At 45.4% G+C, this 71594-nt stretch overlaps 1 protein-coding gene and 1 pseudogene across 1 annotated transcript; both read left to right on the plus strand.

The window, feature by feature from the left end:
* The first annotated feature begins 8985 nt into the window (after nt 1–8985).
* On the plus strand, nt 8986–59677 carry LOC137146399 (myeloperoxidase-like). The gene is made up of 14 exons (XM_067537656.1): nt 8986–9051; nt 11678–11755; nt 14650–14743; nt 18446–18621; nt 19705–19828; nt 22083–22212; nt 25148–25351; nt 26629–26944; nt 35471–35631; nt 41799–42051; nt 49766–49936; nt 51679–51916; nt 56053–56270; nt 59285–59677. The coding sequence occupies exons 2-14, from the start codon at nt 11680–11682 to the stop codon at nt 59308–59310; spliced, it is 2187 nt and encodes a 728-aa protein (XP_067393757.1). The 5' UTR covers nt 8986–9051; nt 11678–11679; the 3' UTR covers nt 59311–59677.
* Nucleotides 43565–46085, plus strand: LOC137146400 (E3 SUMO-protein ligase ZBED1-like; annotated as a pseudogene).
* Nucleotides 59678–71594: the final 11917 nt, after the last annotated feature.

A 71594-nucleotide genomic window follows, 5' to 3' on the forward strand; every position in this document is an offset into this window, starting at 1 on the left:
AGTTTCTGTAGTAAGAAGTGAAAGCTTAAGGCCTGTTAAACAGGCTAAGGCCTAAATGGAAAAAGCCGAGTGAACAGAAGTATAAGGGGGTCACTCAAGTTAACTGAAACTGGTACAGGAAAGTGCTGATACTGCAAGATTGTAAGACTGCCAAAATATTACTAAAATATGTAGTGGGTATAAGAGGTACCAAGATACTAACTCTCTGAAATGACACTTTGATGGGTAGAAATGATACATGGAGTGGCGGTGCCCAAATCAGCCAATCAACGGAAAAGGTGGTATTAGACTTCGTCAGGAGGGTGGCAACTACCTACGTCAAAGGGGGCAGAATGAAAGTGTATGTAACAGTGTATAAAAGAGGGTGTCAGAGGGAATACCGGCGCCCGGTCTAGGGGATAACGGAAAGTCCCGCCATTGGGCTGAGACCATTGTAACGCCGCCTATGCGAAACTGACCCAGAGATACTCTGTAAGTCATTTCTCATTGTGCCGCATGCAATAAACCTGGCCTAGGCACCTTCGTTGCTCAGCTAATCTGTGGTCGTGTCGACTCATTCGATCGTGAGAGCCGTCTCAGTTTCCTGATCAGAGCTGGGACAGCATCTACACAGGGACACATGCACGCAGCCTACACTGATAAACATCGGTGACCAACACACCGACTACCACAGTTTCTACTTAGGCAACTATCTTAGTTGCAACACAGACCTTATCACCACATGCTCCAGCAGATTACTGACCAAACTCTTCAGGTCAGGACCCCTCACTCAGAGTCCAAAAGGTGTTTCCTTTTGTATTCTCAGCTGTAGATAATGAGGAAGCCAAAGAGTGGGAGGAGGTGCCTTGGGGTGTTTGTCCTCCCTTTTTATAATTTCAGTTGCCCTCTCAAAAAACATTTCCAGCTGAGACACAGGTATTAAAGAGTCTATGTGGAAGGATGTTCCCTGCTGGGTTTTTTCACCTGGATGAACTTCCTTTGTTTTACCTCCCTGCTTGATGACTCTTTACTGATTAAATGCAAATTAAGGCAAGCACACATTCCTTTGTTTAGGACAGACCTGTTTGCCGAATTCTGCTTGGGCAGGGCCGTGGGGTTTGGAACATATGTTAATAATATCCTACAGGGGAATCTTATAATTTCATATACAATGTTGCCACACATTTTATCACGACAATACTTACCAGCAAATTGTGTCTTCACTGCCAAAGAATAGCCACTTAACCAGTGATTGCCGGGGACCTTTGATGATTCCTGCCTAGAGGCATCAATTTGTCTTTTATCTTTGAGAAACAGGTTTACCCTTCCCCAGATTTGTCCGATAAACACATTTCAGTCATAATTTCAGCTTATGTTCATAACTTTGCACATAACTTTGCTAAACACATTTCACCATGATATTATTGACCAATAAGTTATTAGTTTTCAAATGATACCTCACAAGGTATATTTTGTACAAAGATTATTACCGTGGTATGTAGGAATGAGGTTCAACAAGGACAAGTGCAGAGTCTTGCACTTAGGAAGGAAGAATCGCATGCACAGCTACAGACTGGGGACCGATGAGCTAGGCAGCAGTTCTGCAGAAAAGGACCTGGGGGTAACAGTGGATAAAAAGCTGGATATGAGTCAGCAGTGTACCCTGGTTGTCAAGAAGGCTCATAGCATATTGGGCTGCATTAGTAGGAGCATTGCCAGCCGGTTGCGGGAAGTGATTATTCCCCTCTATTCAGCATTGGTAAGGCCACATTTAGAGTATTGTGTCCAGTTTTGGGCCCCCCACTACAAAAAGGATGTACACAAGTTGGAGAGCAAAAAAAATGATTAGGGGGCTGGAGCACAGGACTTATGAGGACAGGCTAAGGAAACTGGGCTTGTTTAGTCTGCAAAAGAGAAGAATGAGGGGGGATTTGATAGCAGCCTTTAACTACCTGAAAGGCAGTTCCAGGGAGGATAGAGCTAGGCTGTTCTTGGTGGTGGCAGATGACAGAACGAGGAGCAATGGTCTCAAGTTGCGTTGGGGGAGGTCTAGGTTGGACATTAGGAAAAAGTTTTTCACTAGGAGGGTGGTAAAGCACTGGAATGGGTTACCTAGGGAGGTGGTGGAATCTCCATCTTTAGAGGTTTTTATGCTGAGGCTTGACAAAGCCCTGGCTGGGATGATATAGCTGAGGTTAGTCCTGCTTTGAGCAGGGGGTTGGACTAGATACCTCCTGTGGTCCCTTCCAACTCTAATATTCTATGATTCTATGATCCTAAGAATCCAGCTTACACCTCCCAAGTTCCCCCTTACACGTTAACTGCTGTTTATTGGTTTCACTGAGGTTAGATTTCCTAATTCCAAAGAATTTCAGTTTGGCTCAGATAACCTGTTGAACCAAGTTTGCTTTTACTGGTTATCTTTTGCCTTCCTTTTTGTTTGCATGAGACTGTTTTATTATTTCTTTAAAATACAAGGCTCTTTTTTCCTTTATTTTCTGACCTTACACCTTTTCTGAGTAGCTTCTTTGTTTTATTCAAATATCCCTTTGTAAACCTTAGTGAAACTGACAATTTTTGGATGTTGAACCTATTTGTTGGACTGATATTGATACGGTAATTATTACTGAATGGCTCCCCTACTGTTAATTGTTTAATTCTTGAATTGTCTCTATGAGTCTGCAGTAGGGATTCCAGGATAAACTTGATAAACCTTTAAAATCCACAAAGGAAACATTGGTTTCAGGTTAAAGCTGGAGCTGTTCAATCTGGTGTGTTAAATCTGGAGCTGAGAGTGTTAAATTTGGAGCTGAGTGTGGCCCCAAAGGGGGCAGATCCCCATAATGTGACATATATGGTGGCAGCATGCATGGGATGTAATGGCAGTAGTGAGTTTCCAGTAAGTGTCAAGAGCAGTGAAAGCAAGTATTGTAGAAATAAAAAACAAAGAGAAACTGTCTCAATCTCTTTTGGGAAAAAGAAAAGTGAAGAGAGACAGACAGGAAAGATAAGATATAAGCAGCTGAAGATAAGTCAGCTGCTTGGGCTATAGAAAGAGACAATGTTGGTGTGGCCATATTAGTCCTGGGACAATCAAAGGTACCTACCTTGTCTCTCATATATGGTGAGCTATGCCTTTGTCAGAAGTTGACCAAGGCAAAGCTAGAGTAGGGATTGACAGATATAGCTGCTTTACTCTAAGGACCAGAAAAGAAATCATTATCTAGAACTGTGAGGGATACCCAGGTCACTGACATAGAACCCAGAGTGTGGGGGGAACCTTAGAGATGTCTCCTTAGATGGTAGCAGGGACGAGGTTGACAGAGGTAGCAACCAACCTTCACCCAAACAGAATTTACTCCATTATGATGAGCCAACAGGGAGAGGAGGAGAAGCTGCAGCTAGAGAAAGTCAAACTGTGTTTGGAAGCCCAGCAACTTGTAGATCGGGAGAAGCAACATTGTAGAGAAAGGGATCAATATTATACCCCAATACAATATTATATATTATCTGTCAATATTATATCCCAACAGCATCATTCTACTTACAGCAAGGTAGAGAATACATGAAACTGGTCAACAATTTGTATTAAAGATGCCAATGTTTATGTACTATTGAGGAGTTGTATGTATTTCCATGGTGGAGGGGGACCACAGTCTTCCAGGAACTACTCCCTAGTTCCTAGGAACCTACCTAGTGGGGGGTTGTTAGGCAAATTCACTCAGGTTGTAACAACTCCCAGGAGAGGCTCACATATACTGGTTCAGAATGGATTCTCCAGGGACGAACAGACAAAGCTAGGATGTTTGGTTCAACACCCAGAGTTAAAACCTTCCTTCCTTAGGCCTCCTTCCTAATCCAGCAAACAGACAGGCCCTCTGGTCCAAGGGGGGCCCCAATCCTAATGGAAGGGTCAGAAGCTCTTTGGCCCACTGAGGTCCCGTAAGACTTGGGGGCTAGTTCTGAGCAGAAGCTGTTATGAACCGGTGACGACAGGAAAAACTCTTGTGTGGGATTTGAAGGACTGATCTTCAACCGGGACACTTGCTGGAGTTAGAGGGTGATCGCTGGTAAGCTTACTAGCATGCGCCGAGGTTCTTCTATTGTTTTTAATTAGTTTTCTCTGTTACGCTTTTACCTTAATAATAAAAGTGATTGGTGAGAAAGATCTCTGTGGTAATTTATAACTGCTAGCAATTACGCTGTCTCCTGTCTCTGAGGAGAGAGGTGAAGCAGGCCTGCTTAGCTGTCTGTCTTTGGGGAGTAACACAGCTGTTGCAGGGCTGTTCATCCTGGAAATACCCAGTCAGAAGGGAGAAAGAGGCAGGTGTCCATCCAAGAGAGGAGACGCTTGAGGAGCCTGGAGCCTAGCGTGGGTGCTCTTATTGGAGCAGAGAAGGGGAAATGCAGGTGCAGTCGCCCTGACCTGTAACACTCAGCACAACTAGTGAGATGAAGAGTCCTGTCATAGGGTGCAGTGGCATCAAAGAGGTTGTAACCAGCAATGGCCAGATGGCACAGAGCCTTCCACCCCTCCCCTCCCTCCCCCCCCCCCCCCCCCGCATACCATCCTTTGTCAATGGCTTTTCATCAGAAAATAAGAAGAATGTGTTGGCACGCCAGCTCACGGCCACAAAGTCTGGGGTCCTTGGCATGGTACAAGCAGGGAAATATGAGGTCACAATTAAAAATGGGCACACAATATCCTTTCAGTGTGGGACTCTCATACATTGCCCTTCTGCTGGCATGCCAGCCATTCTTTAACCAGGCTTGGCTATATGACTCCTGGGGGACATACAGACTCTGCATACAGCTTTGATTCAAACCACTTCAGCACATAACATTACGACTCAAAGGGCCCCAGCTCACTTCTTGTTCCTATAAGTAACAGTAGCTGAGCCAGCAAATAATAACAATCGCAACCTAACTGGCTTTAATAGCCAAAGGGAAATAAGGTACAAAAAACTATCACAGTGATCGCAGATACAGGGAAGGCAATTTCAGTACAATGAGGAAGCTCTCCAGAAAATCCCTGATGCCAAAAGTAAAAAAAGCAACACCCTTAAATTGCCTATGTAAGAAGACAGTAGTAGGTCATCTCATGCAAACTGCTGAGTAACAAGGGAACCACCCAGGGAAAAATAAATGGCCAGGTTCAAGAGATTTTCTGAGCCAGATAGAAATTCTTTGGAATTTGGAAAAGCAGCCCTAGCCAAGCCAATTAACAAGAACACACACCAGGGCAGGCATTACATAAGGGGGAAAGGAGGAGGGTTAACATGGATTTTGTAGAGTAAATAATTGAAGGTATAAACACAACAAGACATTCTGTATCAGAAGCAGGAAGCCCTCTAGAGTATCATAGGCTCCACCGACTCACCAGGGTTTAAATAGAGCAGTTAAGATTTAAGTTAAGGCAGATTTTCTCATCCTTTTCTCATCCTCACAGCTGTAAGGGCAGGTGGAGGATTTGAGGATCTACATTTTGGATTAGATGCCTAAAATGGCAGTTAGTTGCCTAAGTCCCTTTGGGGATCTCATCTTTGGTGTTTTTAAAAATGTGGCTCCTCCCTGGTCCATGGGTTCAGCTGCAGGCACAGAAATCAGGCTGGGATATGCACTACCATGCAGGCATCTGACAGATCTCAGCTGGCACCCTGGTCCCACTCTGCCTGCCAGAGCCACAGCAGGCAGGGAGAGCTCCTGCTGGAAGGGAGCACAGCCAGCACCTGAGTCTGGCTCTGCCAGCTGGGCCCTCCTAGTGGAACCCATCAGCAGCTCCATGTGGTGCCAGGGACCTGCAGGAAGGGGCAAGGCTTTAGTAGTGCAGCCAGAGGGAGAAAGCGGGGGCAAGATGGGCTGTTCTCTTTGTCCGGCCTGGCAGGGAGCTGCGGCACAGGGGGAGGGCTGAGGTCTTAACCACTGGTGCAGGGGTGTCCAGTCCATGTTCTCCTGCCAGTTCTGGGCTGTGATGGCAACTCCCTCTTGTCCAAGGGATCCCGGGGGAAGCAGGGCTGGACTTGGGGCAGGGAGGGAGGGAGCGGAGCAGGGTTGGAAACGTTCTAATTCGCCCATTGAACTGGGAGGCTCAGGCTACGTCTGTCCCAGGGTTCAAAGGATCTCTTTATTTCTAGCTTCAAACTTGCAAATTGTCCTTTATTCAAAATGGCCACAACCTCCTGTTACTGTAATGGGACTAAAGCCAAACAGCCCTCAGACAATGTGGCAGCCAGACATGCTGGGCCTGTGGAAGCAGGACTGACCCTAGTGAAGCCGCCCATCGATTGCCAGTCTTCAGTGTGATTGCCGCCAGGCTGTCCACAGGGAAGGTCGCTCCCATTCTACAGCAGAGGGCTGGACAGGAAGCTAGGAAGAGAGGCGAACATGGCACACAGGAGGGAGGCTTCAACAACAGACTGACAGGGAGCAGGGGAAGATGGGGAGAAAGGGATATGAAGAGGTAAGAAAATACAGGAGCAGGTGGATTTAGGGAAGTGCTTGGGGAAAAGAGACTGGGGGGGCATGAAAGGAGACAAAATCTTTAAACCGTGATCTGAGGAGTTTAATATCGCAGTCAGAGGTCAGGGGTCTCTGACAGGAGTGGGTGGGTGAGGCTCTGTGGCCTGCGTTGTGCAGGAGGTCAGACTAGATGGTCATATTGGTTCTTTCTGACCTCAGAGTCTGTGAGACTGTAAGTGGGGAGGGAGCAGACTAGATGGTGACTGGAGAGGGACTGGCTAATGCTCAGTGCAGGCAGCACCTCACCTGTGAGCAATGCTGTGTCTCTCTCAGTGCTGAGGTGTCTGTTTGCTGTTATGCTGTTTGCTGTTATGCTGCTGTCTCTGCTAGTAGGAAGTGAAGTCCCTGCCTGTGTGTGCCCGAATGGGTATTTGCAGTGTCCGAATAAACCCTCTGAGTCAGATAACAGAGTATAACCACTGGTGACAGCAGCTTTAAGGTGGCAAAATCACTTTTGCGTCAGATGAAATGTACTGGACACTAAGATGAGACTGGAAGCTGTGAGCATTTGACAAGCTTTGGGCTCTTGCCCTGTGTGAATGAGTGGTCTGCTGAGCAAGCAGCATAGACCTGGCAGCGTTTCTGGATGGCGACACCAAAGCATTTTACCAGCAGCTTCTCAGTGTGAGTCCTGGATCTTACAGACTGTTACACAAACACTGAAATAGCAGAAGGCCAAATCAAAAGCTGGGAATCCACACCCTTGTAATGCATTAGGCTGGATGCCATCAATTAACTCTGATCACCTTAGCAAGGGGCTGCAGGAAGGCATCTAATCCATGCTCTGAGAGCAGTAGGGGTTTTGCAAAGGATGTCAGGATATAGGCCAGTTTGAGAGTTTAAAAATGCACATAAAGCTCCATGATTCCCAACCAGTACAGAAGGGCTATCTAGCAGTCCATCATCCCCTCTTCCAGAAAGTAAAAAACTTTTTGCAGGACCTATTAACTGTGGATGGGTCATTAAGTCCAGATCTCAATATTCTTCACTCATTTTCTGTGTGTGGAAGAAGGATGGCAGTTTACGACTCTGTATTGACTGAATCAAGAGATAGTGCCAGACTGTCAGCCCCCTCTCATACATACATAGGAACATAAGAATGGTCATACTGGGTCAGACCAATGGTCCATCTAGCCCAGTATCCTGTCTTCTGCCAGTGGCCAATGCCAGGTGCTTCAGAGAGAATGAATAGAACAAGTGATCATCAAGCGACTCATCCCATCAGCAATTCCCAGCCTCTGGCAAACAGCAATCCCTGCCTATCCTGGGTAATAGCCATTGATGGACCTATCCTCCGTGAACTTATGTACTTCTTTTTTGAACTCCATTATAGTCTTGGCCTTCACAACATCCTCTGGCAAGGAGTTCCACAGGTTGACCGTGTGTTGTGTAAAGAAATGCTTCCTCTTGTTCATTTTAAACCTGCTGCCTAATTTCATTTGGTGACTCCTGTTCTTGTGTAATGAGAAGGAGTAAATAACACTTCCTTATTTATTTTCTCCACACCCATCATGATTTTATAGATCTCTGTCATATCCCTCTTTAGTCATCTCTTTTCCTAGCTAAAAAGTCCCAGTCTTATTATTCTCTCCTTACATGGAAGCTTTTTCATACCCCTAATCATTTTAGTTCCTTTTTCTGTACCTTTTCCAATTCCAATATATCTCTTTTGAGACGGGGCGACCAGATCTGCACACAGTATTCACGATGTGGGCGTACCACGGATATATAAACAGGCAATGTGATATTTTCTGTCTTATTATCTAGCCCTTTCCTAATGATTCCCAACATTCTCTTAGCTTTTTTGACTGCCGCTGCACAGTGAGTGGATGTTTTCAGAGAAGTTGAACTATCCACAATGATTCCAAGATCTCTTTCTTGAGTGGTAACATCTAATTTAGGTACAGAAAACAGGGGACCCCAGTTATTAGGAAGAGATAGGTAGTCGTAATGGTGGATTTAGTTATCAGAAGTATAGATAGTTGTGTTTGTTATGACTAGGAGAATCACATAGTGAATTGTCAACCAGGTGCAAAGGTTGTCGACCTTTTCAGAAATCTCGACCGACTTATGAGCACTGCTAGGAAGGAGCCAGTGGTAGTGATACACATAGGTACCAGTGACATAGAGAATATTTATATTCTGTATATGAGCTGGAAGAAAACATAAAATCATCACTGATAAAGTTTGCAAATGACACAAAACTTGGGGGAATGGCAAATAATGAAGAGGACAGGTCATGGATACAGTGATCGGGATCGCTTGGTAACTGACGATTAGACTTTTTCACCAATCAGTCCCTAGAAGTTAAGGAACTGTTCCTCTTCCCTGTTCTATTGACACATGTTGCCTGTGAAGAAGGAAGTGTGCATTTCTCAACTTAATCTAGAAAAGAAGCGGTAAATATTTCCTCTTAGCCCAACCTATCGTCAGAGGTGTTTCTTCTTGACAAAGCCCAGATCAAACTCTGTCAGTGCCCGCCCTGAGATCAGTGCGGCTGCTATAAAAGACCAGATCACGGAGCTACCTTTATCAGCTGAGCGGAGATAGCAGGTGAGTTGCTGTGACATTTTACTGTCTTTTTTATGGCTTTGATATTGCTACTAAAATAAGCAAACTGTTTCTGAGGGAGGACATGAAAAGCTGGGTGTGTGGTAAGGAGGAGTGGGCTATAGGAGTCCTTGCCCTCCTTTCTTTCTTTTGGGTGAGGGAAACTGATTAAAAGAAGGAGTCCCCTCTCCCACCCTTTCCCATGTTCCAACCCCATCCCTTTCAGGAGGAAACACTGGGATATGTTATAGTAAAGGGCTGTGAGGAATAGAAAACACTAGTTGCTTTAGAGGAAAGTGCAAGAATCTTTCCATTATACAAATGGGGGCTAACCTCCCACCTCGCTGTGTTAGGACCCTTCATAATTTCTTTTACTTAGAGATTGATTTAAACCTTGAAACAGGACGTTCAATGGGTCTTCTAAAATGTATTGTAGCACTGACTATTCTAACTGTGGATGTTCTTTTATCCATACAACTCTCCAGTCCCTTTTTGAATCTCACTAAATTATTGCCCTCTGTGACATCCTGCAGCAGTGAGTTCCACAGTCTAATTACACACTGTGCAAAAAAGCATTTCTTTTTACGCCAGTCTGGAATTTTCCCCCTTTTAATTTCCTTGTATTTCTTGTGTTGTGACAGGCAGAATAGAAGCCCCTGATTTCCCTTCTCTAGGCAGCTCGTTATTACAGATGGAACTAGTGGTGCCACCTGTATTTAAGTTTGCCCAACACGTCCCATTATAAGACCCAGTTTTAGCTGCTTACTACCTCGCCACACTTTAACTTTTTGGCTGAAATTTTCCTTGCTGGGTGTCCGTCAGTTTCAGAAAAAAATGGTTCATCCATTCCTCAGAATGAGATTAGGGAAAAATCAATTTTGCCCTGTTAAAAATAGTCGTACAGTTATTTAATTGAGAAGATCTAGCACTTCCATGCTTTGGATGCTATGTTCTCTGAGAAACCAGATCCTACATATCACAAAATTGGACACCAAAAATTAGTGGATTCTTTTGATTTAAATTCTCTGTGCTTCAGTTCACCCTCTGTAAAATGGGGATAATACCCCCTCAGATCACAGGGTGTTGTGAAACTAAATCAGTTAATTGTGAAGTTCTCAGAAACTATAGTGATAAGCAGCATGCAAAATCTCAGAAGGAAATTAATATTAGTGTTTTCTGAGCAGGGTTTGAACAGTGTGCAGTACATAAGGTCTGGGGCCACACCCTGGACAGTGAGAGTAAGGCAAAAGACAAAATGTTGAATAACTGTTTTTTTCACTAAACATTGTCTGTCCTGTGCCAGGAATAAGGCAGAGGCCCTGTAGACAAAAGTAGAAGGTATCACAATGCATAAGCAAAAGAGGGTCCAAGGTTGTCTGGGCAACCTTAATTCTGGCATTTCCTAACTTTTGAAGGGTTGATTTTGCTACCTGAACACTGCTCTTTTAATGTAGATTGTGTACGGAATTGTGTCTTTTTTATCATGTCCCCTATTATTCATTTTCTCCTTCTCTTCGCCCCCTTCCAGTCAGGCTTGTCCCTTCCTATATTCCTTTACTGTCTCTTAAAGAGCTGCATTTATGCCCACCCCTAATTTACCCCAACTCATCCCAACCTTCCTCCACCCAGCTCAGCATCCTTTGATCCTTTCCAACCCAATGCCTTCCACTGAAAATCCACTCCAGGCTCAAGCCCTAGATTGAGAACTTCTCCTGCCTGGCTTCCCCCAACCTCAGAACCCTCCCTCCTGTCCTGCCCCGCTCCAGTTTGACAAGCCTTTCAGATGCAGGCTCCCCAAACAGCCTCAGGCACAGACCCCTCCTCTGCTCAGAACTCCACCCACCTGAACCCCCAGCACTAGAAAACCCCTTCCTGCCAAATTTCCCAGTCTCCAGAGCACTGAACTCTTGCCTCTCCATCTGACCCCCAATCTCCCAAGTCAGACATCCCCCTCCCAGGTCAGAAACTCAGGATTGCCAACCTCAAGCATTCTAAAATCATGAGACAGGCTCAAAAATATCTCCAGATCAGGGAAAAAATCATGAGATTTTTGTATTTAAAAAAAAGGCAGTTTTAAAAATGTGTTGTCTGGTTTCTAGCCTTTAGGATGCACTCCCCATTTCAGTCTTTTCTCTGAGTCATAGAATGGACCACTGGATCACGTCTGGCCTACTGTACCTCACAGGGTAGTAATCCCCACCCAGATACCCCTGTACTGAGCCCAGAAACGGGGGATGGACTAAAGTCTCAGGAGCCATAGGCAGAGAACAGGAAAGACCAAGGTGCACCAGTGCCTGAGGTTCCTGCAATGGCAGGGAACTGATCTGGTGAAATATGCCCAGATGATCTTACCAAGCCTTCATGCTGCAGAGGAAGGGAAAAAACAAAAGCAAAATAAAAAGTTACTGACAGTCTGATCTGCGGGCAAAATCCTCCACCTCCCCAATCTTAGTCTCACCTGCAAACTTCATCAGCAGCGAGTCCATGTTTCCATCCAGAACACTGATACAAATACTCAGTAAACAGAGCTGTGGATGTTGATCTTTTTCACTGGGTGGATGAGATCTGCGACTCCTTTACCTCCGTTCATTATTGCTCCTAACCCAGGTGTGTTTGTGTTTCTCTCCAGGGATGAAGTCAGGGATCCCCCTCTTTGGATTCTTGCTGGCCCTGAGCCTGTGCCAAGCATCTGGATCTTCCTTAAATGGTACGGTCCCCTTTTTCCTGCTGCTGTTGCTCTGCTTTAGGGGTATAATGCTTTGTGGTTGGCTCCAAAGTCAAAACTCACTGTGGGCCCTCACCCAGTCTATATAAGTTTGTCGTGTCCCCTCCTGCCTCACCCACACAAAATAAAACATCTGCCTCGGAAGCTTACATTTGCTATGAATAGCCAAGGACTTCAGAGTTCCTAATCATTATCCCCGTTTTACAGATGGGAAAATTGAGGCACAGAAAGGGTAGATGCCTTGCTCCAGAACACAAAGAAAGTCACACACAATAGAGCCAAGAACAGAACCCAGGTCTCCTAATGGCCTGTCCACTAGTGTCCTAGTCACTGAGCCATGCTGACTCACCGGTGTCCTCTACAGTGAAACACAACGGATTTGCAATATAATAAAAAAAAAGGCTCCTCTTGTTAAATGGGTTGCTTTTGCAGCCATGTCATATCTCACACCCTCCTTCAGGTTTTCCTGTTGGCATTCTTTTGGGAAAGATTTGGCAAAAACAGTGCAGCTGGTTTTTTTTACAATAAATAAATTACTCATTCCAGGCTTGTTCTCTTGCAAAATTTCAGTTCTCAACCCAAGGAGGCACTAGAACTCTTCAAGGAAATGACTGGAAAAAGAGTTGGCAAAGCTACCTATTTTTCCTTTAGTCTCATTCATAAAAAAGAGCCGAACTGTTTTGCTTCAACTTGCCAGAAATACTTTGCCTGAGGCACAAAGCACTCCTGGGACGTTTCAGCCCTTGAAAGATTTAAGGTTGGCCAAGTTATAACAACGGAAAACAGGCGTTATAGTGGGAAGTGCTGGGCAACATCAATAACAAGGGTCACCACCAATGCCCCCTATAATTAGTCCTCAGCCATAAAGATTTATGTTTATAAGTGTTTACACACTGAAAATATGAATTGACTCTTGCCAGGATTAAAAACTCTAAAGCTGGCTGTGTGACTGGCTGTGAAAATTGCTCAGTAAATCCTGGGGGGACGTACAGACTCTGCATATAGCTTTGATTCAAATTATTTCAGCACATAAAATATTATGAATTAAAAAGCCTCAACTCACTTCTTCCTCAGATAAGTAAGAGTACTGAGTCAGCAAGTCATAACAACCACAACATCATCGGGTGTAATAGCCAATGGCCAAAACCATCACAGTGATGTTAAATACCAAAAGCAGGTATTCAATACAACGAGGAAGCTCTTCAAAAAATGCAACACCCTTAGGTTTGGCTACTTAAGAAAACAGTAGTACTATTATGCAAACTGCTGAGCAAAAAGGAAACCAGGAAGAGCAAAGTAAATGGCATGGTTCAAGAGGCTATCTGAAGCCAGATAAAAATTAACCAGAACATGTGCTACAGCAGTCATTACAAATGAGGGAAAGGAGGAGGGGTAAAATGAATTTTATAGATTAAAGAGTTGAAGGCATAAACACAACAAGAAATTCTCTATCAGAAGCAGCCAGTCACAAGCAGAGTGCCCCAGGGGTCAGTGCTGGGACTGGTTTTGTTCAGCATCTTCATTAATGATCTGGAGGATGGAGTGGATTGCACCCTCAGCAAGTTTGCAGATGACACTAAGCTGGGGGGAGTGGTAGATACACTGGAAGGTAAGGACAGGATACAGAGTGACCTAGATAAATTAGAGAACTGGGCCAAAAAAGTCCAGTGAGGTTCAACAAGAACAAGTGCAGAGTCCTGCACTTAGGATGGAAGAATCCCATGCACAGCTACAGACTGGGGACTGACAGGCTAGGCAGCAGTTCTGCAGAAAAGGACCTGGGGTTACAGTGGACAAGAAGCTGGATATGAGTCAGCAGTGTGTCCTTCTTGCCATGAAGGCTAATAGCATATTGGGCTGCATTAGTAGGAGCATTGCCAGCAGATCGTGGGAAGTGATTATTCCCCTCTATTCAGCACTGGTGAGGCCACATTTAGAGTATTGTGTCCAGTTTTGGGCCTCCCACTACGGGAAGGATGTGGACAAATTGGAAAGAGTCCAGCAGAGGGCAACAAAAATGATTAGGGGGCTGGAGCACAAGACTTATGAGGAGAGGCTGAGGGAACTAGGCTTGTTTATTCTGCAGAAGAGAAGAATGGGGGGGATTTGATAGCAGCCTTTAACTACCTTAAGGGTGGGGGGGCGGTTCCAGGGAGGATGGAGTTAGGCTGTTCTCAATGGTAGCAGGTGACAGAAGAAGGAGCAATGGTCTCAAGTTGCAGTGGGGGAGGTTTAGGTTGAATATTAGGAAAATATATTTTTCAGTAGGAGGGTGGTGAAGCACTGGAATGGGTTTCCATCTCCATCCTTAGAGGATTTTAAGGTGTGGTTTGACAAAGCCCTGGCTGGGATGGTTTAGTTGGGGTAGGTCCTGCTTTGAGCAAGGGGGTAGACCAGATGATCTCCTGAGGTCCCTTCCAACCCTCATATTCTATGATTCTGATAAGTTCCTACCTATTTAGGTCCTTCGTAGAACACATCCTGGTCCTCTCGAGGAACTGGAGAGACAAGAGCTCTATGATTCATAGATTATAAAGCCAGATTATTTAGATAATTTATTCTGGCTTCCTCTCTATGAACAGGCCATTCAATTTCACTTAGTTACCCTCGAGTTTAACTTCATTTCATGTCTCCCTTTCTTTAGAGCTTTGAACCTTTCTTGTGCTATGGATCTATTATATATACCCGGCAGCCATTCAAAATAAACATTCAGATTCTCAATCAAAACTCAGGCTTGGCTTTAAGTGTCTAAAGGTTAATCCAGCAAATTCAATGCCGGATGGAGAAGAAATGTGCTCCTTTCACTTTGGGGCGGTGCTGTGAGCTGGTGGGAAAGAGTTATCTTCATCTCCTGCTCTTTACTCTCTTTGGACTAGATATCTTGGAGATGCTGCCAGACCGATTCTTTCTGAGAAGCACGGATGAAGCCAAGGAGATGGTGGATGCTGCATACAAGTATGAACGTAACAGGTGAGTTCTCATTGTGTTATCCTTACTAGGGGCACAACTTTACCCAAAAAATGGGGAAAAATCATTATTTGGGGAGTTTTCCTTTTGTTCAAATATTTATTCTATATGGAGCCATCAGAGTTCCGGGCTTCAGAACCTTTTTCCTTGCATGGATTTCACTCATGCACTAATCTCTTCCCTCCACAATGGCATGGACCATCTCCTCTCCCATTTGGGATTACACAGTACTGCTATGGCAACTACAGCAATTGCTTACAATGCAAAAAGAGATTAGGAAAGTACCCATATTTTAGCTTCTTTCAATATAGATCAGCCTGTGGAAATAAGGAGATCCAGCACTACATGACCAGCCAGCTCTGTGAGGATCACCAGCAGCCAGGGACCAGGATTTGCCACTGTCACTACAGTGATTCTGTAGGGAAGAGTTTAGCTTGTTTCTAGTCTCAATATCAACTCTGTTCAACCATTCTGGAAAATAGGAAACATCTATGGGAAACATGGCACGTTTGGTCTGTAGCAGGGTAGGATTTTGGAGGGAAGCTTGAAATTATTGGACAAAGCGCTTCTCAGAGATCACATTGGACTGTCTAAAATGAGGTGTAATTCCCTTTTGGAAAGTCTACTTTTTTTGTGAAGTCCTATTTAAAAGTGATTTGGGGTTAAGACCCTCCTTATATTAAATAAACAAACAAGCAAAGACACACGTTCCTGGACTTCTTTCTGTGAAAATATTCTGACTGACTATGCATAGTCATTGGGCCAGGGAAAAAGAGTAATGACACTAAGCCTGGAGCACACTCACCTGGGAGACCCAAAGTCATGTTCAGACAAAAGGGGAATTGAACCGTGTCTCCCACAGCGTAGCTGAGAGCCCTAGCCACAGGGCTAATGGTTAAAAGGGAGGCTTCCTCCTTCTGCTCCCCCCATCCAGCCATTCTGTGAGGCTTGTCATGCTTTGCTTTTGTTAAAATGCCTAAAACTAAGATGAAAAATTTCAAGTCAGGTCAAAATAAAACATTTTGTTTCCACATTTCTGAAACATCTACATTTTTAGGTCAACATTATTTGATAAACTCGATACAAATTCACAAATTGATTTGTCGACTGAAACTGCATTTTTTTGGTGAATAAACTAGCCTTTTTTGCCCGGCTCTAGTATTGATTATGCTATTCATCCTAAAAGATGGTGTTAACTCTGGTGCCTAATTTTGACAATTTGAATATCAATCTGGTTATTCCAATATTATTAATTTTTGCAGAAATATCTAGTTGATATATTTATCTGCTCTGGCTAGACAGTCAGCTCATTTGCAAGTATGGAATAAGGTGGACAGTGCTGCACATTTAAACAGGTGTTGGTTTAGTGATGTAAGCATCATGTCCAAACAGAGAGGTAATGTCCGGAATAGAGTTCCTCCCGGATGCTTCTTTGTTCCTGGTCATGAAGATTGCATTACTTGCTACAGTTGCTTTATTCCACATGTGGCTGGCAATGAGACTCTTCATTCCTCTCCCACTATCATACATGCTACCACTATCACCAGATCAGATTACTGTAGCTTCCTGGAGCTGAAGGTGAAAGTGACATATAAACTCCAACTTCTATGACACTTCGCCACCTGCCTTTCATGCTATTTCAGGTATGTTTAGTCTAGTGAGTCTCAAACTTTTTGACTCGAGGGCCACAGATATCATTTTACAACCTTGAAGGGCCACCAGTCTTCACCAGCAGCCCCCTCACTGTAGTCAGAGGGAAGGAGTTCAGCGAGGAGGCCTCCCGTCCCCTGGCTGCAGCAGGGAAACTGTATAGGAAACTGCATGCATCCTGTAGCCCCATGTGTGCCACCCGGGTCCATAGGCAGTGGCTCACTTCTGCAGTCAGGGGGATGGAGATCAGTGCTCTCCTCCCTCTGGCTCCCGCGGGGATCCCAGCACCTATGGACCCAGGCTGAGTGTTTGCCATGTGTCCTACTATAGCCAGGAGGAGGAGAGCGCTGATCTCCCATCCCCTTGTCTTGTAGCCCCGTGGCAATGCCCTTTGGCAGCCAGCAGGAGGGGAGCAGTAGGCCACTTTGAAAGACCCCGCGGGCTACTTTTGGCCCGTGGACCATGGGATGGACACCACTGGTCTAGTCCCAGCCAGCAGCAGAATTCTAACCCAGGGCATTTTTTAAACAGAAAGTTAGATGATCTTCTCACAAGTAAGTGACACTGTTGATGAGCTCTGTGAAATGCTGCTCTTTATTTCCACCCGTTAGGCTCTGGCTTCTGGTCATGGATGTTGACAGGCTTTCCAGGCCTTTATCACCTCTGGAATGGAGCACTGAAACACACACTACAACTACGCTAACTGAATGGACTTGACTTATACCTAACTTCCCCATTGTTGTTCCTTATGCTTAGATGTATATATAGACCCCCTATCTGATTTCTGTTTCTTGCATCTGACGAAGTGGGTTACAGCCCACGAAAGCTTATGCCTTCAGAAATTAAATTTGTTAGTCTTTAAAGCGCTACAGGACTCCCGTTGTTTACACTACATACAATTACTTCAAATTTCAGCAGATACAGAATTCAGCTGCCCATTTAGACAGTGGTGCTTCCCATGGGGCACACATGACATGTCTGCTCCTGTGTCTGCACGAGCGCCACATTCATTTCAAGGAGAAATTCAAGAAGCTGCTTTGACTTGCTAAGCTCTAGGGGTATGTCTACACTGTGATCAAACACATGTGGCACTGAGTCTCAGAGTTCAGGTCAGCTGACTTGGGCTCAAGAGACTCAGGCAGTGGGGCTTAAAATAGCAGTGTAGACATTAGGGCTGACACTGGCGCACAGGATCTCAGACCTTCCCCACTAGCAGGGTCTCAGAAGAGAGGCCTGAACATCTACTCAGCTATTTTTAGCCCCGCAGCCCAAGCACCATGAATCATTGATCACAGAATCATAGAAGATGAGGGTTGGGAAGGACCTCAGGAGGTATCTAGTCCAACCCCCTGCTCAAAGCAGGACCAACCTCAGCTAAATCATCCCAGCCAGGGCTTTGCCAAGCCGGGTCTTAAAAACCCCTAAAGATGGAGATTCCACCACCTGCCTACATAACCCATTCCAGTGCTTCACCACCTTCCTAGTGAAAAAGTTTTTCCTAACATCCAACCTAGACCTTCCTCACTCAACTTGAGACCATTGCTCCTAGTTCTGTCATCTGCCACCTTTGAGAACAGCCTCTCGCCATTCTCTTTGGAACCCTCCTTGAGGTAGTTGAAGGCTGCTATCAAATCCCTCCTCACTCTTCTCTTCTGCAGACTAAATCAGCTCATTTCCCTCAGCCTCTCCTCATAAGTCATGTGCCCCAGCCCCCTAATTATTTTTGTTATCCTCCGCTGGACTCTCTCCAACTTGTCCAAATCCTTCCTGTAGTGGAGGCCCCAACACTGGACACAATTCTCCAAATGTGGCCTCACTAGTGCCAAAAAGAGGGGAATAATCACATCTCTCAATCTGCTGGCAATGCTCCTATTCATGTAGCCCAGTATGCTATTAGCCTTCATGGCAACAAGGACACACTGCTGACTGATATCCAGCTTTTTGTCCACTGGCACCCCCAGGTCCTTATCTGCAGAACTGCTGCTTAGCAAGTTGGTCCCCAGTCTCTAGCAGTGCTTGGCATTCTTCCCACTTCAGGGGTCCTTTTTTTTCCAGAGCAAAGGAGGCCTTGAAGCACAAGGACATCAGCCCCTCAGATATCCTGAAACATTTAAAGGAGCCAGTGGCAGGAACCAGGTCTGCAATCCGAGCTGCCGATTACATGGAAACCACCCTGAACCTTCTGAAGAAGAAGCTGCTTTGGATTACGAAAGGAAAGTTTAATATCACAGGTACTGTGCACATAAGCCTGTAAATAGCTGATTAGCAGCAAATCTGTCAATGGCAGGACAGTCCAGTAGTAGTTCTTCTCCAGGCCAATATTCCCAGTATCCAAACTACTGATGAGCCAGATGCAGTATGAAACACCATTATAACAAAATATGTTCAGTGCTGGCGCAATCACAAATCCTGGGAATGGAAGCCACCACTTAGCTCATCTAGTCCACCTTCCCATCAGGACTGTTCCCAGCTATGGCATATGGATATGTGCTAGTTCAATCTCCAGTCTAGGATTAAGTGTCCCAGATGTTACAGCTCCCACCATTTCCATTGTCTGCCTAGCTCCTCCTGTCAGGAAGTTAGTCCCTACTGCCCACTGGCTGGATTTGCTGCTCTTCTCTAAAGTCCCTTCTGTCTTACTCCAGTTCTGTGATAATTTGCCAGTGCAGGACAGCAAACTGAAATTTGCAGGGAGTTCTACTTAGAAACAAACAACTTGGTGGGGCCTCTTGATTCTGGACTCTCAGCGTCCCTGTTATTTCTTCTTGCCAAGTTTGCAACACCTCCCATATTAGTATTATGTTCTCTCCCAACTTCCCTACCTCCCCTCCCTTCCCCTCCTGCTCCACCCCGCTTTAAATTCTCCCATTGCTTCATCCCTACCTAGTCCCTGCAACCTAGCCTCAGACTATGTCACCATAGTCACTGAAAACACCATATATTTCAAAACCCCAAAATGAACTTCATCTCATCAGTATTTGAATCAAGCAGGTGTGCTTAACGTAGGGATTTTGCCATCAGCCTTTTTGAATCAGTCCTAGTATTCAGATGCTCCAAAACTGCTGAGAGATGAAGGTTGCAAACAAAATGATTCCTAGAACATGAAGTGCTGAGTGTGTTTCTGTCCGTGAAGCTGGCATTTATTCTGCAGGAAAGCTCATGTATTCTATTGGTATAAACTAGAAAGAGTTTTTAAATGATGTACTATTTGTCTGTAGAGCTTTCCTGCTGGGGAAGCCGTGAAATGGAAATGTTGGAGACTGCTCCAGAAATTATGACAGAAATGGCTTCACTCTGACTGGCTTCTCTTGCAGATGTACTAAGTAGGAAACAGAAGGAGATTATTTCTAAGGCAACCGGTTGCGACTATCAGATTCGTTCCATTCAGTGCCCAAAGAACAGCATTTACCGGACCATTACTGGAGAATGCAACAACAGGTAAAGGACTGATTTTTCAGGTGCAGTAGAGGGTCTCAAGCCTATATCGTGTTCAGTATAGACATCTTAAAGTTGTCGGTATAATACCATCCCACCAAGCAGAGAAAAGTGTACTATCAGTTATTTGTAATGCGATAACCTGGAGGGGCCTGTTGTGGGTCATCACTAGGTGCTGCACAGACACACAAAGAGACTCGAACCTGGAGTAGTGCAGCAGGCTTCGCTCAGGGGCCTAGTGATCAAACTGTCTCTGAACCTTGAGGCTGGCCTTCCAGGCAGTCCTGGGTCATGCCACCATTCGTCACCCCTCAGAATCCTTCAGGATCTCTCAGGAGGCCGGGGGAACAGGGAAGGATGGGGGACCCAGGCCCTCCCTCTCCACTGAATCCCAGGTCAGAACCCAAGGGCGAGGGGTGAGGGGTGGCTCAGTCCCTTCTGACTGCCATTCCAGATCAGCCTCCCTTGGGCCACTTCCTGCCTTCCTTTTTCCCTTCAGCTTGGGGCATAGCCCCAGTCTTCTGCTCACACAGTGCTGGTAATTCAGGGCTTCGGCTGGAGTGAGCAGGGATACTGCCCAGCTCACCCTTGGAATCCAGCTGTCCCCTCTTAGACAGAGGAACGGGGTTCCAGACACATCTTACTCACCGTCCCTGTCCTTCCCCTGTAGATTGCTCTGCCTCAGTGGCTGCAGCCTTTCTGCCTTCTTGTGGCCAATGTCTCCTCTACTAGCCCCTCTGCCAGACTGCCAGACCTCCCTTTTAAGCAGGTCTTCTACAGGGAGCATGGCTAGCAGCTATTGAGGAGCACGGCCTTCTGGGTCCAATACTGCTTTTACCATCGTGTGAGGTCTGTAAACCCCATCACAAGGAGTCTTGGAATTTCTTTAAGTCAAAGGTGCAAGTGATCTGGAATTTGTATTCCACGTGAAGGGGAAAACTTGTAGGGAAGAGCTCCACATTTAACGGGGTGAATAATCACCCCAAAGTGATACTAGAACTAAGATGACAGTGTACAAGGAATCATAGAAATGTAAGGCTGGAAGGGACCTTAAGAGGTCATTTAGTTCATCCCCTCTGTGCTGGAGCAGGACCAAATAAATGTGGACCGTCCTTGACAGGGGTTTGTCCAACCTGTTCTTAAAATCCTTAGAGCCAGGATCCTTAATCCTAAATCCTTAAAATTTAGGGCCAGATTTTCAAAGGTCTTTAGGCATCTAAAGATGCAGATAGGCGCCTAGCGGGACTTCCCAAAGTACCTAGGTGCCTAATGCTCATTGAGAAAATCCCACTAGGTGCCTATCTGCATCTTTAGGGATCTGGCCCCTAATGACAGATGTAGCTGTCAGGATTAGCACCCAGCTGGCACTGTGCTCTAACTACTCTATATCATGGACAAATATCTTTATCTCACACAGGAGTTTTTTCTCATGAAAATGTCCTGAGCATTCGGCAGTTTTGTATATTGTAAAAATGTACATCTCTGTGTTCAGTGGTGCCATGTTCATTTCACATACACTGCATGATGTCAGTGGGAGTTGGGGTCCAGAGTTTCAAAGGATTTAGGTGCCTGATGATGCAGATAGGTGCCCAGTGGGATTTTCAAAGGTGTCTAGGCACCTAAGTCCCCTTGGATGCTCTACATCTCTGGCTCCCGGAGCTGTGGGGTAGGTGAGGAGGAAAAGCATAGGGCCTCACCTGCAGCCAGGCTGGACAGCTCTTGTCAATTTCACAGGCTGCCAGGAATCCAAACATTCTCCTTTCAGTTCTCCCAAAAAATAATTTTTCTTTCACTCGCTTCCCATGAAAAATGTCACGTTTTTGATGTTTTGTCTTGGGTGGAAATGAAAATGTTTCTAAAAGACAATTCTTTCCCTGGGAATGGAGTCCCATTTTCCAGTCAGCTCTAATTGTGAAGTTAGGTATGTTGAAGATTGTGAGGCACTCGTTCTGCAGTGATGGAGGCCATATCAGCAGATCGGATTTAAATGCTGAATTACAAATGTGAGTGTAACAACAACATGAGGATTCATCCTTTTACCTCAGTATTAACCATAGCCTGCACTAACAGACCGTGAGTCTTTGCCTCGGAGGTTGTCTGCCCAGATTATAGCTATTGCCTCTTAATCTGAAAATGATTCCTTTGTATCGTTATAGCAATTTGACTTGATTCCAGGTTGAAAAAGAAACTCTGCTTCCCTGCAGGGTGTATAATTTCTGAAACATTTTAGTTGTTTGTTTTCTTCCCAATGTTACAGGAAGCATTCTTATTTTGGAGCTTCCAATCGTGGATATGCCCGATTGCTCCCGGCAGAGTATGAGGATGGAGTGTCTCTTCCCAAAGGATTAATTGATGGGAAACCCTACAATGGATTTCCGCTTCCACTGGTATGAGACTGTGAGGTCATTTGATTCCTTGTCTAATCAAGGACTGCCATATTTCAGACCTCTCCATTGCTGGGGGGAAGTGCTCCCTGGGCAGAGGCCAGGCCAGGCTGCTTCACCATTTAAGTCTATTTTGAGGGAACAAGTGAGGCTTAACCTATACATATCATAGAATCATAGACGATTGGGGTTGGAAGGGATTATATTATATCAGATATATTATATTATATAATGTAGTTATAATAATTATAATAATAATAACAACAATAGCCTCACTCAGCCAATCCTTTGCCTAGATTAAACTCAAAGCTGTGTATCAGGAGTGGTGGGACTAGTTACTTGAGCGTTACTACTTTGGCCTAATAATGATGTGGCCAATCAGACTTTTATCGCTTTCACTTGTCTGAGATTGTAAAGGAAAAACACCTACCACCCCTGTCTCCATGCTCATTATAAGTGGCTCAATAGCAATGCCTAGCGTTCAGATCACCTAGTCCTATCATCTATTTTCAGCTGCTTATTATTTGTAACTATCTGGTCTTATTTTGTCTGTGCTGGTCTCTGAGTCAGACTGATTTTTTTTAAGGAAAAATGTAACAAAAACAGTGCAGCCTTTTCAATGAATAATGTTTGTGGAAAATGGCTAGTTTTGGCAATATAAAACATTTTTCTTCTTGCCTATTTTTAAAAAACGTATCCAGCGCCCCATGAGACGGGAATAGATTTGGCAGAGGTTATTGCTCAGGTAGCTGACCCAGACATGACCAACTTACATGCAGCAGAAAATCACCATTTGCATCTGAAAAGAAAAATGTTTAGATCCTTGCTCATTTTCGGAACAGTCCAACTGCACTGGACAAACTAGCAAGCTGCAGCATCCCTCCTGCACCGTATCATAGTCACACAACTCACACGCAGCTGGGGCACCAGGTGAGTCACAGGCAAAACAGATCTTCTTCTGCCATTTAGCACAGGTGAGGGAGCACTGGAGTGGGATCAATGAGACCATGACTTCTAGCTTCACTTATTCCATTTAGTGGCGTTAAGAATTATGTGCACTCGCCGGTATTTGTTATTAAGCCAGGCCTACCACCGACACGTTAGAGGCAGACTAATATCATTCCCCCACCTTTTGACAGATGCAGTAGCTGAGGATCAGAAAGACTGCAAACTATCAATCCTGGCAGGGCTGGAACAGAGCCTAGTTCTCTATTACTGCACGGCCGACTCTCACCCTCTTCACCACAGTGCCTCTAAGAGGGTGAAATTCACCACTGTGCAGAGGGTCAGCCCAAGCCCTGTGCATCAAGTAAGCCCTCAATGTAAGTACTTAAGTAGTGCACAGGCCTGGGCTTGCATTCTGCATGGGGTGAATTTCACCCAGAATAGGTATGTCAAATCTGCGCATCAGACATTGATGTTTGTAAGGCAGGGTTACCGCTGCAGAGCCACCTTCACAAAGTGCTTAGAGAGCCACTGATGCCTGAGAATTGTGCCAATGCATTGCATCACTAACAAACATTCTCATTCTCTTTCAAACAGTTTAAGCTCTTGCTTTTATACTCAGAGATTCTGGGTTCAAACCCCTCAGACTTCCTGACTGGGGTGTCCTCATGCAGCATTCTACTGATGTCGAGCAAATAGTGTAACCCACTGGCAACGTGTCTGTCGTGCCAGTCCAAAAGTCAGTCCTCATAGAGGACCTAGGAAGAGCTTTCGTAGCTTGAATGCATATCTCGCTCACCAACAGAAGTTGGTCTAATGAAAGATATTACCTCACCCACCTTGTTTCTCTCATATCCTGGGACTGACACAGCTCCAACAACCCTGCATACACATAAAGGATAACAGCCTAGTTCTCCTATGAGCTACTGGAGTGACTCTTTTAGCTGAAAAGGGCTATATTCAAAGCTTGCTGGTAACCCAAGCTCCTGGGTTACTAAAGTTGCACATGATGGAATTGTATTGTTTCCTCAGGTTCTTTACATTCTAGGGAAAACTATACCAAAAAATATTGTTAAAGGAAGGTTGCAAAGTCGAGCCCTCAAAAGTGAGGGAATACCAGACTGAACCCAGCACCCCCACTCCTTCTGGGTCATCCCGGTTCCACTGCCTCCCACTGCTCTGTGGAGAAGTCAAGAGGAGAGGTTCACATTCCCACAATGGCAGAAGAGTTTCTCTTTCTCATCGAGGGGAGAGATCCATCCACAGAGGGTGTCTTTCATGTGCAGATGTGGGGTGATTTCAATCTGGTGTCTACACACATGACTGAATACACTGAGGGAGCTGATTGGTTGAGTAAAGAAGTTCCATTTTAAGAGTCACTGTACAGAGTAAAACCACACTGTAAGACCTCATCACTACTATCTTTTTATACTGTGGTTGTGCCTAGGCCCCCAGTCATCAGTCAGGACCCCATTGTGCTAGGCATTGTGCAAACACAATCAAAAGAAAGTCCCTGCCTCAGAAATCTTCCAACCTTAATAAAAGATGAGACAAGAGGTGGACAGTCAGGGAAGCACAAAGGAACACCGGGCAACGTGATAGGTGGGTCTCAGCTCACCAGCTGCCTAAATACAATCTAGTTGGTTGTAGGCCGGATGGCAAAGGAGAGTTTTAACTAGGGGTTTGAAGGAAGAAGGGGAAATGGCTTGCAAGTGTTTACAGGGAGCTCTCCCCATGGTTGAATGGCAGCATGGGAGAAAGCAAAAGCTGCTTCTTTGACGATATTCAAGTGGGTGATGAAGTCTGCATCATTCACAGTTCATAGAACTTCATCACTGAAGTTCAAAAATTGACTCAGCATAACCAAGTTTTGTGTCAGATGATTTCTCCAGGTCTGTAGCAGGCTACCCCTAAAGTTACAGCACTTTCCCTCGGAGGTTAAACATGTTTACTACGTCTCATTCATAAATGCTTTTGTCTTGATTCTGTGCAGGTTCGAAAAGTGTCAAATAAAATAGTTCACACAGCCAATGAGAATGTCACCCAAGACCAGGAGCGCTCTCACTTCTTCATGCAGTGGGGTCAATGGGTTGACCACGATTTGGACTTAGCTCCTTTCACTACTACAAAAATCACCAATAAAGAAGTTCATTGTGAGACCAGTTGCACCTTTGAGCCACCCTGCTTCCCAATTAAGGTACCAGTACAGCCTTAACCCCTTCCTCCCTTGCAGGAGCAGCCACTGGGTTGTATAGCAGATAGTGTAGAAGGTTAGACCCAGATAGACTTTATGGTGAAAAAACTGAGAGATGAAAGATGTGAATTCTTCAAAGAGCCTAAAGTACTTATCACACTGTATATATGACAGGGGAGCTATAGTTAGGATGCCTAACACATTTCTGTTAGTGGGGATTGGTGTCCGCCCCGGCTGTATTGCCTAGTGGTGCGAGTCTGCAGCCACAACAGGTGGCTGGTGAAAGTCTAGGTGGTGTGCAGAAGGGGAACCCGGGTTCTCCCTGCTCCACTGGGGTTCCAGCCCAGGGTCCTGTGACTGACACATCAAACAAACAGCCTGGAGCTGACACCCCAAGCCTGCTCCCTGGGTCACTTCCTACCGCAGCCTCTGCCCCTCCAAAGTCACAGCAGAGTCCGTGTATGAACTCACTGAGTGGGGATTTCTCCCTGGCAATGATCCAAAGGCTCTTCTCCATATGTTGCAGCCCACCATTCTCGGTCGCCCCTGGACCCTTCGGCGGCTCGGCAGCTGGTCTGGTCCAAGCGGTGTGGAGCTCCTATAGCCTCTCTGCAGGAGTCAACAGCGTAGGACTGCTCCTTTCCTTTGTCCACCCTGGCTCAACGGGGCTGCTCCCTTTTGAGCTCTGCATCCATTGGGAGCATGCCCTGCAGGTGCAGCTGGACTGGGCCTTCTGGGCCCAGAGCTACGCCTTAACTCTTGGTTCCCCCGTCTGGGGCTTGTACACCCATCACAATTCCAGCATAAAACACTCTTGCAAGCTTCTCTGAGAAGCACTGCGAGCTCCATTGTTTGCAGCTGGCTTTTGAAATCCTACTTCAGGGTTTAAACTAATCTCTAACTATTAGGGTTTAGGATAAGACCTTCATGGGGGCAGATTATCTCATGACTGCTTACTGCGGGGTTTATGGCACCTTTCTCTGAATCATCTGCCACTGGACACTGTCACAGACAAGACACTGGAAGAGATGTACTATGGATCTGATCCACAATTCCTCTGTTGCTACATTAATATATAATTAGAATAGAGAATACATTTGGAACATTCATATATTCCAAGGCCAGAAGGGGTATTGTGATCATCTCGTTTGACCTCTTGTATAACACAGGCCATAGAGCTTCCCTAAAATAATTCCTGTTGAACTAGAGCAAATCTTTTTAAAAAATCCAATCTTGATCAACACTTTAAATTGGGAGTAATTCTCTTTTGTTTTCTACAGATTCCCCCTGATGATCCACGAATTCAGAGCCCAAATACTTGTATGCCTTTTATCCGTTCAGCTCCAGTGTGCAATACCAAAACATTTATACGAGAGCAGATCAATGCGATCACCTCATTCATGGATGCCAACATGGTGTATGGCAGTGAAGATCCTTTAGCTAGGGCTCTTAGGAATCAGACAAACCAGTTGGGTTTGATGGCTCTGAACCAGAACTTTACTGATGCAGGGTTGGGATTACTGCCCTTTGAGAACAATTCCCAAAGTCCCTGTTTACTCACAAACAAGACCATGAATATCCCCTGTTTTAAAGCAGGTAAGTGATGTGTCTGGAGCATGATTAATTTTCTGATGTGAGGTGCAGAGAAACTTAGCAGTGCCTGAGAGAAATATAATGAGACATCAGAAACTATTGTGGAAAAGTAAGTATTGTGTAAAAAAGAATGGAGGGAAACAATGAAAATCACAAAACTGAAAATTGAAACTGAAATGTTTTGGTTTCCAAAATCTAAATTGTCAGTTTAAGCCAAAAACATTTTTTTCCAGTTTAAAATGTCATTACAAAACTAAAGGAAAAGTTCTAGTCAAAAGGAAAATTCCCATAGAAAACCCACCATTTTTGGTCAAAAAATGTCAAGTGACCATGTAATCCAGCATTCCACTGTCCTCTGCCAGCTCCGTGCCACAACCGCAGGGGCTGGCAGGGGAACCAGGCCGACCCTCTACTCCAGGTTCCAGCTCTGGGGCCCTTTGGTCAGCAGCTGAGGCCTGCACTGCCCTACCTTGCTGCTTTTCCCCTGATCCTTTCCTATCTTCCTGGCTCCTCCCTCTCTGGATTTGCTAGCCTCACAATGCCCTTCTTTCAGGGAGTAACTATAGCCTACCGTTCTACAGCTTTTCCCCCACAGCCCTCTCTGTTGTCAGTTCCCTGGCTTATAAATGCCCCACCAGTTCCAGTACAGGTGAGCGTCTTCTAATTAAGGCTTCTCTCTCAGTCTCAATTCCTAATAGGTTAATTGGCCCATCTGGCCTTCATTAACCCCTTCAGGGTGAGTGTGGGGTACACACCCTTTCACAGTCACCAATTGTCTGTCACCTGGAGATTCGAGGCTGCATATCTCCTTTAGAACAAGTCATTGAACAAGGTCAGAAGGGACAACTGTCATCATGTAGAGTCTGACCTCCTGCATCACCCAGAATGTGCCTGAAATAATTACATTTCAACACAGCACCTGTTGTAGAAAAACATCCCATCTCAACTGAAAAATTGCCAGTGATGGAGCATCCGCCACAACCCTTGGTACATTATTCCAATGGCTAATTACCTTCACTGTTTAAAAACTGCCTTGTGTCCCGTCTGAATTAGTTTAGCTTAAACCTCCAGCCATCAGATCTAGTCTTTGTAAAGGACTGCTCAGTGCACAAGAAACACTCTTTGCTTAGGTACTGCAGGCTGGGAATGTGCTACTTTATTCTACTACATAACAAGCAGACTCAGCAGAAAACACACACTAACTGAACAGGAAGGAAGGAGACTGGCTCTAACCCATCATTCTCTGCGTAACCCACTTAGCTCCTTGATGACCCCATTAGTAAGTACTTCCCAGACATACCGAGACCAGGTTGGTGAGGTCATATCTTTTAATGGACCAACTTCTGTTGGTGAGAGAGACAAGCTTTTGAGCCACACAGAGCTCTTCTCCAGGTCTGGGAAAGGTACGCCGAGCGTCACAGCTAAATGCAAGGTGGAACAGATTGTTTAGCAACAGTAGTTTGCCTTGAATGGTCCCTTAGAATATTTGCGAATCGACACCGATGGACCAACTACAATGCATAGCGAAGGGGGCGGGCCCACTCACCTCATGTGAGTGCCCCGATCACCCAGGTGTGTCTGTACCTGCACTCTCTCTGCCTTGCCCTGCTTGCTGTCACCCTTGTTTGGCAGTTAATCTTCTCAGGCAGGCTTCCATGACCCAGCCCTGCGTCTGAGTCACACCCAGTCTGTAGGAACATGAATAGAACAGCCCCTTTCCGGGGTACAAGTCCAACTGGGCCTATCATGGCACCATTTGTACCATCTCTGTCTGTAGCCCTGTCCCCTGGCTCAGCTCTAGTTCAGTAGGGTCTGCCACAGCACAGTCGACTGGTATCATTAGCCTGCTTCCGGCTCTCAGTCAGTCTAACAGGGCCTATCACAGTACCCTGATTATCCTCAGCCCCCTCCCGGGGTAGCTGTCGATGGTCCCTGCTCTGTTATGGAGCCCCCTGAGCTCCCTCCTTAGTGACCCTTTGCTCTGTAGCGAGCCTTCCTGACCCCAGCTCTCCAGCTGAGCCATTAGTTCAGTTTGATCTCCTTCCAGGGGAAGTAACAAAGTTCAATTAAATGCTGCCCTCTTCGGGGTCACCTGCCCCTTGTCTGGGCCTGGTTAAACTCCCTTTTTTGGCTTGGGCCACTCCACCTGTGGCCGCTGGGAGGGACCTAGGCCCACCCACTACTCCGAGTCCCAACTCAGGGATCCTATAAGTAGCAGCCACCTACTGCTGCCCTTTAACTACACATTGCTGCGTCTCCCTGGGCCACTTCCCTTCCAAGTCCCAGCACCTTCAGCTTCACCCTTACCTCGGGGCGCTACCCAGCAGCATCTTTTAAATGGGCCTCCTGGGCTCTGATTGGCTGCTCCCTGCAGCCTCTCTAGTCAACCTGGAGGAACCACCTCTACTGCTCCCTTTTATGGAATGGGGTGGGAGCAAGGGTAGGACCATGAGGCCTCCAGCAGGGGGCCTCAAAGGGCCTGGTACGTCCCATAATACCCAGACATAGTCTTTTAAATAACCAGGGGTTTTTCTCTTTGCCACCAAGCCATGCCTCTCCTCAGCAACCAGGGCTGCCTCCAGGAGCAGAGATCCAGTCCTACCGCCCCCCCCCCCCCCCAAAGAATGCAGATTGTACCTGCAGGATGGGGGACTCTATCCTGGGACTCAGTGCTCCAAAAAAATTTAGGAGTCATGTTAGATAATCAGCTGAACTTAAGCAATCAGTGTAATGCTGTGGTCAAAAGAGCCAATATAATCCTTGGATGCATAAGCAAGGACATCTTGAGTAGGGGTAGAGAAGTTATTTTCCCTCTGTAATTGTCACTGATGTGACTGCACCTGAAATCCTGTGTCCAGTTCTGGTTTATGGATGCTGATAAACTGAAGAATGATGGTTATAAATTGAAAAAGATTCAGAGAAGAGCCACAAGAATGATTAAAGATTAGAAAACCTGCATTACAGTGATAGAGTCAAGGAGCTCAATCTATTTAGCTAAAGCAAGAGACAGTTTAGGGGTGGCTCAAGCACAGATTATAAGTACCTATATAGGGAGCAAATATTTGATATGGGCTCTTCATTCTAGCAGAGAAAGGTATAGCAAGAACCAACGTCTGGAAACAAACTAGACACATTCAGACTGGAAATAAAATGTAAATTTTTAACAGTGAGGGTAACCAGCAGTGGAACACTTTTACCAAAGGTGATAGTAGATTCTCCATCACTGACAATTTTTAAATCAAGATTACATGTTTTTCTAAACGATATGCCCTAGTTTAATCAGGAATTATTTGGGGGAAATGTTATGGCCCATGTTATATAAGAGGTCCGACTAGATGATCCCATGGTCTCTTCTGGCCTATGACTCTATGAATCAGCCTTCTGGTCCAGCAAATCTATGGGTCCCCCCATTTTGGGCATTCCTGTCAACACTACATCTTGTCCTGGCCTCAGCTCCCACAAGTGTCTTCATCCAAGGTCAAAGGTTCCAGTGCTTACATGTCACTTCACAAGCAGAGATGATTCTAATATCATCTTATGACCTGACCTTTGCTTACACAAACTTAAAAGACAAAGGTCTATTTTGCTCTGAGTTAGTACCTAGAATCCATATTGTCTGGTATAGTATGGTATAGACAAGATCCTTTGGGCCCAACTCTCTCTCTGGCATGAAAGTCATGGTTTTGTTTTTGAAAGGCTTGCTTCCTTTACACTTCCCTCTCCCTGCTGGGATGCATCAAGTCCAAATGAGTTATTCTCTTTCTTCCCATCAACATCTGGGCCAGGCTTACACCTGTCATCATTTGAGAAGTGGTTCTGTTTTTTAAAAGAAATCAAGCCTGCTTTGTTTCCAAATTCCCATTAATTATCTTCTTTTTCCCCTCTTTTGAAGTGTTTAAAATCTTCTGGAAGCTCCATAGAACTAGATTGTTCTGGTAATGGCAATCGATTGAGGGCAGCTCCACTGGCAGTCTGATGCCCTGCCCTATAGACTATCCGAGTCTCATAAGCCACTGAGGTCAAGGCCCAACACTGGCCAGTTGCCATGGCTAGCAACCATAGTCAGCATGCCCTTGGTTTCTTTGAAGAGTTCCACGAGTATTTTATGATCTGTCAGAATGGGAAGAGACTTCCCATACAGGTATTGATGGACATTTTTATTCCATAAATGATAGCTAGACTTTCTTTCACTGAGAATAACCCCATTTAGCTTCAGTCAATGATCTGGAGACATTCTTCAACTTCCGTCATGTTATATGACAAAACTGCCCCAACTCCATATGACGATGCATCACATATGGGATTAATTCTTTGCCCAGATCAAAATGAACAAGGAGATCTGAGTAGATTTTTAGATGCCTGAATCGCTCTCTCTTATCTCTTTCCCTAGTACCATTGGGGGGGCTCCTTCCTCAAGAATTGATGCAAGGGCTCCAGAAGGTCTCAAAAACCTGTGACGATCATTTAACATAGCCAATGTGCCATAGCTCAGTTGTGTTCTGGGGGACTGGAGCTTGTTCAGTTTCCCTGGTCTCGTCTGCCACAGGGTGAATCCCCTTCTTGTCACCAGTTTTGTAAACAGATTAGTCAGAGCTCGAGAAACACACTTTACGCAGCATGCTGCAAGCTGGGAATGTGCTGTTTCAAACAACTACATAACGAACAAGTGGAGGAAAACATACTCTCACTAAAACAGTAAGTAAGGGTGGGATGAAGCAAGGCACCAACCCATAATACTCTGAGTAACCCAGTTAACCCACTGATGGCCACTTTAGGACACTTGTTATACCTTTGTTTGCTAGATTTTGTCCATTCTCAAATATTCATATTGCATATAAGTACTTATAGACTGTCATCAAGTCACCCCTTAACCTTCGCTTTGTTAAGCTAAATAGATTGAGTTCTTTGTGTCTGGCACTACATGACAAGTTTTCCAATCCTTAAGTCATTCTCATGGCTCTTCTCTGAACCATCCACAATTTATCAACATCCTTCTTAAACTGTGGATATCAGAACTGAACACAGTACTCCAGTAGTTGTGGCACCTGTTGCAAATACAGAGGTAACATAACCTCTCTTCTCTACTCGAGATTCCCCTGTTTATGCATCCAAGGACTGCATTAGCCCTTTCAGCCACAGTGACACACTGGGATCTCATGTTCAGTTGATTATCCACTATGATTCCCAACTCAGAGTTACTGCTTCTCAGGGTAGAGTACCACATCTGGTAAGTATGGCCTATATTCTTTGTTCTTAGATGTACACAATTCAGTTTGGCTATATTGGCTTTTTTGTCCTAATATACTTTTAAAACTGCTTTTTATTGTCCTTAACTCTGCTGGCAATAGAGGTCTTGAGACCTTTTGCTTTCTTTATCAATTTTCTTCAATTCCTAGCTTCTGGTTTTTATTCATTATTACCAACTTCCCATTTCTTCCATTTGTTAGATTTTGGGTTTGTTTGTTTGTTTGTTCAGTTTTTATAGCTGTCTTCACTTCCTTTCTAAAACAGGTTGGATTTTAATCAGTGTGACCTTTCTTCTTGATTGTGGTATTGTGGTTTTATGGTCATCTAGTAAAGTATTCTTAAACAAATATCAGTAATCATCCATATTTTTCTCTTTAAATTCTTCCTCCCAGCTGATTTCGCTCATGAATATTTTCAGCTTTGTGAAATTGGTGCTTTTAAAGCACCAAATATATATATATTACTGGTCTGGCATTTATTCTGTTTGTACATTACCAATAGGATCAACTCCTTATCATTTGTACCTAAGCTACCACTAATTTTTAGCCTGGTGATCAATTCCTTTCTATCTGTCACCTCCTCTTTGCTGCATGTCTTTATGCCTCCCTCGTTTGCCAACAATACTATACTATGGGCATGTTTATACGGATAGTTAGTGCACAGCAAGCTGGGGTGTAAATCTACACTGCCCTAGTGTGCTGTGCACTAACTCGTTGTGTGGACGCTGCATTAAAAACTATGTGGTCCACACAGCCAATTAGTATGCAGCAGACTAGAGCACTGTAGATTATATCCCCACTTGCTGCATGCTAACTCTCCATATAGACAAGCTCTATGTCTCCCTACTCAGCTCCACTCCCTTAGACTTCAAACAGTGCTGCTGACACCCACCAACAGACCTGCTCAGCTGCTTACTTAGGGGCGAATGACCCAGCCATACAACCCAGACACAGGCAACCATAAGAACCTTCAGGACTAGACTCTGTGAGGTTCTGGGTTGCTGACATTTCCACATCACCACTAGAAGTTCACACCAGATTGCTGGGGCACCCAGTGAAGCTAGCCATGGCAGGAAGCACCGCTCAGCACAGCTTAAGTGGCAGCCCACCGCAGCGCATTCATTGGCTCATGCCGATATATAAACCAGGAGGCCATCACAGGAGGCTGTCTGAGCAATGATGCAGACTGCCCATTTGCTTCTGTGCCAAACTGTGCTTTGCTATGAACCCCCGACTCTGGCTTCTGACCTTGTTTCATCTGTGATTCCACTACTTTTCTCCGGTGTGTAGCTGGTACCTCACCTGAGTACTCTAAGCCAGCTTAACTCTGTCTCTGCTACTTGTCTCCTGCCTGCAACTTGGTAACTGACTGGTGCACATAGGTCACCCACAGCACCGGTGTTACAGAGAACAACCAATCAGTTAAACAACAGATTGACCAAATGCACCTCTCTCCACGCCCACAACTTCCACTCACTGAGTCCGCAGCCATTTCCTTGGAAATTCTCTGTTTGGCTGCCTCTGAACAGTCGATCTGCAACTAATGTGATGTTGGCCTCTCAGTACTAAAACATCCCCAGAATTTCTAAATATTGTACATGACAAATTCCTAATGCAGAAAGTGTTGCACCCAGCATGGGGGGATTCTATATTAGAATTTGCCTTCAGTTAGTGATGACGTCTGGAAAACTGGGTGTAAGTGATTTGCCCAGCATCACATGGGAACTCTGTGGTAGAGGTGGGAATAAAATCCAATTCTCCAAGCTAGCATTAACCTCCCTAAAACACTCTGCCTCATTCACTACATACCTTCCAACGTCTATAACAAAGGAGGCAGGGATCCTACAGACAATAGACTTATTCTTTATGCTATTGTGACTCATTTCTTTAGCACTGTCAATCCTCTGCACTGAATGAGAAAGCAGACTGGAGGAATGATATGAGAACATGTCATTAAAGACTGTTTTATAATGTGCACGCACATGTACAGTGAGGTGAGGGGGAGGGGTTGAATGAAGGTTGCATGGTGGTTTTTGGTTTGTTTTTTAAAAAAGCAAACTGAAAAAAACCCAACCAAAGTCCAACAGGTGAAATCATATTGACCCCAATAGGGGTCATGTGCAGGATCTGAATATTTAGGTCCACAGCACAGATCTCTACCATTTGAACTAATTGAGTAACTGGTAGCACTAGTAGATTGGTATACTTTATGGGGACCAGCCATCTGGGGAGGAGCCAGATATTTTGCTAATAGAATTCATAGCTGTTTGCTGACAGCGGAGGAGCATTGAGATGCAAAAATCCTGGGTTCAATTCCAAGTTCTGGAGGGCAGTGTGTTCTAGTGGTTATAGACCTTTCTGCCCCTGCCCCCGTCTGCTCCGATTCCTCAACCTCCAGCTTCTATTCCTGTCCCCCTCAGATCCTATCACCCAGCATACCCCATCCCCCTGATCCTACCCCCTTTGCATTAGAGTCATATTGCTCCTCCCCCTCCATGCATTCTAGGTGCTAGTGGGTGGTATTGAGAGCACAAGAGAAACAATCTCTTTGCTCTCAGTTGTGGTGCACAGCACCACAGAGCCGCCTGGCAGCCAGGAGAATTAATTTCAGGAAAAATTCTGCTTGGCACCAGTTGCCCTGGGCAGAGGCATGATCAGTTGCTCTGTGGGAATCTGCATGTGCAGTTCAGTCACTATGGGAGGGGATGGACCATATTCAGTGCAGGCGTAATCTCTGAAGATTTTTTCTGCCTGCCTCTGACAAATTTCTGAGCTTGTGCAAACTAAGATTTTTCAGAGGTTCAAAAGCTTGGACAAATTTAGGTGGCTTTTATGGGGATGGCAAAACGACATCCCTTACACTAGCACCAGCCCTCTGCCAAATTTCCAGTCCCTGCTCCACAGCATGGAGGTGCTAGAGATCTTCAACAAAATAGTTGTAAGAATATTTTAAGGTAGTCAAAATAACATTCATTCCCTAGCCCCATTCTCAGAAACAGATGAACTGATTTTGCTGAAATTTTCAAGAAAACAATCAGCCTGGGGAAGACACCTGGTATGGGAAACGTCACCCGAATGATTAAAGTTGGGCAAAACTGTAAGGAAATGAAAACAGGGTCTTATCATAGAAGTGTTGGACAACCTTAACTATAGACAGCACTTCCAGGTGTGGCCACAATGAATTGTTAGCAGCCCACCTTACAATGCAAGAGTCCAATATGGCAAAGTAAAAAGAGTTCCTCAGCTGAATAAAATATAATTATACTGTATTTTTACATTTTAGGTGATGCACGAGTAACTGAAAATCTGGGACTTACAGCTTTACACACACTCTTTGTGAGGGAGCACAATCGCTTGGCTACAGCTCTGAAGAGATTAAATCCACAGTGGGATGGAGAGACGCTCTACCAGGAGGCCCGGAAAATCATAGGCGCCATGACCCAGGTACTAGCTTCAATATCTTTTTCACTGCCATTCACTAGTTGATTAATACATTTTTTGCTCAGATTTAGACATGATTTCCCCCCCCCCCCAGAATTGCCTGTACAGGTTCCTACGCACCAAACTCGCTCAATCCTGGAGCCACTGGGGCTGTGCATGCAGCAGCCTGCAGATCTAAATGTCTGTGCTGCAACTCCCCTCTGCCTTATCATTCACAGCTCCGATGCAGTGGCTTACTGTTAGGTTATGTCTACACTGCAAAGTTAAATCAAATTACAAGTTAAATTGATTTAAGTTACATCAACACACAGCCACCACTGTAATTAAATTGCTGTTGCATGTCCAAACTATGCTCCTGTTTGTGTAGCACATCCACAATAGCAGCTCTTGCACTGACACAGAGAGCAGTGCACCATGGGTAGCTATCCCACTGTGCAACTGGCTGAAGGGTGCTTTGGGAAGGGTTTGCAGTGCCTCATGGGGCCAGTTACAGCATCACATGATGAAGGTTTCTCAATCCCATTGTTTCATGGGCATCCTCCTAGATTGCCAGCCGCTTTTCAACTGCCCTCGCAAACTGCAACTGAGTCGTCTCTGTCAGAAAGCCCGGGTCCTGCACTGGTCTTCAGTATTGTGCTTGCGTTATGAACACAAGGCTATAAGAGGAGCTCAGCGGGGGGCTATTTGGCTAAGGGATGCCTTGAAGGAGCCTACTAACACAAAGCCACAGTAATGTGTGTTGCTGTAGTATGCTGAGCCTGGCATTGTTTGTTTGCACCATGCTATGAACTTTGTAATGATTGCTGTGTGTGCCTGAAAAGTAACACATTTGACATCACTTTGTAAAGTAGCACTCAGTAATATGACCACACTGACACTGCTGAGCACTAACACAAGAAGCCCACAGAAGTGGGGGGGGGGAGTGTGTGAAAGGGAGTGAGTGTGTGTGTGTGTGTGTGAGAGAGAGAAAGCGACAAAGTGTGTGTTGGGGACGTGTGTGTGTTGGGGGAGAGTGAGTGTGTCCACACACTGTCTCTTTAAGTATAGCACTCACCAGCCTGAACACTTCTTCAGACCCCTGCGGGAAGCAACCAGTCCTGAGGCAGAAGCTGGGCACAGACAGCTGGTGTCCCTGTCTCTCTACCCCAGCTCAGCAGACATGGGTACACAGGAGGAGAAGGGGGACACCCTAACATCAGCCCTTGCCTTCCCCCAAGATCTTTGCACAACACATCAGGAGTCTCTTCCTCTTTCCCCACTGCTCAGCAGCAGCCCGCCCTGCCTGCCTGCCACTGCAGTCCTAGTGCCAACGAGAGCAGGATTCCATGTTTATGTTTTGATTCCATGATTCCAGCCAAGTTCTCCCACAACCTTCTCTCCCCACGGATCAAGGAAATCCATCCCCATCCCTGTAGTCCAGCCAGGAATGCGTTTGCTTCTGGAAGCCGGCATGCTCAGCTGGGTAGTAGCTATGTGAGCTCTCCACGATGAGCAATTTCAAAACTTCCCGGGTATTTGAAAGGGGAGGGGCATATGCCTGTGTAACTGGATGCAGGCATCCAAGTTCAAAACGATGAGGGAGCTGTCATGGTGGGCATTGTGGGATACTTCCTAGAGGCCAGTCACAGCGATGTAAAGAATGCAGTGTCTACACTGACACTTCGTTGATCTAACTTTCCTGCAAAAAGCTCTATGCTTCTCATCAAGGTGGTTTTATTTTGTCAGCAAAGCAGAAGAGTTTTGTTGGCGGGGGGAGCATTGTAGCGTGTACACCTCCACTGTTCTGTTGACAACAGCTGCCATTTGTCAACAAAACTGTGTAGTGTAGACAAGGCCTTAGTGTTATACAGCTGTAAATAACTACCGTGATAGATATTGCAACCATATGCGGTATCTTTGTGGACCAGTGCATTCGATCTATGAATAGTTTCTGTATAATTGCGTTCTGCTCCATGGGGTGGTTACACAGCTCCTCCAGGAATTAAAAACAGTGGGGGATGATTAAAGTGAGATGCTAAGACAATGCATTGGGGTGATTTGTCTATCTTCATTCAAACTGGGTTTGCCAGAGACAAGGAAAGACCTTGGCATATATAAAGGCTGAATTTAAACAGACTCAGGGTTCTCATGTTGATTCAGCATTCAGACAGGACCTTTGGTCCTAAGGAGACCCCAACCCGGCTGAAAGGTTGGAAAAGACATTAGCCTACCAGACTCCCCAGATGGAAGCTGGGTGATTTCTGCTGTGTTTAGTTAGTGTTTAGGAACTTCTATTGTTTCTTATATGTTGTTTCTGTGATGCTTTCATCCTAACATAAATGCACTCTGCTGAGAAAGAGATGTGTGGTAGATTGTAACTACTGGCTCGTGCCGGTCACTGTCCTTGGAGAGAAAGCACAGCCCAGGTGCTGGTCCTTAGGCAGACTGGCTTGATGGGGATATCACGGTGGACAGCAGAAGGCTGTGCAGCCTTAAAACCCCAGTCAGGAGGGAGAGAGATGTGGGTCTCTGTCCAAGAAAGGTGATGACCAAGGAGCCTGAAAGCTTAAGTAGATGGCCTGGAAGGATCATGGAGCGGGAATACAAGTGCAGTTACCCTGAAACTCTGACAGTAACAAAAGAAGACATCAAGAGTTCATTTTTGTCCTAGGATTCTGATATGGTCATTGCAGGGAGGCGTATCTGCAAACATAATACCTCACGCAACAACTAAATGCCTGAAATGCTTCAGCATATAACCTGCTGAAATGACTGGTGAAGTGCCTACTCTAGAACTCCAGGTTAAGGGGTGACTTAACCTGGCCCCTAGTCGGTTCCTCCAGCACTTGCACCAGGAAGTTATCCTCAATAATCTCCAAAAGCTTCCTGGATTGTCTGTTCACTGCTGTATTGCTCTCCCAGCAGATGTCTGCATGATTGAAGTTCCCCATGAGAACCAGGGCCTGTGATTTGGAAACTTCCATTAGTTGTCTGAAGAAAGTCTTGTCTACCTCATTCTCCTGGTCCGGTGGTCTATAGCAGAGGCCCACCACAACATCACCCTTGTTTCTTTCACCTCTAAACTTAACACAGAGACTGTCAACAGGCTTTTCTCCGGTTTCATGCTGGAGATCTGAGCAGCCATATTGTTCTCTTACATACAGTGCAACTCCTCCACCTTTTCTCCACTGCCTTTCTTTCTTGAACAGTTTATACTCATGACAGGTCTCCAGTCATGTGAGTTAGCCCATCAAATCTCTGTTATTCCAATCACATCATAGTTTCTTGACTATGCCACGACTTCCGATTCTTCCTGCTTGTTTCCAGGTTTCTTGTGTTTGTGTACAGGAACCTAAAATAACTAGCCGATTGCCCAACTTTCTCAGTATGAATCAAGAGGCCTCCCCTGTTTCACCCTCCTCCTTGTGCTTCCTCCTGGTATCCCACTTCCCCACTTACCACCTGGCTTAGGTCTCTGTCCCCCAGCGAACCTAGTTTAAAGCCCTCCTCACTAGGTTAGTGACTGCGAAGATGCTGTTCCCTATCTTTGTTAGGTGGATCCCCAATCTTCCTAGCAATCCTTCTTCCTGGATCAACATCCCAGAGTCGAAAAATCCCAAAGCTCTTTCTTCAACACCATGAGCGTAACCACACATATACTTTCACAATGCAATGGTCCCTACCTGGGCCTTTTCCTTCAACAGAGAGGATGGACGAGAACACCATTTGCGACTCAAATTCCTTTATCCTTCTTCCCAGACCCACATAGTCTACAGTGATCTGCTCAAGGTCATTCTTGGCATTATCACTGGTGCCCATGTGGAGAAGTAGGAAGGTGTATTGATCCAAGGGCTTGATGGGTCTTGATAGACTCCCGGTCATATCCTGAATTCTAGCTCCAGGCAAGCAGCACACTTCTTAAATTTCCTGGTCTAGGCAGCAGATGTATGACTCCGTCCCCTTTAGGAGGGAGTTCCCGACCACTACCACCCGTCTCTTCCTCTTGGGAGTGGTGGTCGTGGAACACCCATCCCCAGGACAATGCATCCCAAGCCTTCCAACTGATGGGGTCTCCGTCTGATCCCTTCCCTCCAATGACTCTTCCAAACCATTCTTTGCAGCAATACCTGTGCAGAGAGCCTGAAAACCATTGCTTACATCTATCTGCATTGGGGATATCTCCTCTTTCTTCAGGAGGTCACATGCTGCCAATTTTCTTCCCTGTTCTTTAGTCCCCCCTGCACTGCCCTCTCTGATTCTTCAGCATGCTGTGCCTGCAGAATCAAATCCTGACTTCTATCCAGAAAGTCTTCATTTTCTCAGATGCAACGCAGGGTTGATATTTAAGTCTCTAGTCTCTAGGTTAAAACCTTCTCTTCCAATATGGAGACCAGCTTGCACTTCGTACAAACTAAGTCACTTCTATCCCCTGGGAAAAAGAAAACATGGCACTTCTTGTGCACACACTATCCCTATTGTCTTCCTTCTAAGGTCCTCTTCAGATGTTGTATTTACTGGAACAAAGCATTCCCAAGTCATGCTTTTCCAACAAACAAACACACAGTCAAACAGTTCCTGCTACTAGCACCAGTCATACAAATGGTCACAGCAGACAGACACTCATATATTCACCACACTAGCTTACAACACAGCTCCCCAATACAGCAGTCACCGTAGCTCCTCTCAGACGGTTCCCTCTGTTTTCTTCTCTTCTGTTCACAGCTCCTTCTCCATGTTCCATATCCTCCTTCTACTAAACTGTCCCAGAAAAGAGTGGAAAAAGCCCTGCCTGCCAAAAGTATCAAGAATATCCCTCCCTCAGGAACAGTACTGCAGAGTGAGAACAAGAAGAGGAACAGGTTGTTGCAGTTTCAGGGTAATTGCACCTGTAGTCCCCCTCAGTCATCCTTCAAGGCCACCTACTTAAGACTGCCTCCAAGATCTCTTTCCTGAGTGGTAACAGCTAATTTAGAACCCATCATGTTGTATGCATAGTTGGGATTGTTTTCCAATGGGCGTTCCTTTGCACTTATTAGCATTGAATTTCATCTGCCATTTAGTTGCCCAGTCACCCAGTTTTGTGAGATCCCTCTGTAACTCTTCATAGTCTGCTTTGGACTTAACTATTTTGAGTAATTTTGTATCATCTACAAACTTTGCCACCTCACTGTTTATCCCTTTTTCCAGGTAATTTATGAATATGTTGAACAGCACTGGTCCCAGCAGAGACCCCTGAGGGACACTATTTACCTCTCTCCATTCTGAAAACTGACCATTTATTCCTATCCTTTGTTTCCTGTCTTTTAATTACTTACTGATCCATGAGGGGACCTTCCCTCTTATCCCATGACAGCTTTCTTTGCTTAAGAGCCTTTGGACAGGGACCTTGTCAAAGGCTTTCTGAAAGTCCAAGTACACTATATCCACGAGATCGCACTTCTCCATGTTTGTTGACCCCTTCTGAGAATTCTATCATGGAGGTCCTGGACTTTAATCTCTTATCAAGGAACCCTCTTGGACAGCTTTACAGGATAAGGCACTCCCAGATGGAAAGGAAAGTTCGTATCTCAGCCATGATGTCTGTGAGTGAAGTTCAGGCCTGTGCAGAGGCCAACACAAGGCACAGGCACTATCCAAGCCCCTCAGTTATCTGGCCCTTTCTATTCACCCTTTTTGAAGATCAGAACATTTGATTTTCTCTGGTCATCTGGAACTTCAACATCAGTGGTTCAGAGAGCTCCATGGCCAATCCTTTTAATTCTCTCGGGGGAAAGTTATCCAGTCCTGCAGATTGAAAACATGTAACTTCAGCAGTTGCTCTTTGGCCTAATCCCTAGTTACTGATGGAATAGAAAGTGTTAAATTATCGCTGTGGCTATGAATACTTCCTCCTGCTCCTTTCTAAACATGGAACAGAAATATTTATTGAAGACTTCTGCTCCTTCTGCTTCATTATTGAGTTTTGCCATCCACACCTAATAACAGAACAATGCCTTTGCTGGAATTGTTTTTATGCCTTACATATTTAAAAGTTCCTTCTTATTGTCTTTTACCTTCCTGACTGCATTACTGATGTCTTGCATTTTGACACAGAATTTTTGACCAAGCCTACTGATAACATTAGAAAGTGACTGTTTTTCCTTTAGAAGGAGTGCATATGAGCTGCTAACTCAGTCTGTATTCCCTTTCAGGTAATAACATATAGAGACTACCTGCCACTTCTGCTTGGAGATGAGACTGAGAAGCAAATACCATGCTACGAGGGCTATGATGAGTCTGTGGATCCCACCGTGGCAAATGTGTTCTCCCTGGCTTTTCGGTTTGGTCATGGTTCAATACAGCCTTTTGTGACCCGTTTAGATGAACATTTTCAGCCTTCGAGTCTGTATTCCCGGGTCCCTCTTCACCTTACATTCAGTGCTTCCTGGAGGATTGTAATGGAAGGTAAGCGTGCTTTGCCAGCTCTGCCTGTAGTCCTGCTTTGACAGCAAGTAGAGATTTAGCAATGTACTTAAGCAGATGAGTTCACTGGGACTTAAGCACATGCTTCGAGGTAAGCACATGCTTAAGTACATTGCGGAATCAGAGCCTAAAGCTCGTGTGATAAGGTATGGCCAAGTGGCTATGAGAGAGTCACTGAGGGCAGGTATGTAAGCCTCCGATTGGTCAGAGCCCTGTTCCCAGCCAGCTGGGAAGGGATAACCTTAGGCTAATGAGACCACCTGGGGCTAATTAGGGGCCCACCCAAGACCTATTAAAAGCTCTTGCCCCTGTGAGAGTTTGGAGCTGTGAGCGGAAGGAAGCAGAATGACAACCAGAAGCAGGAGCGGACGAGGGGGACAGAACCACGGCAGGGGAAACTGCCACTATCAGGGAGGTGGCTACTAAAGCCTGGGAAGGGCAGTGTGGGGAAGCAGCCCAGGGAAATGCCTAACAGTTTAGACACTCCAGCAGCAGGAGGCTGCTCCCATCAGGGTCCCTGGGCTGGTGTCCGAAGTATAGGCAGGCTTGGACACCCCCCACTGGCCACAGCTGAGATGGCCAAAGCTCTCCCCAGAGAATGGGGTGAGGACCCCATGGGCCCAGCTGGGGCTATAGGCTATGATGAGGGCTGACTGCTGAGGGAAGCGCCGGACCCAGGGGTGCCGGGCAGATCTCCCACCAAGCGCCACGCTACACTCGTTACATCTGATTATATTTTTCTATGCATCAGGACACGTTTTCAGTTATTAAATCATTTTCTAAATTCCAGCAAACAAGCAATTTTCATCAAACTGTAATTATCTGGCCATAGGGATAGAATCATAGAATCATAGGACTGGACAGGACCTCGAGAGGTTATCTAGTCCCCTGCATTTATGGCAGGACTAAGTATTGTTAATTATTTATTATAGATTATTATTATACATTATTAGTAGGGTTATCAATAATCACAGTTAAACTCAAGCAATTAACACTAAACAAATTAACTAGATTAAAATATAATAGCAATTAATCACAGTTTTAATCACATTGTTAAACAAGAGAATATCAATTTAAACTTATTATAAATATTTTTGATGTTTTTCTACTGTTTCAAATATACTGATTTCAATTACAACATGGTATTCAAAGTGTACAGTGCTTTACTTGATCATATTTTTATTACAAATATTTGCACTGTAAAAAAGATAAAAGAAATACTATTTTTCAATTCACCTCATACAAGCACTGTAGTGAAATCTCTTTATCATGAAAGAGCAACTTACAGATGTAGAATTATTATTTTAAGGCTGTCAATCATAATTAATGCAAGTGATTAATGCAAAACAAATTAATGTATTTTTTAAAAAAGGAGTGTTAATTCCACACCTCTCTTTTGACCCTCTTCACTTACTGTACTTCATCGCTTGGCGGACATTGGCACACTTCTACTGTGTTCTCATGATCTGGAGTGGTTAAATATCACAAAAAGTTTATGAAACAAAGCAGCAAAATTTCAGATCTTTTGAATAAGAAATTTATTTTTAAGAAACTTCTGGATATTTCTCTGGGAAAAAAATGGTTATCTGTAGCTGTTGTAAGGCTGAGTTCCAACACCATCGAAGTACTTCAAGTCTGCAGTACTACCTGTGCACTAAACATGCTTTCGCCTCCGGTTCTTGGGCTATAGATAACCCACCGACAGCAAATGAATCCCTTCAGCCACAGCCCAGTACACTTTCAGAGTTTCAGGACTGCTACAAGCCCCTGGATCAAAGAAAGTACAAGAGTTTAACCAATGCTATTGCAAAGTGGATAGCTATGGACTGCAGACCACTCAACATTGTAGACGACACCGGTTAAGAGATGTAATTCAAATTGCATCTTCCAATCAGTCATACACTTTGCCCTCCCGAGGATCCATTGCATCATGAACACATGATCTATATAAAATGAAAAGACTATGAAGTTGGAGCGACTGTTGCTTTGACTGGTGACCACTGAACATCCCTGCACAGCTATCTTGGAGTCACAGCACACCTGACTGATGCTACATGGACACTGAAGTTGTTTGCTTTAACAGTAATGCATTATCATAGAATCATAGAATCATAGAATATTAGAGTTGGAAGGGACCTCAGGAGGTCATCTAGTCCAACCCCTGCTCAAAGCAGGACTAACCTCTGCTATATCATCCCAACCAGGGCTTTGTCAAGCCGCAGCTTAAAAACCTCTAAGGATGGAGATTCCACCACCTCCCTAGGTAACCCATTCCAGTGCTTCACCACCCTCCTAGTAAAAAACTTTTTCCTAATGTCCAACCTAGACCTCCCTCCCTGCAACTTGAGACCGTTGCTCCTTGTTCTGTCATCTGCCACCACCGAGAACAGCCTAGCCCCATCCTCCCTAGAACCCCCTTTCAGGTAGTTAAAGGCCGCTATCAAATCCCCCCTCACTCTTCTCTTTTGCAGACTAAACAAGCCCAGTTCCCTCAGCCTCTCCTCATAAGTCCTGTGCTCCAGCCCCCTAATCATTTTTGTTGCCCTCCGCTGGACTCTCTCCAACTTGTCCACATCCTTTTTGTATTGGGGGGCCCAAAACTGGACACAATATTCTAAATGCGGCCTCACCAATGCCGAATAGAGGGGAATAATCACTTCCCGTGACCTGCTAGCAATGCCCCTCCTAATGCAGCCCAATATGCCATTGGCCTTCTTGACAACCAGGGCACACTGCTGACTCATATCCAGCTTTTTATCCACCGTTACCCCCAGGTCCTTTTCTGCAGAGCTGCTGCCCAGCTCGTCGGTCCCCAGTCTATAGCTGTGCATGGGATTCTTTCTTCCTAAGTGGAGGACTCTGCACTTTTCTTTGTTGAACCTCATTAGATTTCTTTTGGCCCAATCCTCCAGTTTGTTTAGAGAGACATTATGCTGAAGCATGGGCAGAATGTTTCTTGGATGATGCAAAAGAATGGAACATTCAAGAAAAGGTAACAAAAATTAATATTGACAGTACGCATAATATGATAGCAGTAGGCAGTCGTTTGCCTTTGAACACATGATGTGCATCACTCATCGTCTGCAGCAATCCATTACAGTAGCGTTCAGTGTTGGCGGTTTTGAAAACATGCTGGCAAAATGTAGAAAATCTGTGGGCCATTTCAAACACAGTCCAGGTAACAGTACAGAGTTAGAAATACAACAAGCTACCTCAAGAACCTCTTGTACAATTATATTTCAGCCAGACGGAATTCCACATTGGGTATAGTTCAGCGCCTGCTTTGCAAAAAAGCCGCTATCACAGCCACATTATGCTTTTGAAGAGCTAATCTATCAGTGCCAACGGATAAGGATTTTGAAAAACTGCAAAAGCTAGGACACTACTTGAGCCCTGCAGGTTTGTGACTGAACTCCTTGGGAGAGAACTGTAGGTCTCCCGCTCCATGGTTTTTTCACACATTATGCCATATACTTTGTGTTATGGCAGTCTCGGATGACAGCCCAGCATACGTAGTTCGTTTTAAGAACACTTTAACTGCAGATTTGATAAAACACAAAGAAATAAGAGATTTCTAAAGATAGTTACAGCACTTGACCCAAAGTTTAAGAATCTGAAGTGAGTTCCAAAATCTGCAAGGGATGAGGTATAGAAGATGCTGTCAGAAGTCTCAAAAGAGCAATGCTCCGATGCGGAAACTACAGAACCTGAACCACCAAAAAAGGAAATCAACCTTCTGACTCAGACGATGAAAATGAACGTGTCAGTCCGCACTGCTTTGGATCATTATCAAGCAGAACTTGTCATAAGCATGGACGCATGTCCTCTGGAATGGTGGCCGAAGCATGAAGGGGCATCTCTGGCAAGTAAATACCTTGCAATTCTGGCTACAACAGTGCCATGCAAATGCCTGTTCTCACTGTCAGGTGACAATGTAAATCAGAAAGTGAACAGCATTATCTCCTGTAAATTTAAACAAACGTCTTTGTCTTAGTGATTGACTGCACAAGAAGTAGGACTGAGTGAACTTGTAGGCGCTAAAATTTTACATTGTTTTATTTTTGAGTTCAGTTATGGAAAAAAAATTCTACATTTCTAAGTTGCACTTTCATGATAAAGAGATTGCACTACAGTACTTGTGTGAGTTGAATTGAAAAATAATACATATTTTTTATCATTTTAAGGGCAAATATTTGTAAAAAAATAATAATATAAAGTGAGCACTGCACACTTTGTATTCTGTGTTCTAATTTAAATCAATATATTTGAAAATGTCAGAACTAAATATGACTCATTCACTAAAATCTTAAACTAAATTAGCCAAAGTTTAATATGGGGGAACTGACTACGTGTGAATAAGTAAATAGTCATTGGAGCAAGGGCTGGAACGTGGCTCGCAAAGGCCATAGCCACCTGGCTATCTCTAGCTTTCTCTCTCTGGCCCAATGAATATTTCAGTTTTAATATCAAATAGAACAGCTTCAACAGGAGCAATTGGGACATCCGTACCCTCAGGTTAACCAATAGTCTAGAAGTTAGGGCACTTACCTGGGATGTAGGAGATTTTGAGTTGAAGTCCTTGCTTCGAATCAAGCAGAGTGGGGTTTTGAAAACAGCTCTCCCCCCATCCAGCTGGATAGCCTGCTAACCAGGGAGCATGCTCCTCAGCCAGTCTAATTCTCACTGTCCTTATTGCTGACTGCCTTCTGCACAGGACCCAAATGGGATCAAGCCTGGTAGGGGAACACCTAGCTTATAAATCCTGCTGGGGCTTAGGTGTGTGCTAGGTTATTGAGCAGCACAGTGGCATCAGGATTCAGGAGGCTTTGTGCATGCCCACTGGCAGAAATGAAGGCATCTAGCGGATTTTATCAGTGGAAATTTAGGCATCAAGGGAATTTAGGGGTCTACAAAGTTAGGCAGCAGTGGAGCAGGGGTTTTAAGGATCTCAGTGCTGACTAAATGTTGGATTCAGGCATAGAGAGTGGAAATTAGAGGCCAAAGTCCCTTTGTAGATCTAGCCTGAGTGATGCAGCATTATAAGGATTGTATAGCTTGTTAGAAATTAAACAACAGCTTATCACCGACAGGTCTAAACTCCAAATATCCGGGATATCCAAATCCTATTCCTAGCAGCTCACGTCACTCACAAGTGACTGGAAAGGCTGAGAGAGTTGTACAGACCGCCAAGAAAATCCTAGAGCAGGAAGAGCCATTCTTTGCTCTTCTGAGTGCAGCCCTCCTGCCAGTCAGAGTTGGCAGCAACATGGGCTGGGTTCAATATCTAGGGACTTCTTTTTGACAGTACAATACAAAACTAGCTCGAGCCTCCACCTAGTAACCTGGGACAATTGCACATCACCTTTTGGGCACCTCTAGAGGCAATACTTCCCCACTTGGCAGCACAAAAACTCAGTATAGGAAAGAAACTTTTAATAAAAGAAACCCAGCATTAACTTAGGAAAATGCCACAAGCAGGATTCACCTGCCCCAGAGTACACTGGGCAGTTTCCATTTGCCTCCGTTTCATAAGTCCATCAATCAGAAGTTCCTTTAATGTGCCCCTCCCCTCACAGCACCCCACTCACAGGTGTTGTCCTTAGTCAGTGTAGATCCAGAGTTCAGAGATGCAGCTGCAGAGTTCACTTTGTACCCTGGTTGGAGGGGGACAGAGGCCGCCCATTGCCCTGTTCACCTTGTCAGCCACTCCCTGCTCTGCTGGCCGTCCTGCCAGCCGTCACCGATGCACACCGTCACCTTCTGCTGCCACCTGCTTCTCTACTGTGACCTCTGCTGATCGGTCCCACCCAGCTCAGAGTGATTGTCACCTCTTGGTGGGGAACTTCATTGCTGAAGCAGGATGGGCAGAAATAGCTGTCCCACAACAAATAATTTCAGTTCCAGTGATCACTTAACAAAACAAGGACTCCTAATAGCGCCTTAATTAGTTCTATCTTTGAACAGTGAGGAGGGGCCAGTTAAACCATGCCTAGGACTCTCAGGCTGAGCCACGCCTCCAGGCAGGAACACCTGTCCCCACCTCTTCTCTCTTCCACAGGGGCCTGGCATTCGAACCCCTTGCTTAGCAAGCTCAGTTCAATTGAGGGTGATCCCTGTAATGATCTTGAGGGTTAATTAAAGACCACACTATTGAATGAGAAAGGAATAGAACTTTAATATCACTGACAGGAGTGATTCCAGGTGTGCAGCTGGGAGCAGCCATGTTAAAGCTGATGTAGGGCACGTTTCCCAATTCACACAACACTGTCCCATGCGAGGGAGTGTCTCGAAATCACAATCTTCTACAAGCATATCTCTACAATCCTCTCAATCAGGATGGGCTGAGCACAGGTCTGCTGCCCTTTACTCAGACAACAAAGATAACATTTCATTACACCTGCATTCAAGTTAAGAGAATTTGTAAAGTGATTTGTAACCCAACAACAGCCAAAGTTGAGTAGTTCTACAACACAGTTCTGTCTATGGAGTACCTGTGCAGAGTGGGTGTGTTCATGTAAATACAGTCTGGTCCTGATGCCTTTTCCCAGATAGTTCGGCAGGGAAGAGCTCATTCAGACCCTGCTTACATGAGTTACAGATCAACACCAATCACGGCTACTGGATGTAGTCCAGCACAAATCCTGATGGGAAGACAACTCATATCTACTGTTCCAACTTTGGAAAACAACCTATTTCCAAAGTGGCCAGACAAGAAGAGAGTAGACAAATAAAGATAAAAAGGCTTATGAACACTTTTAGAACAGACATCACTCAGAAAGCTGCCAGGTTTAGAACCTGGTGACCATATTCATATCAAATTGGGAACAGCATGATACAGTTTAGCACTGCATTACACCATGGATGGAGAAGGATTGTTCATTGTGTTTCAGGATGTGTAATTAAGAGTAATGACACAAAGCTAGGAAAAGGAAAATTTAAACTGACTATCAGTCAAGGGAAGTCAAGTCCAAGGGAAGCAGTGGATTACTTTAAAAACATTGGGGAGAACATTTTAAAACTAGACAGAACAAAAGGAACTGTAAAACAAAACCCATCTCCATGAGGAAGACCTGGCATGGATCGCCTACAAGTAGAGCATGGTGAAATTTTTCATTTGAGACATCCTTTTTCAATGAATGAGGGCTTTTTTGTCAAAATGGAAATTTCCAAAGAAAACCCCCACTTTCAACAACATTTTTGGATTGTTGTTGAAAACTTGAAAACCAGAACATTTCAGCTGAAAACCAGGTATTTTTAATTTTTTTGCCACTGTTGGCCCCAAAATTTTGATTTTCGAGTTTTTGATGAAAACCTGAAAACTTCTGAAGACAAATTTCAATGAAATTTTCCCCAGGAACAAAACACGCATTGCCCAGACAGGGCAAAACCTGAAAGGTCTTCTCCAGCTCCTGTTTTCTTGCTGTGAGGTAAAAATTCAAAGTTCCTTTTTTCCTGAAGGAGAACCCAGCCTGGTTCTTCCTATATAGTTTGTTTACTAAAACGGCTTGGCTTCCTTTGAGCAGCTCATGTTATTATTGGACAACAGGCCTCTGTGTCTGCAGACATTCTTACAAACTACTCTGGTTCCTTAGGGGGAAGACGGTGCATACTGTTAGCTAGGAAGGACCTCCCAACCATCAGAGTGCAAAGCATTTCAGGTGACATTGTTTCTTTCTGGACTTGACATTTATTGCAGGTGGCATCGACCCACTTCTCCGTGGTCTGCTGGTTGACCATGCAAAACTGATGAAACAGAACCAAATGATGGTTGAAGAACTCCAGGAGCGGCTTTTTGAACAGTTAGAAGTAATTGGATTGGATCTAGCAGCCTTAAACATGCAACGGGGAAGAGATCATGGTCTTCCAGGTACGTAAGCACAAGACTGCATCCCACAGGCAGTAATATTGTTCTTTATTCATTGTTTGTGGTCGCTCCCACAACGTGCTAGGCTTTTTCTAGACAACCAAGGAAGGACAGCCCTGCCCTGAGGAGCTAAGGAAGGCTGGACAGACAGATGTCAAGGAGGAAGAACAACAAAGAGGATCTCCTGTTCTGATGATCAACATTCACCAAAAGACTTTTAAGAGAGATTTAAATATGGATAGTGTGGAACCTTTTGGATGAGCTTGGGAAGCCCATAGATGGGGAGGAGAGATGTGGGGGAGGAGCTTGGAGGTGATTGGTTGTTAGAGAGTGTGAAAAATCAGCAGATGGCAGTGGGTCCCTGGCAGAGTAGAGAAGATGGGGGCAATGCAACGCTTGGAAAGGGAGGCTAAGCAGAGAGGAGCAGAGCTGTATAGAGACTTGGAAGAGGTGGCCAGAGGCTTAAATCTGAGGTCAGAGGTGATGAGAGTCAGGGGAGGGACATGATAAGATTGAAGGAGAAGGAAGGTGGCTCTATTGCGGGATTCTGGATGGGGCAGAGTGGAAAGTGTGTGTCCAGGTGGCCAGATAGAGGCTGGTGCAGCAATCAAGGGGGTGCTAGCAATCAAGACATGTGGTTGTGGGAATGGAAAGAAAAGAAGGGATCTTGGAGATGCTGAGGAGGAAGCAGCAGAGTTGGAAATGACCTAGATGGGCAGCAAGGGGAGGGTGGAGTCAGAAATAGCCCCCATGCTGCAGGCCTGAGTGATGAGGGTTGTCAGAGAGCCAGGCTGAGAGGCGGGATGGCATGGCAGGAGACAGGCGAGGCATGTGAGGGATCTAAAGAGAGGAGTGACGTGGATAAATCATTGAGCTAGGAGAACTAGCCTTGCAGGAAGAATCAGCAAGATTTAGGCATAGCCCAGCTGCGAGGACCTAGAAAGAAGTCCAAGTCGAAGTCGACGTCCAGGTTACTGGCCTGAATGAAGGATTTGATTTTCAACCAGCCTTTACTCCCCCACATCTTGCAAAGTTTGGGTCTGGTCACTGCTTCCTTTGTGCCAGGGCTTGCCAGTGCTCAGCCCTGGCACCTCTAGGCTTCCTGCATCAGTGATGGCTGTAAAAAAAATTGCTTGAGCCCGGCACCTCTTTCATTACAAATTAAGCAGTGGGTCTGGTGCACTGGAGGAAAGGGTGCTACTCATCTGCTTACGCCACCCAGCCCTCAGAGTAATTGGGCTGGCACAGCAGGAGGAGTCACCGCCTCCGGCAGACCAGGGGGAAGCACCGCTCCTGGGGGCACCCAGCAACACACTGCCCCTCACCAAGGATTCTGTCTTATGGACACAGTCTACTTCTTGGAAAAAACAGCCCCCAGGTGACACTTGCAAAAGTTACACACATCTCCAAACAGGGATTGACAGCAGGAACTGTGTTACATTCCTAATTGATGCATCCACTCCCAGTGCCAGACAGTTATCAAGTTAGTAGGACACTGAACTTTCTAAATCAGCTTTAACTACCACTTACAGTTGTGAAGACAATGTCCTTTGTTAATTCAATGTCTGATTCTAGATGACACATCAACATCTGCTGAAATATTGTTTAAAGTCCTGGAGAAGGCAAATGTTACTAGTGGGCAATGGCAAAGCCGGCTGCACACGGAGAATGGGCTACAAATGGGGAGATACTAGCACAGACGGGAGGCAGATGGAGGTATTGACTGCTCTGCTCTGGTTCTGCAGGGTATAACGCCTGGAGACGGTTTTGTGGGCTCTCACAACCTCGCAACTTAGCTGAGCTCTCTGCAGTGCTGAGGAATCCTGAGCTGGCCAAGAAGTTCATAGACCTGTACGGGACCCCAGCGAATATCGACATCTGGATCGGGGCCCTCTCGGAGCCGTTTGTTCCCAATGGCAGAGTGGGGCCTCTCCTGGCTTGCATCATTGGATCTCAGTTCAGGAAATTGCGAGATGGGGACAGGTAAGCTGAGCGGAAAGGAAATCTCCACTTCCATTTTATTTACAAAAGAACAAATGGCGGTTAGTGCCCTGTGCTGTTCCTTTCCCTCACTGATGGGCTTGTTTGGTGCTACAGGCTTCAGGACTCCATATCGGAGTTTCATTTATTAAATGTAAATTATTAAGGGGACGCCCCTTTGTGAAGGGCAGTTAATTAACCCCTACGTGGCCAGGCAGCTCCACTCGCTGATGCATGGCTAGTTTATAGAGGGTTTGTAGAGGGAAGAAAGGTGAAACACCCCCTTAAATCTCTTTTAAAGGTGGTAATTTCTGAAGTGTCATTATCCTGTGTGTATGAATACAGGCTGCTTCAAACCCACATAAAAATGCAAATACAATGTCAGTTTTAATTTCTGATTCGTGCATTGCCAACTTTAAAACATTTCTTTAAAATGCAGGTTTAATTTGACTGTTAAGGTTGCAGGAGAGTTTTCCTGTTAACAATGATGTTACCACCATTCTCCCATAATTTATGCCATGCAAAACAACCACATTAAAAGAATGTTATGTAGTTTGCAAAGTCAAGTACACAGAAGTTATGAAATACCAGAATTAAGGCTGCCAGCAATCTTAATTCAGTACCTTGCGCATATGCATTTTAACATAGCCTTTTTAATTACGACTGCATATAGTAGGGGTTAGAATCATAGAATCATAGAATATTAGAGTTGGAAGGGACCTCAGGAGGTATCTAGTCCAACCCCCTGCTCAAAGCAGGACCAACCTCAGCTATATCATCCCAGCCAGGGCTTTGTCAAGCCTCAGTTTAAAAACCTCTAAGGATGGAGATTCCATCACCTCCCTACGTAACCCATTCCAGTGCTTCACCACCCTCCTAGTGAAAAACTTTTTCCTAATGTCCAACCTAGACCTCCCCAACTGCAACTTGAGACCGTTGCTCCTTGTTCTGTCATGTGCCACCACCGAGAACAGCCTAGCCCCATCCTCCCTGGAACCCCCTTTCAGGTAGTTAAAGGCCGCTATCAAATCCCCCCTCACTCTTCTCTTCTGCAGACTAAACAAGCCCAGTTCCCTCAGCCTCTCCTCATAAGTCCTGTGCTCCAGCCCCCTAATCATTTTTGTTGCCCTCCGCTGGACTCTCTCCAACTTGTCCACATCCTTTTTGTCGTGGGGGGCCCAAAACTGGACACAATATTCTAAATGCGGCCTCACCAATGCCGAATAGAGGGGAATAATCACTTCCCGTGACCTGCTGGCAATGCCCCTCCTAATGCGGCCCAATATGCTATTAGCCTTCTTGACAACCAGGGCACACTGCTGACTCATATTCAGCTTTTTATCCACTGTTACCCCCAGGTCCTTTTCTGCAGAGCTGCTGCCCAGCTCGTCGGTCCCCAGTCTATAGCTGTGCATGGGATTCTTCCTTCCTAAGTGGAGGACTCTGCACTTTTCTTTGTTGAACCTCATTAGATTTCTTTTGGCCCAATCCTCCAATTTGTTTAGGTCACTCTGTATCCTATCCCTACCTTGCAGGGTATCTACCACTCCCCCCAGCTTAGTCTCATCCGCAAACTTGCTGAGGGTGCAATCTACCCCATCCTCCAGATCATTAATGAAGATGTTGAACAAAACTGGCCCCAGGACCGACCCCTGGGGAACTCCACTTGTGACCGGTTGCCAGCTAGACATGGAGCCATTGATCACTACTCGTTGAGCCCTATGATCTAGCAGCCAGTTCTCTATCCATTTTATAGTCCATTCATCCAACCCATACTTCTTTAACTTGCTGATAAGAATACTGTGTGAGACAGTATCAAAAGCTTTGCTAAAGTCAAGGTATATCACATTCTGGGGGAAAAAACCACATCAGTCAGTACCAGGACAGATCGTGCTCCAGGAATGAGGCAACTGTTCAATATTCCTTTTAATCCTTATCGTTCAATGTGTGGCCCCTGCCTTATTCACCTCACATCATTCAAAACTTGCAGTGAATAGAGAATTAGAAATTTCTTCATGGGCAGTTCCATGGCACCTACTGGAGTACCCAAGAGCCCCACAACTGTAAAATAATGTATCTTCACAACATCGCACTGAGGTAGGAAGGCGTTATTGTTCCCTTGTTAGAGATGGAAGCAGAGCTATTAAGACCATAATTTACAAGTGTTTGTTCCTCCTCCTAAATTTCAAGTCTGTGTGCCATCTCCTGGGAGCACAGGACATCTTCAAAGAAATGGAAGGAAAAATCGACTAATGTGGGCAAAACTACTTCTTTCCCCTCCCCGTGTTCGCCAGGAGAGCTGAACCATTTCTGCTGAAACACAGAGGGAAAATCCAGCTTGAGGTCGAGACCAAGCATGGTGAATCTCAGCCTGGCAGAGTAACGAGTAATCAAACGAGGTGTATAATGGACCTCAGCTGAGCCAGCTTCCTGCCCTCCCTCCCTTGTCCCCTCTGCCACAGGCTTGATTGGGGGGGGATAAATTGCTGTCATCCCCCCCAAGAGCTGGGGGGGGGGGAGTGTCCCATCCCCCATCTCCTCAGATGACCCCTATAATAGCATATATAGCACTGCAGAGAAACAGGGGTCCCAAAAAGGCCCCCAGCAGTATACAGACCAAGCCAGCTCACCTCCCTACACCACCTGCCCCCCTCCAGCAGCAGAAGCTGCGCTAATGGCATGGGCAGGATTCCCCCTCCCTCATGGAGAGTGCTTGGGCGGCAGCAACTCTGAGAACGCCGTACCCCTGCCTCACAGAGCGAAGAGGAGAGGCAGCTCCTAGGGTGCACCACTCCACCCGCGACAGTGCCTTCACTGCCTCCAGGTGCTCACCAGCCCAGTCAGATCATAGCTCCAGCGGGTCTGTCAGTAACCGGGAGATAACTGCTCCCTGCAAACACTGTCCTGTCTGCAGGGGTGCTGTGCCCTGAACAAGGCAGGGCTGCACAACGAATGGAAAAGATACAAATGTGGTGAAGCAGAGTAACCGCCCACCAGCATGGCGGGGGTTAACGAGAGCCCTGTTATCCTGCAGACAATGCCAGACCTGGAGAGGGGATAAAAGGAGGGAGCCTGGCTCAGTTTGGGGGTGTCTGGTGTAGAGGCAGGAGCTAGCTGACTCCCCACCAGAGGGAAGGATCACTACCCTGCAGCTGAGGCGGCCAGCAGGAGCTCAGCACTGTCTTTCTGGGTGATTGAAGCACAGAGATCTTGTGGGGGTTCGGACCCCACCAAAACTTTTGGCTGCTCCACCTGGGGAAACCTGGGACTGCAGCAGGACACTGCCCAGGGTCCACCAGGGGGCACTAGTAGCACCCAGCCACCACAGGAACTTGGATTATAGGGGCCAGGCCCCAAATCGCAGGGGCAACAGTAGGAAGGAGCTCAGGGCAATGGATGGAGACTCTTAAAGATGGAGGCACCCTGACCACAGAAGCAGGGACCAGGAAATCAAGTCCTTCAACCACTAGGCCGACTGGCCCTCCTAGCCCAATGTTACAAGAAAGAACTGGACAGCTGCCTCATTCACTCAGCACCATGCCCTGAATGAGCCAGGGGTCATCTGTGGATTCAACAATACGTGTTCATGCAATTAACAACTCTAACACAGCCCATATGTACAAGTGGGCAGAGTTAAGGTTGCATAGGCAACCTTAATTCAGGGATTTCCTAACTTTTCCATAGATTCATAAATTTTAAGGCCAGAAGGGACCATTGTGATAATCTAGTCTGAGTTCCTGCACAGCACAGGCTAGAGAACACCTATGATTCCTGCAAAAGCTTTTTAGCCATTGACTTGGCAATCTTAAAGGTCTTTTCATTTTTCAATATAACTTATCTGCATAGAATCTTGACTTGCTTTCCTTTGAACTCTTAAAGGCATTTGGGCTATATGAGATTTAACAACATTACAAATACATTCTTTTTTAAACTACCGGGTGAGTGCAGACGGTGGGAGTTTTGCTGCTGATTGCAATGGGTCCCCGAATTAACACACCATCTTTTGTATTTCCTTTTCACAGGCAAGGCTACTTTTCATATCTATGGAGACAAAACAAAATCATGATCCCCAGGACTAAATTTATACCCAAGAAGGATAAACACAGATTGTAACTCTGCTGCTTTTCTGCTTCTTGCAGGTTCTGGTGGGAAAATCCTGAGGTTTTCACTCCGCAGCAGCGCCGTGTTCTGAGCAGCAGCTCGTTGGCACGGGTTCTCTGTGATAACACTCACATTAGAGAGGTGCCTAGGGACGTGTTCAAAGTTAACCACTATCCTGAGGACTTTGTGAACTGCAGAGTGATCGACGGTCTCGACTTGTCACCTTGGAGACAACGGAGTAACAAGGGAGTGAAAGGTACAGAATGGATCCCATACCCAGAGAAACACACACAACTGGCCCATGTGGAGACTCCTCCCCAGCATTCCCTGGCTTTTCCTCCCCAGATCAACCCCAGTCAACAGATTCAGCCACCCCTCCTTGAATAGATCCTTCCCCCCAGTTCTGCCCCTTGATTTTCCCATCTCCCCCACGGATTCCTGCTTGCTCACTGGGCAACTCTTCACTATAAGATGAGGCATGCTAGCACCGCTGGTCAGAGATGTGTGACCCAACGCACTGGCAAATACACACTCTGGAAACAGGAAGGCCCTGTTAGGCCCCATGTAGGCTCGCGCCCTGAGGCCAGTGCAGGATTGCTCCTTGCAGTCCTGTCTGGTGTCATAGCGAGTCTCCCAAGAGGTGAGGTTTCCACAGTTTCCCTTGGTACACTCTTCCACAGCCTCCTAGCTGGGACGCTCTTTCTGCTATCCTGTCTATCGTTCTAGCCAGGCACTTACATGGCACTCATCACCATAGTATCTGACCACACCTCCCACGAGTTACAGATGCAAACACTCTCTCTTCCTCTCTGGCCTCCAGGGAATGGATAGGTTTTTAGTTAGCTGGTGAGAATGAGCACAGGATTGTGGGAAGCCTGGAGTTTGAGTTTAGTTCGAAATACAGCCAGGTTTGTGATCATTGCTGTGCCTTCTTGTAACCATTCCATAGTCAAGATTTGGCTCCTCCGGTAATGAGCCTGCCCACAATGGCTAATAGTAGAGCTGATGGAAAAGGTTCAAGGAACTTCTTCCTGTTAAAACCTGCACATTTATTGGCAACGTATAGATTTGACTAACTTTCATTAGGAAAGTTTCTCAGGTCCAGGATCTAATTTCTGGAGAATTTCTGCAGCCCAACCCCAGAATAGCCTGCTCAAGAGCAAGGGCTTGGGTCTTCCGCATCCCAGGTAAGTGCTCTACCCTCTAGGCTATGGAGACGGTCTCTTTCACTGACTCCCATTGGGACTGTTCCATTTTATATTTAAAATGACATCGTTATTGATCCAGAGAGGCTGATTCTATAGCTTGCTGGGCAGGGCACTCACCTGGGATGTGCAAGACCCTGGTTCGAGTGGCTGTTGCTAGTCAGGAACTTGAACCTCTGTCATTTTCATCCCACGTGAGTGCCCTAAGCACCAGACCACTGGCTAGCCTAGGGTGGAACCCAACAAATTAGAAACCTCAATTTTCACAACCTGGAATTGCTGGGTTTTGGCCAGCACTAGTGTTCCAGCAGAACTCTGGTGTCAGGGGAGGCCCTGGTTGCAGCAGGGAAGCTCTCAGGGAGCTGGGACAGCACCATGCAGGACCTTGAAAATCAGGACAGCACCCCCTTGAACTGGGCTTTGAATTCAATGGGGAGCCAGTGCAGTGATGGGCATGTTGGGGTGATGTGTTCCCAGGATCTTGTGTTGCCGAGGGACCAGGTTGCTGTGTTTTGAACAAGCTGTTTTTTCCTCAGGGTTGGGCTTCCCTCCTAGATAAAAGGAATCACAATACCCAGAGTAAGTGTTATAGTGCACAGATCTCTGTGAGCAGGTCTGCCTTTTCTAACACCAGGCACAATCGGGCCAGCCACAGACAGCAGGGAGCATTTTTTTCCTTGTTGCTGTTGCTACATAAATTGAAGAGGACCCCAGGCTGTGGACCAGAGTGGCAGTTGGCTTCAGTGGCTGGGATTGTGATAGAGAAGGAGTGCTTTTCTTTTCCCACAAGGATCACATTCATCTTATCCTGAATCACCTACAGACAAGCTGCTCTTCCTGCAGGGGCTGAGCTCAGAAAGGCAGTGAGAACCCTGGAAGATGGTGGTGTTTCCTGTTGATATAAAGGAAAGCAGCGCTGGGTGTCATCTGTGTGCTGCCAACACTGCAGCCCTCACTGTCTCACTTGCTCTCCCAATTGCCTCATGTGGTACTGAAAAGGAGGCAGGAGGGAACTGAGCCTTGCTGGACTGCATGGGGGCAGAAGAGCAGTTAGCGCTGGTCTTCAGCTTAACCTTTCCCTAAATTTCAGCCCATCGCTCATAACTGTACCCCATTCGGTCACAGGACAAAAGAGATCTTCTGATCATCTAATCTGATCTCGTGCACAGTGCAGGCCAGAGAACATTACCCAGTCAGTCCTGTAGTGAGACCAATAAACTGTGATTGAACTAGAGCGTAACTTTTAGGACGAGACACCCAAACTTGATTTAAAGGCTCCAGCTTTCACAGAGTTTAAGGGCAGAAGGGATCCTTCATCATCTCATCTGACCCCCGTATGGCACAGGACATTAAATCACACCAGTAACCCCTTTACTGAGCCCAATCACTTAGGTGAAATTAAAGCATTTCAATCCTCAGGAGTTCTGTGCTACAGAGAGAGATGAGGGGAGAGCAAGGTGTCCGTGAGATGGAGATTCTATCTCGCCCTTTGGTAATCTGCTCCGGTAGTTGATCACCCTCACTGTTTGTTGCTGGTTTGAATTTTTCTAGCTTCATCTGCCAACCATTGGACGTTGTTATGCCTTTGTCTAGGAGATTAAAGGGCCCCCTAATATCAGATTGAAAAGAAGCTGGATGATGCATTCACATCTTACAGTAACAATGCCATACCTTCTATTCCAACAGTAACTAGGCAGGATGTTAACCAACACCTGCTAAAGATAAATGTCTTCAAATCTGCAGGGCCAGAGACTTTGCATCAAAGAGTACTAAAAGAATTGGCCAAGAAGCTCTCTGAAACATTTATCTTAATTTTTAACAAATACTGGAAGAATGGGAAAGTCCCAGAGGACTGGAAAAAAGCTAATATTCTGCCAGTATTCTAAAAAGGTGACTGGGGACTGACCTGGGTTCATTATAGGTGCTGAATGTTCAACACCAAAAACTGCTTATCTCAGAGGCAAAATACACAATATTTTAGGAGCAATTTCATGTCTAAAGGACAATTCCAGCCAACCAGAGGCCTTCTCTGCTTTATTAACACCGTGCCCATTTCACCCCACAGAAAAAGCATCTGGTGACTCTGAATGATGGAAGCTGAGGGTTCCCCTGGCAGGCTGGATTCAGGAAGCTGCTGGCAAGGATTCTTCACTACTTTCAGTGTAACCCACTGCTGACGCTTTCACTGACTGGACTGCATGGCCTAGCTGCTGTCATTTTGACTTTGTTTGTGTCGGTTTTCTTCCATTTGCACAAACTTCCCACGATGTTTGCAGGTAGCCATTGCTAAGAGAACTAGGCTTTGCTAACAGTAGTTATAAAAGTATAGATCGAATCGAAGCACAGAAGTGCAGATTTACAGTGTAGTAATTGAAGGCGGCCTACTGGCACCTATTTTTATGATTCTTGAGTATCTTTATAATACAGATGTTGGATTCTCTTTCTGGTTTCTATGAATGGCGAATGTGCAAGTTGTACAAATGTAAGATGTTATCTCAGTAAAACCAGATTTATGCAAAAGTGTATTAAGATACCATCACTTCCCATTCCTGATTATTGTCAGTGTACTGGAACAAATCTACTCTTAGAACCCTATTAACCAAATTTCACTATCTAGCAGGCTGTATACCTCTCTAGCGCCCCCTCAGGGGAAGGGTGGACACTACTCCTGTCTCAGAGTCTTGGGCCTCGCCCTCCAGCTATTTTGTTCAAGGCATCAGCCCCTTTTTGTCCCAACAAAAAATTGGTATGCTTCTGCAGTCCACAAAAATGTGAGGTCTTTAGGAAGCCAGAAAAAGAGAAAAAATCTGGCACTTCTCCTTTCTGAGGGGACCTAGGTGGCCAAGGCTCTCAAACCTTTTCCCTGGTCTGCAATTCCTGCTTCCAGGGGCCAAGGGGCTCCGTGTTGCAGTCCTGCTCCTTCAGAGTGCCACCCTGCACTGAGCTGGCATCCTCCCTGTTAGGGATCCCCTATGATGTTCCCCTCTTCAATCTGGACTGGTGAATCACTGTGTCACCCCAATCCCCCACTCCTGGAGCCCATTTCACTCTCCCTTGCTGTGTGAACTCCCACTCCTGGGCAGATAATGCACAGCCAACAGCAAGCAAATTGCTCCCAGCTCAGTGAGTAAGTACCTCTAGCCAGCCACTCCTGGGGTTATGCAATGGTATGACCCCAGCCAACAACCCCAGTCCCAGATGCAACCATAGGAACTGCCATCTTACAATGTTCAGTGCTGCCCACTGCACGCTGCAAGCTCATTGGTTCGTCAATTTATCAAAGCAATTGATGTACCCCAGCCTTGTCACTCCAAATGGAGTCTCTAACACACCTTAAACCAAATGCACTGCTTTAGATAAAACAAACAAATACATTTATTAAGTACAGAAAGTTTTTAAGTGATTAAAAATCAGAGGAAAACAAATCAGACTTGATCGAGATAAACAAAAGCCAAACACATTCTAAACTAAGCTTAACATTTTCAGCAGCCTTACATATTCAGCTGATTCTCACCACAGAGAGGCCCTCCCCCGTGATCAACGTTTCAGTTGCTTGGTGGTGTTTGCAGATGGAGGTGGAAGAGAGAGAACAGCAAAAATATCTCCCCTTTTTAATATGTTCCTTTGCCCCCCTCTGGGGCCTTGCCTCCCCTTTCAGGGTCAAGTGACAAATAGTGCCAGTGCCTGTTTCTATTCCCTGAGTCACTGTGGTTCTTTGTGGATTTGTTTGTCCACTTCTGAGCCAGTACTCGGTTCCTGGAATGCTGATCTGGGTTGTGCTATACAACTCCTAATGAGGAGTGAATTGCCCTCCAGCTCTGTAGAGTTTTGCCTCGATCTGTCTCAAGCCATGAGACACATAGCTGGGCATATTACACAGTGAAGCCTCAAAACCATACACATGACACTGCAGATCAGTGTGCCATGAGCATTCCAAAAACATCTCACGTGGCATATTTCGCATTAAACAATACACAGTTACACTATACCCGTGTACGTGGGGATGCAGTGTGTCACACACTCTCTCCTCCAGGCTTGACACAGTTCACAGGTGCACCAGGATGAGGCTGATTGTGCCCAAAGGAGCTCTTTAACTCTTTTCTGACTGGGCGGGGATTGGTCTCACTGCAGTCACACTAAAAACGATGCTCATTCTGGGTGGGGCGGTATCAGCTTCTATGGTTAAGACTGCCTGACACTTTCCATTATAAACTTTTGTTTTCAGTTGCCAAACTTTAAGGCCTGACATTGTCAATACTCGCCACAGTTTGATTTTCTGGAAAATTTGAGCAAAATTGTTCAGCCATTTTTGAGAAGGACGGTGAACGACAGGCAGTTTTGTTTTAAAAAAAATCCAGCCCATTTTGTAAAGCCCCTTGACTCCATTACAGGAATGAAAGAGAAGCTGAAATTTACAAAGTCGTAGGGCCAGAGTGATACCTCTCCTCATGAAAATCCATTCAGTCTAGGAAAACTTCCATTTTCACATGCTTCATATTGGTGACTAACTGATGGATCTCAAGCATAATTGTTAACAGGTGTAACCCTTCTGCCAGTCAAAGTCGGCAGAAACAAGGGCCTGGTTCAATATCTAGAGGTTCCGTTCAACAATATAACACAAAACAGCTTGAGCCCCTGTGACATGCTGTACCCCATGTACACACTTATGGTGTGATTTGTGTATCATTCATGTTCACCCTTACAGTGTAACTGCGTATTGTCTAGTGAAAAGTGTGCCACGCAAGATGTTTTTGGAAAGCTCATGACATACTGAACATTATTGTTATGGTAGTATGTTTCCTGCAATGTCATATGTATAGATATGAAACTCCGCTATGCAAATTCCCACATGTGTGTGTGTGTCACATAGCTTGACTAGATCCAGGCAAACACAAAGCACACTGAGAATTCACACCTTTCCAAGGCATGCATACAGGGACAATGGACTGGCCTGAGCACCTGATACGGCGACGCTTATTTGACTCAAGTGGAGGAAAACATGCCCATTGCCGGACGTGGCCGATAACCTGACCCCAGGGGGTGACGAGGAAACATGTTAAAGGCAGAGGTGTTTTTGTCTGTGGAGTGCTCCCTCAGAATCCAGCTCTGAAGCAACATCAAGCAATTGACAGACTGCCCATGGAGGTGGGGGGACCTGACCGAAGGAGTCAGCTCAGCCAGCCTCTGTGGTAAGATAACATCAAAGACTGAAAAAACCGACGAGAGTTCTGTAGCACTTTAAAGACTAACAAATTTAATTTCTGCAGGCATAAGCTTTCATGGGCTGTAACCCACTTCGTCAGATGCCTGCAGAAATTAAATTTGTTAGTCTTTAAAGTGCTACAGGACTCTCAATTTTGCTATATACAGATTAACACGGCTACCCCTCTGGAACTTTTCAGCAAAGACTGAAATGCTACTGAAATGTTAAGTTTAGTTTAGCATATGATTTGTTTTATTTCTTCCTGATCAACCTGAGTCACATTATCCTGGTTTATAACCACTTAAAATCTTTCTGTACTTAATAAACTTTGCTTGTTTTATCTAAAGCAGTGCATGTGGTTTGAGTGTGCATAGAGACATCATTTAGAGTGACAGAGCTGATGCATATCAATTTCTTTGATAAATTGATTTACCAATGAGCTTGCAGAATCCAGTGGGCAGCACTGAACTCTAAGAGAGCAGCTCCTAGGTTTGCATCTGAGACTGGGATGTTAGCTGGGGATCACACCATTGCATAATCCCATGAGTGACTGGCCAGAAGCACTAACTCACTAAAATAGGAGCCACTTATCCGCTGTGAGTGAATGCACCTAGGAGTGGGTGATTCACACAGCAGGGCAAGATGGGCTCCAGGAGTGAGGGATTGGGGTGGCATAGCAATATACTGGTCGAGATTACAGAGAGGAACATCACAGCCCCCACCCAGGAACCTGGGACAATTACATACCACCCTTGGGTGCCCATAGAGGCAATACTTCCCCTTTCACAAGCACAGAGACTGAGTGTAGAAAAGAGACTTTTAACAAAAAGGGGAAAAGTAACCCAGGATTAACTTGGGAAAACGCCACAAGTAGGATTCAGACACACAAAACCATGAGCAAAACACCCACCCCAGAGTATGTTGGACAGTTGCCTTTTTCCTCAGGTTCTTAAGTCCAGCAACAAGAAGTTCCTTTAATGTGCCCCTCCCTTCCCAGCACCCCACGGACAGGTGTTGTCCTTAGGGCAGACCCAGAGTCTGGCGGTGCAGCTGCAAAGCTAACCTCCCACCCTGGTTGGGGGGAGGGAGAAGAAGGAACCTTACGCCTTCCACTGTCAGGCCGCTATGTTCCTGCCACCCCGCTGACCACGGGCCACCCCGCCAGCTGCCCTGCTGGCTGCTTGTTGCTCTGCCAGCTACTCCAATGCACACCATCACCTTCTGCTACCAGCTGCTCTCCTGCAGGTCAGTCCCCTGAGGTTCCTCCCAGCAATTCGTGCTTTTCAGCTCTCAGTGATTTTCAGTTCTGAGTAGGCGAACGTCACTGAGAAGGCCAGCTGGGCAGGAATGCTGTGCACAGCAAGTGGTTTCAGCTCACTTCACATCACAGAAAGACTCCGAATGGAGCCTTACATTCGCTTTATCTTTGAACAGTGGGGAGAGGCAGATCAGACCATGCCTGGTCTCTTAAACAAGGCCCACGCCTCCCAGGAGGAACTCCTGTCCCCACTGCCTCTATCTTTCACAGGGATCTGCATACTGAACTCGGTAAGCAGAGCTCAGTTCAGCTGAGAGTGACCCTTCAATCAGGACAAGCTAAGCACAGCTCTGCTGCCCTTTGCTCATACAAGAAGGGGAACAACAGGAAAGTGATTTGTAACCCAACACCAGCCCCAGTGATCATTTGGGCAGAGCAGTCCCACCGTGCTGAGCACCAAGACAGGGGAGGTGTGTTCATGCAAATACAGTCTAGTCCTGAAGCCTCTTCCCCTCTGTGATGAAGTGGAGATACTCTTGGGGTTTTCTCTGAGTGCTGTGTGTGTGCCTCAGTTTCCCCATATGTTACTCATGTATTTCAGTGGTCATTGCAGAGGCCACTAGAGGGGGGATGGGCCTTCCCCAGCCACACGTAAGCAGACCTAGCCCAGGACCCCCTGCCCTGCCATGGCCCAACCAATGCTTAGAAGTTGTGACAGGTGGAGACCAGGAGGAGTGGCCACCTTGCCCAGGAAGGAGACAAAGGACTGGGGAGGGGAAGGACTGCGGGGTGACGGACTGCCTGGAAGGGAGAGCCAGTGCCCATGGGGGGTTTGCCGGGAGCGGAACGCAAGGATGGGGGCTCTGGGTCCCCTCAGGTGGTTGCTGCTGTAACTCCTAATTAAGCTGCTAGCTGTGATCCTGAGATCTAATAAACCCTTCACTGGCTGTGAATCGCTTCTGGCTGCAAGGCGGGTGCATGGCCACTTGGGGGACGTGGAAGAGCTTCCCAGGGTCCCACCCAGGAGGCCCCACTGGGGGAGTCCTTGTGGAGCAGAGGTGCTGGACCCCCTCTGTGGCCAGAGTCAGGATGCTGCTGCCCTGGTGTGTGGAGACCTGAGGGGGCAGACTCTGAAGCACTAGAGTCCTGCCTGGCTGCGTCCTGAGCACAGTTCCTTAGGGACTCGTCACACCCTCCCGCCAGCCAGCTCGGCAGGGAAGAGCTCATTCAGACTCTGCTTACACAGGGAATTATCAATGGCTGAGGTTTTTATGGGTGGGGTTTTGCCAGGCTCAGTTCTTGGCTAAAGGCTAGCCTATACTTTCGTCAATGACTTGGCATCTATAAAACAGTAAAGGCATACATCTATGCCATGCCAAGAGTCCTAGACCACTATGCTATCAGAAGTAACTCAACCAATCACCACCCTTACACTACAGCTGATTCACATGAAACAATTTCATTGATTGTAATGAGTCAGCGATATGAAGGAGACCGCACACATGGAGGGTTACTTGGTCCATCTGCCACAGTTCTTCAAAGGTTGGTTTGCCACCTCTTCAACTTAATATGAACTCGCCAGCGCAACCCATACACCAGAACAACTTATCACAAATCTCTCAGCACAACACTTCCAGGCATAACCCAACACATCTCCCAGCATAACTCAGCTCAACACAAAACCCCAGATAACTCCCCACACACAAATCAACACAGCAACCCCCATAACACAGCCAGAATACACAATAATGCCTAATATACATAGCCCCTCATAGCAGCACTCACCCCTCATTTCCCACTTGCACAACTCTCCCAGCACAGCATTCGCACTCGCTCATACTTGCAATGAAATCATCGATTTGAGCAGCAGAGCCATGGGTCATCACTAGCGAAAATAGAAAATCGTTGCTGATGAGGTTTGCAGAGGGCATGGAGATGGGTGTAATGGTAAATAATGATTGAAGCCAGACTAGTTAGAGATGAAAGAAAATAATTGTTTGCTTGACCACAGTTACTCCATTTTGTTGTTTTTAGTGTTCTGCTTTCTGTTGAAATCACCCTCCCGCTCCTCTTCAATATGTTTATGGTGCTTATCCTTGCCAAGGTCAGAGAGAAAGATTAACAGAAGAAATGAGGAGTCAGCGATAAGTAGTTGTTCTTTTCTCTTCAATTTAGAGAAATTGTCTAGACAATGTTGATAGATAAGTTGAAATCTTTTGCCCTTGTTTTTTATGTTATGCATATGTTTATAGTTAGAAGAGGTAGAAAGTGTAACGTTAATAGTAATAACAATAATAATCTGAGTGTACCAATAAGCATTAAGAATTTATGCATATGTAATTTCTTTGTTTGTGTTTGTATAAATATGCAAGAGAGCATGCCTTCGGGGTCTCACACTGACCACTTGTTGGGAAGTGTCCGACCTCTGCAGAAATAAAAACTTGGAGACTGCCCAACTACCTGCGTGGATCTCTTTTCTATCTGGTGCAGGGTAAACGAACCTCATTTGGAATATTTTTCCAACAGAGAGACCAATGATGATCACTTGTTAAACTGGGTGCAATCAACATACATTTTGATACAACCACTTGGAAGGCCATTCACACAAGATGATAGTCATTTATACACCCAAATATTGTAAGGGAGCTCATGTTCAGTTGGTTATCTACAATGACTCTGCATTCTTTTCCGATTCACTGCTGTCCAGAATACAGTCTATCTAGTAGGAGTAGGAAAGTGGTATTTAGAGCTGAGTGAATAGTGAGTTTTTCAGGTTGGGGAGGGTGCAAACTGAAACATTTGGGGGGGAAAAAATATGATTCAGTTTGAATCAAAACTTTGTCATTTTTCATTGAATCAAAAAAAGATTTCTGTTTTGAATTGACCAAAAGTTTCAGTTGACTCAAAATTAATTTTGTTTAAAAATTATTGTTTTGATTTTGTGATTTTTGTTGGGGATTTTTTTACTATTTTTTGTCCTTTATTTTTTAATTGGCCAAATTTGAAAATGAAATGCTGTTTCAAAATGAAAACTGAAAACAAAACATTTTGTAATGGCCAAAATGAAATCTTTGGACTTGTTTGAAAAAACTGATTGAGATTCGAAGTTGCAAATAGTTATGGAGCCTCCAAAAATTATTTTTTTGGCAATATTTCTATTCACAGAAAAAAATTCTCCCAACTCTAATGGTTTTATCTCTGTATGAGACATTGATGAGACCAACATTGGCGTACTGTGTACACTTCTGGTGTCCACACTGGAAGAGTGTTGAAAAACAAAAGGGCTCAGAAAAGAGCTACCAGAAAGATCCCAGTCCTGCTTGTTATCACACCAGATAACAAGAGATGACAGTTATAACAGCTAATGACAATAGTGGTATTGCCATAAAACTGGTTCTTCTCCCATGCCTTAATTTTCTGAATATCCTCACTGCACAGTGTTCCAAATGCTTCCAACCTAAATGCTTCTGCTGCATCTTACCATAGGCACAAAGTTGGGATCCAGGCAGGGTGCTTTGAAAACAGCTGCCTGTCTCCCTCCTAAAGTCCCCTTTGATCTAGGGTAGGGATCTTGCATCTGGCTGTACTAAAGGGCATGGAGAACTGAAGATGGGCAAACATAGTATCTGTCTTTAAAAAAGGTAGTAAAGAGGACCCATGGAATTATAGACCAGTTAACCTAACTCTGATAACTAGAAAGATATTAGAATAAGTTATTGAACAATTCTTTTGTAAGCACCTAGGGTGATAAGTAATAGCCAATATGGATTTGTCAAGAACAAATCACGCCAAACCAACCTGATTTCCTTCTTTGACAGAACTACTGGCCTAGTGGATATTGAGGAAGCAGTAAATGTAATTGATCTTGATTTCATAGTATTCTTGACACAGTCCCACATGACATTCACATAAGCAAACTAAGACAATGTGGTCTAGATGAAATTATGATAAGGAACAGTGCACAACTGGTTGAAGACCCATACTCAAACAATAGTTGTAAATGGTTTGCTATCAAACTGGGAGCATGTATCTAATTCGATCCTACAGGGGTCTGCACTTGATCTGGTACTATTCATTATTTTCATTAATTACTTGGATAATGGATTGGAGAGTATGCTTATAAAATTTGCAGATGATTCCAAACTGAGAGGAGTTGCTAGTAATTTAGAGGGCAGGATTGGAATTGAAAATGAACTTGATAAATTGGAGAACTGGTCTATAATCAACAAGATGAAATTCAATGAAAAGAAGTGCAAAATATTACACGTAGGGAGGACAAATCAGATTCACCAATACAAAATGGGGAGTAACTTGCTGTGTGCTATTCCTGCAGAAAAGGATGAGTCAACAATGTGATGCAGTCGTGAAAAAGTTTAATATCGTTCTGTAGTGCATTAACAGGAGTGTGGTATGTAAGGCAGAGGAGGTAATTGTTCCACGTTACTCAGCACTGGTGAGGCCTCAGCTGAAGTGCTGTGTCCACACTTTAGGAAAGATGTGGACTCAGTGGAGAGAGCACAGAGGAGAGCAACAAAAATGATCAAGATTTAGAAAACCTGACCTTTGAGGGAAAGCTAAAAAGCCTGGGGATGTTTAGTCTTAAGAAAAGAAGGGACATAAGGTGGATGAGGTAATATTTATTGGACCAACTTCTGCCGGTGAAAGAGATAAGCCTTCAGGCTTACACAGAGTTCTTTTTCAGCTCTGGGAGAGGTACTCAGAGCATCACAGCTTAATACAAGGTGGAACAGATAAGAAGTTAATGCATGTTTCAAGAGACCATTCAAAGTGAAGTGGGCAGTTAATGCCTCTACAGTCCTAGGACAAAGGAGGGCTTGTGAGTTACAGATTGTTGTAGTAAGCCATAAACCCATTGTCTTTATTAAGTCCATGATTTTTGGTGTCTAGCAGTTAGGAATATAAATTCCCATGCTCGTCTTTTGGAAGTGTTGTGCAGGTTTCCTTTGAGGATGAGGACTGAGAGGTCAGATATGGAATGATCGTCCTGTGAAAAGTGTTCACCCAGGGGTGATGTGGTGTTTTTGTCATTCATCATTTTATCATTTTTCTGCTAGAGTTCATTTGAGATCATAGTGATTGTCTTACTTCACCCATCTAGTTGTTCTTGGGGCATTTAGTGTACTGTATGAGTTACACCACATATGGTAAGCATGTGGTGCATTTGTCCAGACATTTTTCCTCCTGGTGGCCTATGAAGAGGATTGCATGTTGGGGAGACATCCAAGTAAATAAAGTGTTTATTGTTGAATGTAAAATTTTTGTGGGTTAGGAGGAAATGGATAAATTTGGTGATGTGTTTGGGATGGATATCTGAGTGTTGTCTATTGTTGATATTTGAGGCAGACAGCGAATCCATCTTTGTGGGGGATATTGGTGTGTAGGGAAGTGATATCCATGGAGGGAAGGATGGTATTCTGAGAGTGGTTGTTTTCATTGCGGTTTCTGCAGGAAGTCAGTTGTGCCCTGAAGGAAACTGGCCCTTTTTGTGGTTAGTGGTTTGTGGATGGTTTCTATGAGTCCTGATATTCCTTCAGTAAGAGTGCCATAGCCAGATATTATGGGTCTGCCTGTGTTCCCTTGTTTGTATATGTTGGAAGCATGAAGATCCTTGGGGTGGGTTCATGGATGGAGAGCTTGTAGAGTTTCTCTTGGAGTTATTTGAGGAAGGATTTGATGATATCCTTAAATTCCTGAGTGAATTGTGGTGTGGGGTGTTCTTTGAGAACTTTATAGTAAGTGATGTTGGAATTATGATGGCACCCCCTTTGTCTTTTACTTTGATCAGTATCTGATGGTTGGATTTCAGGGACTGTATAGCTGTCCTCTTGGTGATGGAGAGATTGTGGTGGAGTGATGTTTGTTATGGATTTCACAGTCAATTTTTTTCCTGAAGCATTTAATGTAATGATCAAGTGTATGGTTTCATCCTCTGTGGGGTGTCCAGTCAGATGATTTTTTTTTTCTAATAACTGTTGGTGTGGATGTGGTAGTTGTGGGTGAAGACATCTTTGTTGTGAAAGAATTCTTTGAGGTGAAGTCAGCAAAAGAATTTTTCTAATTCTCCACATATTAGTGTGTTATCAGGTTCTGTGGTGGGGCAGAAGTTCAGTCCCTTAGGGAGTACAGATAACTCAGCTCCCATTCAGGGTAGCCTTAATAAGTTGGGGTGTGTGTAGTATCCATGTGGTGGGTCCTGGTGTTATGGTTTCTCTTGGATGTGGTGTTCTGTGGGTTGTGGAGTTCTTGTAGTTGGTTCCACTTTTCGTTTTTGTGTTGGATAGGTGTCATCCAATTTTTTTTATAGTAATTTTGGGTTTCTTGCATGATCTCCAGGTACGTTTCAGATTTTTTCCTTTCAGTGTAGGAGCATGTGATAATTTCTTGTCTAAGGACACCCCTTCAGGAATGTGTGAGGTACAAGAATTGGCTCATTTTTGAGAACAGACAGAGGAGGACCTGATAAATAGTCTTCAGATATGTTAAGGGCTGTTATAAAGAGGATGGTGATCAGTTGTTCACCACATCCACTGAAGATAGGACAAGAAGTAATGGACTTAATCTGCATTAATGGAGATTTGGGTGCAATATGAGGGAAAATTTTCTAACTACAAGGATAGCTAATTTCTGGAATAAGCTTTCAAAGGAAGTTGTGGAACCCCCTTTATTGGAGATGTTTAAGAACAGGTTAGACAGACACCTGTTGGAGGTGGTCTAGATATATTTGGTCCTGCCTCAGCGTAGGGGGTTGGATTAGATGACTTCTCCATGTCCCTTACAGCCCTACATTTCTATGATGTATACACCTAGTTTACCAATGTAGTCCAGTTTGCTCTGTAACAGTGACCTGTTTTCATCATTATTTACCACCTGACCAATCTTTGTGTCATCTAAGAACTTTACCAACAATGATCTATACCAGGTTACTGTAAATTATGAATTGTTTCCTGACTGGAAAAATCAACATCAAAAAAGAAAAGCACCCAAAACAACTCAACAGGTGTGTCGTATATAGGTAGAGTATGTGAGGACCTGGAAGCATCAAAGAAATAGTTTTAGACACAGAAACCGCTCATCTTGCTGTGTATGTTTCAACCTATCTTGAGCTTCTTACTTATTTACAGATATACATACACACGGTGCCATGACCTGTCTGTGTCTGGCGTCACCTCACAGCACCATAGACTCATAGACTCGAAGGTCAGAAGGGACCTGTAGAAGTTTCCCTGTAGAGGCAGCGCTGGGGACTCTCCCTCTTAGTCAATCTCAGAGGTTTTGGGGAGTCCGAATCAAGGGGGCCGCCTTCGGCCCTCAGTAGGGCGAGCCTGGGTTCAGGTCACCCCTTTTCGGGGGAATAGTCTCTCGCCCCATGGGCACACTATCAGTCTAGGGTCTGGCCCGCTGTTAGGGACGGGCCATCAGCGGGAAATAGCCTCAAGCCCTCAGACTGGGCGAGAAAGTGGTCTCTTGCCTAGCCCTTGGGAGGGCAGGTAAGCAAAACCAGGGAGGCTCGAATCCTTGGTCAGGCGAGTGGCAGTCTAAGGCCTGGCCCTTTGGCAGGGCAGGGCAGAGGGACAGCAGTCTCTAGTCCTTAGCCGGGGAAGTCAGTAGTCTCTGGCCTGCCGGTCTGGGAGGGCAGGCAGAAGCAGACGCACATGCTCAAGCCCTTAGCAGGGTGAGCAGCAGTCTGTGGCCCGGCCCTTAGGTAGGGCAGGGCAGGGCAGTAAGGGACAGACTTTGGTGCTAGCCAGCATCCACCCCAGGGTGGGGAAAGGGGGGAGAAAAAGGGGGAGGGGGATGCAGGCCCACCCATCTCCACTGCATCCCAGCCCAGGGCCCTGGCAGTGACGGGGTGTCCCATCACTGGGTCGACATGGCTCCAGCCAAAACGCACTG

Source organism: Emydura macquarii, unplaced genomic scaffold, assembly GCF_026122565.2.
Source record: "Emydura macquarii macquarii isolate MOO-44397 ecotype Brisbane River unplaced genomic scaffold, CSIRO-AGI_Emac_v2 contig_450, whole genome shotgun sequence".
Lineage (NCBI taxonomy): Eukaryota > Metazoa > Chordata > Testudines > Chelidae > Emydura > Emydura macquarii.

Bases quoted from the DNA above. Each gene is read 5' to 3' on its own strand.
- LOC137146399 (XM_067537656.1), top strand. From the start codon at position 11,680: ATGAAGTCAGGGATCCCCCTCTTTGGATTCTTGCTGGCCCTGAGCCTG. The intron at 25,352-26,628 runs GTACCAGTACAG...TGTTTTCTACAG, and splicing joins CACCCTGCTTCCCAATTAAG to ATTCCCCCTGATGATCCACG. The intron at 42,052-49,765 runs GTAAGCGTGCTT...CATTTATTGCAG, and splicing joins CTGGAGGATTGTAATGGAAG to GTGGCATCGACCCACTTCTC.